This window comes from Acyrthosiphon pisum, chromosome A3 (assembly GCF_005508785.2).
Source record: "Acyrthosiphon pisum isolate AL4f chromosome A3, pea_aphid_22Mar2018_4r6ur, whole genome shotgun sequence".
NCBI lineage: Eukaryota > Metazoa > Arthropoda > Insecta > Hemiptera > Aphididae > Acyrthosiphon > Acyrthosiphon pisum.
This window is the reverse complement of record NC_042496.1, coordinates 18,136,345-18,208,433: the sequence shown is the minus strand read 5'-3', so window position 1 is coordinate 18,208,433 and position 72,089 is coordinate 18,136,345. Positions and strand designations below refer to the sequence as shown.

At 34.5% G+C, this 72,089-nt stretch overlaps 1 protein-coding gene across 3 annotated transcripts; it reads right to left on the bottom strand.

Moving 5' to 3' along the window:
• Window positions 1–29,575: 29,575 nt before the first annotated feature.
• Window positions 29,576–71,307, bottom strand: LOC100169212 (homeobox protein caupolican). Of its 3 annotated transcripts, none has more exons than XM_008183261.3 (5): window positions 70,980–71,307; window positions 51,205–51,732; window positions 49,293–49,399; window positions 34,219–34,511; window positions 29,576–30,697 (listed from the first exon to the last, which is right to left on the bottom strand). In XM_008183261.3, the coding sequence occupies exons 1-5, from the start codon at window positions 71,031–71,033 to the stop codon at window positions 29,874–29,876; spliced, it is 1,806 nt and encodes a 601-aa protein (XP_008181483.1). In that variant the 5' UTR covers window positions 71,034–71,307; the 3' UTR covers window positions 29,576–29,873. The 3 variants fall into 3 exon arrangements, with proteins under 3 accessions (XP_008181483.1, XP_001952319.2, XP_008181492.1); XM_001952284.5 differs by lacking the exon at window positions 70,980–71,307 and adding an exon at window positions 60,255–60,941; XM_008183270.3 differs by lacking the exon at window positions 70,980–71,307 and adding an exon at window positions 57,511–58,368.
• Window positions 71,308–72,089: the final 782 nt, after the last annotated feature.

Below are 72,089 nucleotides of genomic sequence, written 5' to 3'. Positions count from 1 at the left end.
ACAACAACGACTACAGTGAATAATAACGACTGCGGTGGCAGTGTGCTGCACACATGCGGCTGGCGACCGTTGTAAATCAATCGTCGACAATAATGTGTATAATAATATGGTATTATTATTATTGCGTTTGATATATTATTATATTCGGGGCAAACCTTATAATTATACGCGAGTCTCTCTCTCTCTCTCTCTCGTAATATAATTCTCCTCGTCGTGCAGCGTGTACCACCGCCGCCGCGTTATATTTACCGTGATATTATGTAAGACCCGAGAAGGTCTGCTCCGACTGTGTATTTTCGGACTCGGACACACGTGGTGCGAGATGCCATCGCGGCGTCGAAACTGTCGCGACACCGTTTTGTCCCGTGCACGTGAGGGACGGGTCGCGTTAAACGACCACGGTCGTTATATATTTTAGGCGCGTTATAGCACAGAATTTTCGACGAGATTTTCTCGTTATATTACGCTCCGTCGTGCGATATCGTAATTATTATCATTAGAAGAGGCGAGCACACGAAAAAACGCCGTCGTCGTCGTCCCATCGGTGTCGATTGACGCGGGCCGGGTTAATGTGTGCGCGCACGCGGAAACGATGACATCACATTCGTTATATTTTCGATTTTTTTCCACTCCGGTCATTATACGATATATGTGCGACACGACGACGCTGCAAGAACACAGTATTTCGGGACGTTTTTTCGTGTAAAATACTAGTAAAATATATGTATATACGTACGAAACTATACGCTACAGGACGCGTATAGCGCGACGCGACGATTTACAAGTCGTTAAGTCACGGTTCAGTATAATCTATCTTCTTCGCGCGGGTTTTCCACGATATAATCGTTAGACATTTGTGCGTTTTTTTTTTTTTTTTTTTTTTCAAAAACCGTTTCCTTTTGCAGCGTTTGTTGGGCGTATAATAATTATTACCGTCGTGATGTATACACTACATTCAGCGAGTATATGAATACGCACTTGTCCGTGGTCGTGTCACATAATATTATGCGACTTGTAAAATATGTCGAACCGAAACGTGTGGGCGGGCCACCGCTGCTGCTGTGGGACAAAAAAAAAAGACACTTATCTACGGTATTTATCGCGGTTTTGAGAGCGCAATTCTAATATGATAATATGTGATATACAAATGATACGTATACCTATATAATATATCGTATACGTTATAGGTGTATAGCGATCAGTGTGTACTATGGAGTGTACGGCGTGTAATATTATACGTTGTGAAATCCGTTTCATTATTATATCGTGTACCGTACATACGAGTATTATGTGTATTTGTCGTACTTTGCAACCATCGCTTTCTGGTCGACCGGCGTTTATTGTAACGAATCGTTTACCATCCCACATAGAATACATTGCACGCGTTTAAAGGCACATTCTCGCCTAATATACATTATAACATACATAAATATATGTACATAAAATATATAAATGTATATATATATATATACACATATGTACGCATTATATAGTGTCGTCGTTGCAGTATATATAAGCAGAAATGGTCGTGTAATACAAGTAGTGTAATACAGTCGCGGAGATGATGGAAATTGCCGCTGCCGGGCAACTATACTAGTTTAGAGGAATAATAACAATAATTATTATTGTCGCGGCGGCGGGGGCGGGTTGATGTAAATGTATATGTATAATAATAGTAGTAGTAGTAGTAGTAGTGTAGTACAAGACTCTTCGGCACAAGGCTCCGGGGCGAACTTTAATAACTATACGCTCTCTCTGTACATATTATATATATATATATATATTTATTTACACGAACGTGTAGTGGTAGAGTTTCGGTGGAGGGAGGCCTGGCTAGCACCATTTCCATAAATTATCATAAACTCAGTGTTTAGCGTTAATATTGTTCTTGATTTCATTGCTGGGGCGGGAGGTTATAATACTATGCTATATTATTATATAATATACGAGTGAAGTATATTATATTACAGCCGCGCACTATTATTAGTTGGTTATCATAAACTTAATGGTACCAAATTATCACTTTTTAAGCCACAGAAAACTATTTTGTATGCATTTGTCTTTAACAATATATATTGATAGGTATAAATTAATATTTTTGGCCACATGTCCTATGTTCGAACGTTGTACTGCGCGCCACACTCTAACGTGAACTCTAAACTCTTTATCACAAATCTTATAAATATTTTACGTGTCATCGCAATTTACAGCCCTTATACATTTTCCATTAAAGTCTAGCATTCGAACTTTCTTCGAATCAACATTTTACCCTTTTGTATCCATTTCAACCACATTTCCAACAACACATTGGTTAGAACAATGGTAAAGCTGCCGCCCTATTATATATAGTCCATAGGGAATTACTAAAATTTACCATCATTAAATTATACATGATAGTACTTCTTACATATGTATAAAATGATAGCCGACAGGACTGTGGGATTACGAACAGAAAGTTATTCGTCAAGCGTAAGTTGTACCTTGTGAAAATTGTACCTACAGTTAACTTGCCAACCTTAAAATGTCCTAACCTCAACTTAAAAATGTTCACAGTTTACGTGCTCAATAATACAGTGGATATTGATGGTATAAGTTAGATATTGTATGGTATAATTCATATGACAAGCGTAGAATTGTTTTATAGAATTATTCAATTAATCATTGGCAATCACTTTACGGTCAAGAACGAGATAAATGATTTCGAAAATGCAAGTATTATTATAGCAATGCAACTATATACATTATATATAGTCAGGTGGAGCAAGAGTCAGTGGTAGTTTGTAATAACGCATATGACCTTATAAGTTATAACAATAGGGTTAACCAGGTATATACCATTGAGGGTTATAGATTTTTGATTTTATTTACTCAATAATTGGGCAAACTACCCGAATATAATGTGTATTGTGTATATATAAGGTTGACCTGAAGCGAAAAATGTTGTTTTGACAAATCGAATTTTGTCGACCTACTTCGTTGTTTGCGACACGTATACATTTTTATATCGGGAGTAGCTATAATATAATATATTATAGTTGTAGGTATGTAATAATTAACGTCAGGGATTGCTCTCGATAATAATTATTATAAACATAAATATAATAACAGTTCTGTATACTTAAAAACGTTATTTTTCCTCGATTAAAACAGTTACAACGTTAACACGTTAATTAAATGAAATTAACACGCACGTATCTTGCGTTGTTGTAATAAAGAAATGTTTAGTTATAATATTCTACTAAAAATATGATTCCCAAGCGAAAACATTGTAGTTATGTATATTTTTTATTATTATGTAATTATATTTCACGTTGCTTACAAATGTTATTTTTACATTTACAATTTACATATTATACGAACATGATTATAATAATTATACAGTGTAGCTCTTAATGAATAAAATTGTGAATTTAACCAAAGGCACCTGCGTAGTAGGTAACGTTTGTACATTCCATTTATTCTACAGTAAAAATAATTTGCCTACTTTAAACTGAAAGATAAAATATAAAATCAATTTCATATTTTTCAAAAATACTCAAATAGTAGTTGATTTGATAATAGGGTGTACACGCATGAAAAGCAATAATACATTTATTAAAATTAGAGATGATTAGATAAAAAGCATTGCACAATACCACTACATCGTGCTGGACATGATCGTATACACAGGGTGGGTTGCACAAAGAACTGCAGTCTGTAAATGTGTTAATAAGTATCTGTAATTTATTCATTCTGTAATGTTTTAATGGCGTGTAAAAACAAAAATGAGTTGCATAAAGATAAACTTTGTGCTTTTTTGATGATCGTCAGGCGTGGATCTAGAAATGAAAAAGAGAGGGGCTAAAGTACAAAAAAATGTACTTAATTACTTATTTTGTACGAAGTCTTTCTTATTTTTTGAAATATCTTAAGTACTGAAGTCCTAGTCTAAGGGCCTAAAAGTAATATATTATTATAATATATAATATATAAGTATATACACGTCCAAAGGGGGAAAAGTCCCTTATCCCCCCCCCCCTTGGATCCACGCTTGATGACCGTAGTTACCTAATAAGTTATACCACATTTAATTTCGTTATAATATGACGTGATATTACTTACGTATTAATGGATCTGTAAAAGTTACAGAACCAAAATCGGACCTGTACTTTACAGGTCCAGTAGCCGATAAGTTACAGATCCTTTAACGCTAACGACCATTCAAGAAACACCCAGTTATATTTACAGAACCGTTGATGAGATAAGATACGGTTCGGTAAGTCGGTACAGGACGTTTATGCACCCACCTACAGTCTGGTAAATTTGATAAATAGTTACCTAAGATTGTGTAATGGTGTAAACTTCACAGTGCGTAGTATCCACCGAAGCGGCCGAGAGCTTCTTGTAGGGATCAGTCTTTACATGTTTTGTATGCATCACCGATAGGGCCAATTACCGACCGATGACCTGGTAAATGGTTCGTTACTGTTGCATCTACCCGTCAGCCTGCCCACGTACAACGAACTCACCGTGCATGATTCCGGTTTCTCAAATATTTTTGGTTCCGCGGTGGCGCCTGCTATAGTCCCCGCTGCAGTAGCAACAATGTTCAACTGCAGTAATACAATTACGCGTTGGAAAAACCACATTTTGTACGGACAAATTATAAAATAATATATTTTATGGTTTCCAAAGAGTATAATTTAAAATTACACATAATGACTATACACCTTCAAATATTAATATTTTATAATTCAATAATTGCTAATTTCGATGCAGCCAACCATTAATGATATTGCACTATATCATTATATATATATATATATACATGCAGCTATAAATAGTATCGTGGCGTTCGATGGTGATGATAATAATTTTATGTGTAATTTAAATTAAATAATAATATAGGTATTATATGTTCTGTAATCAGTGTTGAGCATTATCTAGATTCTAGATAAATAATTAATAACTAATTAGAAAAATTAAAAAATGGTTTTCTGTTGAATTATCTATTATTAATTAAACGCTCTGCAGCAATTCCGCTGCTGTAGATTCGTCTGCAACTTAGTTCCGTTATTATATTTAGCGTCGCACCTGCTTGTAGGTGTTTCCGGTTTTCCGTTCATCAGTGGTGTCTGCAATAATATTTCGACGACTTGGATGCGGTGTCATACTGATAAAATAGCTATCACGAGAAGATGAAATAGGTAGGTAACAAAAAGCTATTTGGTTTACGATTTCGCTAACAATGGTTTGTATTCCAATGTCCGTTTTTTATCGATACAATAATTTCCATGCCATTCTCTTAACTTTTAGATAGGTATGTTATGTTCAAATATTGGATTTTTCATACAATCTAGATAGGTCATCATTTTTCCTTCTTTCGAATGTTTCTAACTCTGCAGCATTGTATATTGGACCGAAAATGTTTCATAATACCTTTCTTTCGAATAATGCTAGTCTGTTGTTATCACCTTTCGTTGAAGACCATGCGTCCATGTTTCACATTCATAAGTAACAATTTATTGGTCTCAGATAGGTATAGCTTGTATAAAATAAGATTTTAGAATTTATTGATGGTAATATTGATGTATTTATTGATTGAATTTCTGAAAATGATGGCGGTTTGAGAGACGATATTTCACCTTCGCGAACAGCACCCTCTTCCAAGGTACGCCTCGACGGAGTTCAACATAATATAATATATGTATACGCCAGCTAGTCGTGCAATGAATACAACAGATACGTTATATTTTTGCGGCCGTTTAAAAACCGAGTGACAGCGGGAGCGATCGACATTCGATCGTCTGCGGTGTTAGACTCAATACAGCCATTATGTGTATATACCTAGGTATAATAGTATTGGTTAACCGCGGTTGCTGTTTCGCACAGTTTTATCGTGATCACCGTGAAACGTTCCTATATCTATATTATAATAAAATAATAAATATATCGATAGGTACTCATCCTATAGTCTATACTAGGACGGTGGCTTGAAGACCGCGGGAGCGTGTGAGGTATCCGAAGCACATATATAAGTCTGCACACACACTTGCGTATATTGCTGTATGTACAGGGTGTAACAGATAGAGCTGACTTATGGTATAATTTTCGTTCTGATCAATATTAAAATGTTTTATTTATATATAATTTATAATCACTTGCGCTACACATAATATATTATACAAAAAATCATTTTTAATTTTTAACATTGAAAATAAAAAATTTTAAAATTGATTTAATTTTTTTTGGATATTTACAAAATAACCAATTTGTGAATCTGATAATAAGAACAATTTTGAAAGTAAAAACATTTATCTAAGCCAAGTAGTTTATTTTTTAGAATTTTTTAAAATATCATTATTTTTTTGATTAAATGAATTTGGAACGTAATAACCGTTATCAAAATATTTTTTTTTTTGGGAATTTGCTGATACGAGTATATTTCTTAAATTATTTACTAATCATATAATCTTAACATTTTTTGTCATACGTTTAAGTATCATCGTTTTTATTTCGTCTTTCTGTTACACCTTGTATACCTTGGACCTATATAATATACAATATATATATATTATTATACTCGCTATATATATGCGTAGCCAACACCGTGTGTATTATAATATAGTGTGTTTCTCGCACCAGTGCAGCGTACCTATATATATAATACACGCTCATATGTATATATTTATATTAAATTGTATGTACACTGCACCGTGCACACTCGGGAACCATAATATAATTAACCGGGCGCGCACGTGAATAAAATTATAACGTTCGGAAACGGACGGAGACACACGCCCGTTCGTATACCTCTCATTCTTGAATGTATATTTTTTTTTAATTCAATGACATAACGTTATTCCTGGTCCGTATGTGTATGTGTATTATTATATTATATACGGTGCGTGTGTTTAAATTTTGTATTATTATTGTATGTAATATCGTATACGAGGCGATTTATTTATTATTATTATTATTATTATTGTCCTACTTCGTGTTCGCGTCCCGCGTGTCTCCAGTGGATACGCCAGAAATGGTATACTATAAGCCACAATATAATATATATATACACCTATATAACATGCATAATGTATACACTGCAGAGATGTACACCTACGTCGAGATCAAACTATATATAATATAATAATGGTATATATTATTAGGTATATACGGTGCTGCTGCAGTTATACCGTCGTGACGCCGAAACGTTTTCGTGTCCACGCGGAAGCGCTCTGGTCGTCATCGCCCGTAATTGGCGATAACATAATAAATGATAATAATATAAAGGATAACGCTCGCCGTCGCCCATCAATCAACCGCAGTTTCGAATTGTATTTACTATATGTATCGTCGTTGAACCTGCATTATATAAAAAGCGTTCTTTTGAGCATTACAATATGTAATAATAATATATTTATCCGTCGTACGTGTACCTACAACGTATATGCATATACACATTATTACATCCGCGACGACGGGTTCACCGGCACTATATAGCTATATACTTTATTATCATATACTATAATAGTCACTGCAGTATACGGTCGTCGCGGAGAATATTAAACGCAAATCTGAGGACTATTCGGTCTTTCTTTCTTTTCATCGCCACCGTTCGTCTTTTCACCTCCACCCCGTCTTCGTCCGCTCGGACGTTAAAGTCATCACTGCATATTATGTGGACGATCGATTCAAATTGATAGGTTGTCACGACATGACACAATATAATATACACAGCTGAGGTACCTTCCGTCTTATAAGCCATATATATATGTATATATGTGCCTATACGTTTTAATGAATAGATCCGGTCGAGTAGATCGGCTGACTCGTTAAGTTTTCAATCTCGACACGACCGTCGGCGTAACTAAGTACCTACCTATATAGGTACAGGTGGTTCTTTGACAAGTGATATTACCTATATACCTCAGTGGACGTGTGCGTCTGTGTGCGTGTGGGTATTGGAGTGTAATTACGAGCCGAAAAAAACCGAATGAATATCCAAACGATTTTTATTTTACTACTTATAGATATAACACATAATATGCGTATATACGACAACACACGTTCTTCGGACAACACTTGTACCTATATATTATATAGATAGAATTCGTTTTGTACAAACGCCCGCGTATAGATTACGAATGATGTGATTATTTTATGGTGTATACCGGATGATTGTTTAAACGTAACACACTCGATTGTATTTCTAAAATACGCATACCTATAATTTGAAGTCATTATACAAAACCAATTTTTTTTTTTTTTAAATTATATTTTTACTATTTATTTACCTTTTATAATTTTTAAGTTTTATACTTTTTTGAATGACACACATAATATTGAGGTGCAGATTTATAATCTCATATTCCAAAGCAGAATATTATTTTTCAGAGTATCTATTACGATTTGTAAAAATAAAATTTTAAACGAGTACTTATATTATTAGTTAAAACTTATAATTCATAAGTATTTAATGTTTAAATAAGTGATGCAGTGGCTTAACATTATACGGAGTTTCCCTGTGTTGCTTCATTTCATATATATCTTAAACTCAAATAATAATACCTACAAATCTATATATAGTAATATTATACGAGTAATACATTCAAACAAATCATAAATTTAAAAATTTAAAATTGTTATTTTGTAAGAACATAGGTAATGACTTCAAACTTGATAAAACAAATATTTTCAAAACGTTGTTGGCTTAGAAGAAAAGTAATTCATGAAAATAACCACCCAGTATATATATTATATTATATATTTATATTACCAGCTATATGAAAATACGACGCGCATATCCTATTCCGATTATCCTGCACATTCGTTTTAGGAATATATTATATAATATATACATTTTTAACGTCTCAATTGGTCCCTTCGACGAACACACGATGCATTCATAAATTATATAAATATTTATAATATTATTTTATTTTATTATTTATTATATATTATATTATTAGGTATTTAAACACTGTAAACGTATCTAAAATGCGGCGTCTGTAAGAAGTTATATTTTATTTTTATATAAGTTTACACCACAAGTTTGTATTCCTCGAGTCAATTATAAGATATTGAAGTTTAAAGTTTTATATATAGCGATATAATATGCCCCGCACTGTATATACCCACCATTACCAACAGCATTATAATTTATACCAGCAATATATAAGTGTAATATCGGAATACGCACCATTATATTATGTAGGACAGCAATAATTTTTATTATTCGATTCACTAATCGTACGATATAGTCTGCTGCAATATTGAAGAGTAATCGACTTGTGATCGCATTCTATCATATAGACAGATTACGAAGAAAAAAGATGATCGAGTATATATATTGGTACCGTGGGAATAAATTATTACTGCGCTATACGTTATATTGTACTTATTATATAAGTGTTATAAATCGCGGGTGTGTCAGCGTTTGCAGGAATGTCATCGCCAATATGAAATACGGTATAATTAGTTGCTGCTCTGTCCGTTTAAAAGATGGTTCAAGACGCATTTTTAAACCCGACTGCGTTATAGTTTTACTTATATAGTTAAGAGCCTGTTAACACGAAACACGCGTTACGTATATTCGCGATATCACTTTAACATTGCATGATAATAACGAATATCTCGTAAATTAGACATTTGATTGCAATAGGTATACGCGAAGCATCAACATTTCACGCTGACTCGTAAACATTAAACTTTGAGGAACTTTCAAAGTCTTGAACGTTTTTATACATTATTTCACCAACCAGCGTGTTTAAACATGTACATATTTAAAACAATACCATAATGGATACTAAGAACTTAATGATAATTTAGGTGTGTATCAATCATACACAATATGATATGATGTATAATATTAATATTTAATATTATATTATATAGGTATACTTTGCGATACGAATCAACCATGTATCTGTGTATAGAAGTAATAACCTTACATATGCCACGCATAACAAATACCTATAATATATAGTAAATATGATTTTTCTACATATTTTACAAGTTTACAGGATGGTCAACCATTATGAATAACTCACGTGCTACGCATATATGAATATATTAGGTATATATTTTTAGTTAATTTGTTAATTTAAAATTAATTTTTTAGTACGTTATACACTAATATTATACAAATATACTTAATAGTAACCTATCCAAGCGAATGATAAAAATAAAGTATATATAAAAACTTCGCTCGAACAATCAATTATAATATTACAACCATTATTTCTCTTCGTGGAATATTAGGTATATATTTTATCTATAATGCACCTTAATACTGAAGTGGATGAGTATTTTGTATCCATGGGAAGCGAAAACGAAAAATAAAATTGAAAGGAAGTCTAAAATATACAAAATAATAATATAGCCCATTTTTGTATTTATAGGTAATCAACCGTATGCACTATGCACTTCAGCTGCACTGTTGGGACCTGAGTAAGCTAGTGTATATAAAGTTTTTATTTAAAACATTTTTTTAGTCTTTTAAATTGTTTATATTTATCCTACAAAAGAATAACCACGGTGCCTATAATCTATATAGTATATAATTCAGTATTTATAATTATGTGAAATTATGCTCGATAATTTTAACACTGCACAAGGATAATAACAAATTGTTTCATTTTTGTTTGTTTGAGGCCGTTGCAGCATAAAATTTCAATTGTATACAGACGCTTACCGCCAGAAAAAACTAACTGTACAATTTAGTTTTATTTTAAACACAAATTAATTATGAGTTATATACGTACAATATAATATATATTATACTCGCCATGTACAATGTACAGCGGTTACGTAAGATTTAATATAGTTTGAAGGATTAGAATAATAGAATTCAATACTGCAGTGTATATAGGCTACTTATTTTCGGTCTGTTGGTCAAGAGTATTTTTTTTTGTTTGCACGAAATATAAAATTATGTTTTAATTACTGCAGACACGATGCTCATGACAAATTTACACGATTCTAATTAAGAACGAACACGGATAAACCGCGGTAAAAAAATAACAACAACACGTCGTTATTATATTAACTGCTTATTAAAATAATGCTTTAATATAATAAACTCGTACATTGTACACTTATATTATAATATTATTTTATACATTTCATACTGGTGTTGCGAATATTTTTACATAACATAAAATATAGTATACATCTATATAGGTATAGGAATTTTAATTTACATTAATTATAGTTCGTTTAAATATGAATACGGCTTTAATCATAACGGATTTAGGTAAACCATTTGGGTGATAGGGCGTAAAGCAGTAGGTATATTCATTTTTAATTCATAGGTACATATAGATATATATATATATAATTTAAGTACAAAAACCTATTATAATGTACACCGATGTTACTTTTTTTTCAGAGGATAAACTCGTTAATTAGTAGTTCCTATATAGTATATTTAAATACGAGTACCTACCTACTTAAATTCATACTTTGTACATGTGCAGACATTACATAATATGCAATATGAAATAAGTTATATGTAGGTATATACGTATAGGTATACAGGCGTACACCGTGTTTTACACGCACCAAGTATAATGGACAACCTGTTGTGAAACGCGCCCAAGACTCTTCTTCAAGTAAGAAGAACATGATTTTAATAACACCGAAACGAATTCAATTGATTTTTACGTCAAATGTTACTCTACCGCAATAATTGTTTTAATCATTATATCGATTTCAAAAACTCGCAACTCACGCAACCAGTCCGGCAAAAAATTCTGAACTTGGAGGGTACGCACGAGTCGAAATCAAAAATCTACGAAACGTTATATTACTCCTCGCTCCGTTGGACAAGCATATGCATATACTTAGTAATACATAAGTACATACTTGTAATTAAACATTTCTGATACTCGATATTTTACCTGTGTGATATACATATAGTACATTTTTAACATTCGAATTTTCTTTATAATATAATAGTGGGGGGGGGGGGGTTAGGGCTTAGGAAGCTTATCCCCTTAAAAACATTCCTTATTAATATAAATTTAAACTGCCTATGGTTTATTTTAAATTCATAGTTTTATTAGAAGAGCTGTAGCCCCCCAGAATTGTAACCCAAGTTGCACCTGTATATCTATAAGTGCCAACATAATATTAATTAATGTTAAATATTATATTATCGATATTATGTAAGTAAGCCTGTCGTCACTTTTAACACAACCGAACAATAAAATTTAAAAAATATTGATGGCGTCAAAAGTAGGTATAGTTATAAATTCTAAAAAGTGTGTACAAAATGTAAAATAGTAACGAATGATTTACAAAAGATTTACGTTGGTCCGGAGTCGATCAGACAAAGTCTGTGGGCTAACTCCAAGCACCTATAAAACGTATGGGTAGTAAATAAATATAATAAATAATTGTACTGAAGCATTTGAAAAATAAAATCAAAAATGCTTCATTGAAGATAGTCAAAAATAATCTAATAAAATGTACCTTCAGTGCCAATATTATTAAGGAGATGATTTTTGTTATTATACGAGGTGAATAAAATGTATATGTACTATATGGTATACTATAGTCTATATATATTTGTTTGATAATTAATTTTTAGAGCCGTTTTACCGCCACACGGTCGTTAAACTCTAGCTGAGTGCATATATATATATACTGTATAGTGAAGAATAATATACCATTATGTAGGTAGTTAATATTTTAAAAGTTGCATTAAGATATATTTACCTACGTATAACTCGTTCAATTGATTTAAAAGCCCTTAAAAAAAATGGTTTCAAAAATTCTGTTTAGGACATTGTATTTTTATTCATGTGTCTTTACTATAGTAATAACTAATTACTCATTTATTACTATTATCAATTATTACTTATTATTTATTATACTCGTTATCGAGAATACCCGATCGGCGATCGCGTATAACGAACGACAGCGGACACATATAATATTATTGTTACCAATGTTACCACGACGCACAACGAAACCCTTGTGTAACGCTAACACTATGGTTCGTAATATACATCGTACTTATAGAGATGGGTGGGTGGGTGGGGGAGGGGTAGTACGCCCGAGGAATAATGATTTTGGATAACGATGGTATCACTACATAATATAACCCGCGTGCTATATATACGCGCGCAGTTATAGATGAAGAACAAAAAATAAATAAAAATCGAAATAAATCGAAAATATTTATAATATAAAAATAATAATATCGTTTGCGATCTCTCGTGTATATCCGGTCATACTTCATCGGTCATAACATATCAAACATAATAGGCATATCTATACAAGTTTCACAATGCCTATGTATACACTCAATATAATATACGCATGTATAATATCATATGGGCTGGTCGAACATAGTACGACGACGAGGCAGGTCGTGCCCGTCTTGCGACGTCTCCATCCGATCGCGCATAGGTACGTTTGTATAATAATGTACAAACATAATAATATATAATAATATAATATAATATATATCGTAAAATATTATATAATAATATTCCGTACGGAGCCGGTCATCGCGTAGTCGTCGTCGTTGTCGATGTCGTCGTCGTACGTCTAAATTCAGGCCATCGTACCCTTCCCGGCGAGAACAATGGGCCGGCGGCGGATTACTACTATATTTATATTATATACACGCGGTCGGTATACCCGTGCGGCTGCTGTGCCCACCCACCGACTGTCAACTAATGAAGACATAATTTCTACTTCTTATATACGTATATTATCATTATTATTATTATTATTATTATTATATTATACGACGTTGTCCTTTGTGCCCCGACAGAGATCCCACGCGTGCGCCAGATATCCGACGTCCGATCGACGATAGGTATATATAATGTCGTATGTATATATACGTAAGTATAGTATATCGCCATATATATATATATATATAGATAGATGTGTGTGCGTCTGAGAGTAATCGCGGTGCGGTGGTGCGGGGGGAGCGGAATACACATGCTAGTCGCGAGCTGACGATCCGCCGCCGAGGACATGACTGATGGGACCCGGTTCCGAGTACTGGGAATCCGAGCGGACGGCAAAGAAAGGAAAAAAAAAATTACATCGATACGTACACTGTCGTCTGCGTTTGTTTTTTCATTTTGCAAATCTCGGCCGACGTCGAGATGGAAAAAAAAAAACGGCACGCTACACCGCAATATGTGCCCGGGGACCGCGACCGTTTCACTCGTATATATTATACAATATATTATTATTAAATATATATATAAAGATAATTAAACTGTTTCGATTGATGTATGGTGCGGCGATCGTATATATTAATACAGTCCAGTATATATATAATATATAACATATCGCATGCGGTAGCTACTTAGACGCTATATATATAATATATGTAATATACGTATAGGTAGTAATAATATTAATATATCCTCGTCTGTCGTCTTTTCAGCCAAATTGGTTCATCATGTAATAATATATAATATTGTGAACGCGAAAAAAAACCAAACACAGAACAGGAACGATGTCACTCAACGACGACGGACGAAGACCAAGCGATAATGTAAGACGAAAATTCGATGCAAGTTTTCAAGAAAAAAATAGTATGATATTATTATAATTATAATATTTGGCTGTTTGCGAGAAAAGAGCCTTGGTCGTTAAATTACACATTATTATATTATATACCTATGGCCTAGATGGGTCACACAGCAAGCCGAACGGACGGTGCATAATATAATCGGTCGGGTGTCCGCGTCCGTTATGAATATGTAATTTCTGCTCGGTAAACATACATTATCAATCTCGAATCGTGTAGGTATACGCGTTATGCATACAGTGTATGACAACGATATTATATTATTATGGTATAATATGTGTAATAGTAATAATAATAATATGATCCCGGTAACGGTGCATTTATTATAGGTACAACTTTTTGTCGTACACGACCGTCATAGATGCCTGTTTTCAGCGCGGTTACCTAGTTTTTGTGACTTTCGATTTGTCAGATTTTGTTCATCCCGCAGCAGATCAGCGTTTAAAATATCGATATTTTTTCTAATGAAAACCGAACGGAAATGGTATATTATTGTGTGGGCGGCAGGGAAGTGAGCTAGTTCAGTCGTGGCCCGCTGGTGACTTGCGCGGCACGAACAGCAAACGAAGGCCTCATTTGGCCCAAAACTGAAATTGCCTTCCCTAAAGCCACACATACTTTTGTGTCGCGCCTCTGCGTTCATCGATCACGGAAAAGGTATGCAGGGATCTATGCAACAACCAGACTATTCTAAGAAAAAATTGCATAGAATAAAAATGTTTACACGTCATATGCAGGGAGGTTATAAATTTTAATATGAATATAAGATGCGAGCTAAAGTTTATGTTTTGTAAGGACCGTGGTATAGATTTCAGTGTCTGGTTGTGCAGGCGGGATACGCCCAACGCTTTTGGGGATTTCTATTTTACCGCCCGGCGCTATGGGGATTCCCACTTTACCGCCCGCCGGACAGAAAAAGGTCGATTTCCAATAACGCTTCAACCGTCATCGAAAACTAAACTTTCGGTGCAGGCGTGACAAAAAAACTTTTAAGATTCCTGCAGTCGCAGCCAGCTGGTAACATTATACGGATATTAATTTCTTACAACTATCGGGTAGGCATAGGCGTGCATATATTTTTTTTTTTTTGCAAATTCATATTACGCGCGTATGCACGATGGGTACAACAATATATATGTATTCTATAAAAATCGTATCCGAAAGACCACAAGACGGACAGTACGCGTATACCTACGTATCGGTATTATATCGCTACGCGTCCTTCTAACTTGCTGTAACTTGAACTGTTAACCGATAGTATAATATACTTCATTATAATATACAGCTGCGCCAATATACATATTATTATGTTGTTGTATACAGCGGACATCGGAGCCGTGCTCGGGATAATTCGTTGTAACGCGTTTTGCACACTGTATAATGTATTCGCATGGAGGCGCGGGACGTGGAACGACAACGCTCTTGTCGGGGGGTGCGGGCGGCGGGGGTGGTTGTAATAACGCGCAATTCGGCTAGAGATTAGACCGCTTACAACGTACATAACGGCGCGACGGGTTGTGTTGTATATTATACTGTTGATACTTACTACCACTGCTGCTACTACACTGAATTATATTATGTATATACGCTGTAAGTGAATTTTCTCATTTACGCCGAGGTTTAACAACGCCCCAACGGTTTATTCTCGACAGGGCGGCGATTTTTCATTCTTATCGCGACGTAAGTCGCTCTTGGTTTTTTTTTTTTCACCATGAAAAATCTATAACACAGTTTCGTTGTAAATTTTACAAATCTCTCTTTTTCCACACCTGCGGAGTTACACGCGCCGCACACACACACACACACATAATATATAACGCGACTATATATATGTATACCTTTATCGAATAAAAACGGTTTAATAATGTAAATTTATTCTGCAGTGACGTGGTGACCGTGGTTTTTTAGGGGTGGTTGCTAGATTTTTTTCATACCTTGGGGGTAGTAGGTCCTGGAGCTTGATTGTGTGCAGCCATACATGTTACTATTATACTTCTCAATTATACTATATTAATGTTATATAATTGTATATTGTGTGTCTGTATAATATACACATGTCTCATATATATATTTATAATTAACCTTAAATAATTTAAAAATTATTAATTAAGAACAACACGACGTAATAACATGATTTGCTATTGTACTCATAGAAATATTTTACCCAAAGTATTTAAACATTTCATGTGCGTTTTGTGGCTTTGTCAAACAGCGCTGACGACTATGGTCGTGCATGTCGAGTGTGCTCTGGCGCGTCGTATACACAGGCTATACATAAAAAGTTTTTACAGTATATTGCGAAAACCGTTAATTCAAAAACCTATATAATATTATTGTTTTCCCGGTGACGAGTGCATTATTTTTGTATATTATGTCCTATTTTTTTGAGGAGAACAAATTCGTATAACCGTATAGAGCTTTAATTAATATTATACAACAGTATTACCATATAACACACGCCATAACCGTTTTTTCGGCAGCGTATATAGTATATAGTATATTTATACACCTACTTACTGTGTAGTTCGGTTGAGCAGTGCCATACGCCTTTTTTACATCCGCGTACGTAGTTTTATTATATAATATCTTTACAATGAAATAGTATAATACAATATCACCGTCTGGTCTCTACCACATACACAATTAGGTATATACGAAATTAATAATCGTGCGTCATACCCATAACGATGTGTAGGTATATTCATATTATAATATATCATAATATTTAGGTACCTATAGGTGTTCTCCACACATTATATAGGTACTCGCCAGTTGAGAATCCACGCAATATTCATATATGATACCGGGGCTATACAATGCTAGGTCGTACGCCTATATATATATGTATTTTAAGTATGATATAGGTGTATTATATTTTATTTTAATAGCTCGTAGGAATTCTTCGAGACACGTGTACCTATATATAGAGGTATGTACATAATACGAGTAGGTATATAACTTTTTAATATCGAAATAAGACTGTTAGCCCGTGGAAATTGTTTTATGGCCGCTTAAGAAACACGAGTACGCACTTCGCATGAATCACAGCTGAGGCGGCGGTGGCGGTCGGCTGCTGCGGGCTACCATACTATATACCTAGGTAGATGGACCTACGTTTGTACTTTTTTTTTTATTTTCATGTACATTGCCACGGTGCACGCTCGCGATTCGGTGCATAGAAGGTATGCCGTTCGACACGCACGGCGCATAAAAAGATATAAAATATAGAAATAAAATGGGAAATTTTTTTTTTTTAGTACGGCCATTAAAAATTAGTCGGAGCCGGTGAATTTATCGAGTGTACATATATATATATATATATATATATATATGTGCATGAGACGAGCAGCCGCTGCAGCATAACTAACTTGGTTAATTTGTTGCACGCTAATTCGTACCGCGGGACGACTGCAGTGTGAAGTGTGCTCGCGTATTTAATATATATCATGTTATACAGCTTAAATTATTATACAACCACGCCGAAGATTTACTCGCGAAGCGTTTCTCGACTAATAGACCACGCGGGTCGGAGAGAAAATGTTTTAATGAAAAAAAACCGTATAATATATACTGTCCGCCGCCCTGGTTGAGCTGCCGCATAGTCAACACCACCGGGTCTCTTAATGGGAACTCATAATTATAATATATTATACATTATATTATAGTATAAATGTATACTGCAGCTGCACCACTTGTTTGATGAACTCTGTACCTTATTATAGAGTTCGGACGAAAACTTTACCTCTGCGCGACGCGTAATTTTATCAACATTTTGATAAAAGACGTTATTGGGTCTTTAGATTTTGACTAAAAATGATATATTTTATATTGTTTTAAGTCTTTCCACATTTAACTATAATATGTGGCAAATAAATAAAAAGAATTTTGATTTTTCATAAGAAAAAATATTAATCGTTGTCACTTTTTCATGCGAGTTAAATTATGTGAGTCATATGTGCTAAATGTATTGTCGAACAATTAAATTTGTTTTATCATTTCAACCAATGCAGTTTTGTTGTGACAACTGGTTCACAAATTACTTTTTTTTTTGTCCTTTTTTTAATATGGAGAATGTGATGGGTGTGATGTCCTCTTAAGGTTTATAATTCTATTGCCGTTGTTGATACTTGATAATGTAGCTGACATATTTTCAAACACGAATATACAAATACTAATGGATTTAAATAAAATTATATTATGTTGTTTTCCCATACACAGTGTACACAAAGATTTTGTTTATGTTATACTTTACTATATAAAATTATATTGTAATATAATATTTATATACATTTTAAACACATTGTTTCAAATATAATACAACCCTAAATCAGCTGCCGACAACTACAGCGCTAACGCATGTATATTATACATACTTATTAAATCATAATTTATAATTTAAATTACGCAAATATTTTTCCCACACATTTGTTGTTTGATTGTTTAACAAAAAATATATACTCATTATACTTCCGCAGTAAAAAATTATATAATATGAAAAATGTTTATTGTGCAACAAAAATAAATTATGATAGGTACTAAATATAGAATGGATTAACTTTTTTGATATATATAGTTACCTATACCATATACCTATATATTATTAATAAAACGATCGATTTTTAATAAATTAATATTTAATTAACATAAAAAAGTGTATAATATATGACGTATTATCGTGGAAATGTCACAAATTACTACAATTCTATATTCATGGTTATATCATAATTTACTTGGTTATTCCCTTTGTTAAAACAGTACCCGCTTCTGTTTTCCAAAGTTACATACTGCAGGTCCTATATTTAATACGCCATTATACCAAATTAATAGGTAATACGTAAAAGTGAAGTTAATCTTAACTTTTTTTACTCGTATATAGGTAGGTTAACTTTAGATTTTTAACCACAGGTACTTATTAATACATCGACCAAATAAACGACGAAAATGTTTCAAATTAAATCTCATAGTCTATACAGGTATAGATTTGGAGAGTATTATTGCTATATATATCGACCACTTGAACACGGATTCCGTTCCCGCGGGAATAGTATGCACCAATAAATTATTGGCACTGCAGTCATAACATATTGCGTTCAATTCTTTCCCAAACAATCATTTGACCATTGCAACAGCGCGTGTGCGTATAGCGTTTATCTGTCACAAAACGAAAACCGCTCCGACGAGTGTAAATCGTTTCGGTTGGTGTCCTCGTGTGCGTGTAATTTATCATATTTATTTAATACCACAGCCGTCGCCGCGTGTATATGCACCCAGAAAACAATGTGCCGAATAATTGCGATCCATTTTCTACACACACACACACACACACACACAAACCCCGTATAGGCCCCTCGGTGGACGACTATTATACGACGGCGGCGATGATGAGGAGGAGGCGGCGGCGTATTCGTGTTAACGACTCGACACATTTTCGCCACGCTCTGCGAATGACACAGCAACCGTTTCGGTTTGTAAGCCGTATGATGTATATTTTTTGTGTACATATATATGTATAATATACCCCCCCCCACAAGCGGCGTTTTTACGCCCACCGACGAGCGTTTTTTTCGGGTTTTTTTTTTTTCGTTCCACTTCTTTTCCGTTCCGCTCGCTGCAGATAAACGACACTCGTTTAATATATCCACCGCGGATATAAATGCGAACGTATTTTACACACACACACACATGTATGAGCGTATAATATATATTATAGTATTATATATATGTATATGTACGAGCACATAACAGCGGTGCAGGTCGCTGTGTGCGAGTTAGTACAACGATTCACTATATATATATATATACATATCGGTATATATATATATTATATTTGGGGATTCGTTCTGTGCGCGCGGCAAGTCCTAAACACATTCTCTCCGCGCGCCGTGTTTGCATAAAACGGTACACGTGTCCGGGCTGGGGACGGGGTGGAAAAAAAAACGAAAAAAAATTACAAAACAAAACAAAGTCGCTTTTCGTCGTCATCCGCTGCGTTTTACAGCCAAACATTAAAACCATCAAAAGCAATTAATTACACGAACCGTTTGCGGGTCACCGCCAAAATATATCTGCTCTCGGCACTCTTTATTTCATTATTATTATTGCTATTATTTTTATATTATAACTTTTTTTTTTTTTTTTTTAATGACTTTTTAACCCGCCGCCTACACGGCTCATCGAAAAATATGATATTTCCCAAGCCGTTATATTTTTTGTATACGTCTATGTACATAACTGTATACATATACACAATACATTATATCCCTGCAGCAGAGTCATGTTGTACCCATTTGTATATTATGCTGAATGTTATCGAAAATCTTTATATCGTATACAAGATTTTTTACTGATTTCAATAAATTAAATTATTTCCTATCCTCGACCGAATAACAAAATATATATCAAATAATAATAATAATAATAATAATAATAATATCAAATACATTTATGTTAGGTTACGATATCGAGATGTAAATTATAATGTTTGAGCGTTAATGTGTGTATAACTTTACTGAAACTACCGACATAATATTATGGTATATTCGCAAGTATAACCGTTGCTGCGGGTATTTTGTTCAATTAAAAATGACGTACATATATATTATATATACCTGTATCTATGAAATAACTACATCATTATATATAGAAGCTTGTTCAACAAGTCGATTAATTGCGTATATACTGTAAAATATGTATTGAAAATATTTTAAGCAACGAATACTTTTAATAACAACAGTGGAGATATACTGCAATGTCCGAAATTGAAAAATAGTTTTACAAGTGTAATTTAAAAGTTTGGCTAGGTATAAGAAAAATGTAAAATTTGAAGTGTTATTAATTATATTATATTTATACTGCATTATAATAATATGTACGATAAGTGTGCCATAGCTGATGGAGAGTATAATTTTTTTAGACACTCCACGGTCTAAGCCCATTGGTGGTCGTAACAGCTTATACATGCTGTAAATAATATTAATGGAATATATTTATGATTGCATCTAAAGGTATTTACATATAGATTAAATTTTAGCAAAAAGAAAAATAATATTATATACATTATAATATATATTATATCTGAGAAGTTTGTTTGTTGGAAACGATATAAATGTTATATGCTGACACGTTCTTAATACAGGTAGGTACGTCTTTATAATTATATGTAGATAATGATATATATGTAGATACATGATATGAGTGACGTTTAAAAAAAAAAAACTTAAATTCGTTTAGTCGCGAAATGAGTTGGATATATTGTATTATACGCGTGGTTTAAAGCGATGATAATAAATAATAATACCTACTAGTGTATATGGGTATTAAAAATATTAATATTCTATAATGCTAAAAAAAAAAAAAACGCTCCTTATAATAATTGACGATTAAGTAGTAATACAGACGTACACACATTACGCACGTCATAATTTCGGAATGACGACGATCCGTCTAAACCGGTTTAATCGGTGTGTTTACAGACTGCGACACGCGAGCGGAAGTGTACGGATATATACGATTTTCGAGTTTACTAATTCGTACGATTATTATTATGATTATTATTGTTATTGTTACTACCGTTATTATGCGTATATATACGCGCATTACGCCTACTGACACATATAATTATTATGGCCGGTAATTACACTGTGTACAGATAGGTACCTATATATATATATATATATATGGTTATTACGGTAACACGCCTCCTCCTCCTACGACGGATATTGTAAGCCAAACGCGATTACGAACACTCGTGCGGTATTAGCGCGTATGGAATTACCATCGTATATTGTACGAGTGTGTGCGTGTGGGTTTGTGTGCACATAGACATAGGTGTGTATACATATATATGTATGAACTCCAAATGTCACGCGTTTATATACATAATAGGTACACTGCAAGTCCGCGATAATCGCGTACATGCGACGAGCTTGTGTATAATAATATCGAGCGAATTGAATATATATATATATATATATCAATATTATAGGTATACTGTTATGGGTACATGTATACGAATTAAACATATACGTGTACTGAGTAGAAAACTCGAGTATACGCGGCTGGGCATATTCAATATTACAATGTTATAATGTCACAATAATATATGTATGTTATATTATCATACAGGGTGTTTCAAGTATAAGCCTCGAGAATGAGGTCTAGTCGTTAATCCATAGTGTTACTACTTATTTGGCGTTTTTTTTTTTTTTATTACGAACGTGGAATAAATTTTTTACGCAGGTACCGTCTCATTTAGTCATCGTATAAGCGGAATATTACATGTCATTCCCGTCGTCAGAAAATATTAGATAACTCGAGGTTTTTGATTCCACTCGCTAACACGCATACACGATATTATTATCATTCTCAACGTTTGTACGGAAAATCTGGAAACTCGTTGTATAGGACACGCGTGTGGCGGCGCGGCGGTCAGGACTTAAAAAAAGCTTTTCTACGCCTGCAATATTATGATAATATATCTGCTACCTTTAGGCGGAAATCCATTAAAATTTCAGGGGGGCTAACATTATTAACATCAATGTGAGCGTGGGGGGGAAAGCCCCCCACCCCAAATTTCCGACAATCATCAAACGATTGCCTACTAGGGTAGCTGCACATACTGTAGCGAGTTACATAATATACCAATGAAAAGCACTAATACCTATAAAGGTGTCATGTATAGTTGTAAGAGCAAGTTAATCGGTTTGAGGGTGGTGTTTATGATGCGGTCCCTATCTTTTTCTAGGGGTATTCATTGATGATGTGCAACAGTGACTGTATTATTGGATCTCCACCGTTACAATAAATTCTGTGAGTCCACCGCATTCCCCTTTTGTATTGTAAACATATCTTTGCATATCGCGTCGATTAAGTTATATAATCGCATCCGATACGATACGATGTGCGTTGATTACGATGCACTTGATTGAGGTTATTGCATAGTACCTATTGTATACCTATATCTATTACTTATTCAATAATATCAATATCTATGTATATTATGTAGGCATGCAAGTGTAAACCAAGTCTGACCCTATATTATTTACCTATTGCTGTAATATTATCGCGTTAGTAGTTAATAATAATTTACGAACGTCACTCTCGTCGCTCGGAATTGCCACCCGCAAAGTGTTTTGAGATTCGCAACCCCTTGTCCTTTATATGATATGCACCTACCTGCAACAGTCCCCACGCCTGTGCAATGTTCACGTCACGTATCCTATATATATATACGTTCTAGCACCGTTGTAGCCTCTATAGTATAAATTATATACTCGTGAGTCAAAGGAAGAGAAACTATTTATACACATAAACGGAGCAGCATATTATATAGAGACGACAACGAAGAGTGACGTGTGTTGGGCGTTAGGTGGTGGGACAGACCGATGATATTATTTATGATAAATATTTTATACACAGAGAGTAATATCTATAAATGTATAATATATTATATACGAGCATACAGCATCGGCGTTGACCGCAGACAGAGGCATATGATATGTATATACATAGTACCGACCGGATCCTATTCCGTCGCGATAAATGTGTATTATTGTTATATTGCTTCCAGCTAAACAACATAATATATATTATATGTATATTATATTATATTTGATGGCGACGACGCGTGTGGGCGGAAGCGCTGCGGTTGAGGGACGGCCGCCGTTCAGTGGTTATAGGTAGGTGCGTATACCTACGATCAAATAGTAAATTGTATATGGTATAAATAATTCCTATGCCGGTGATTATATCCGATATGTCAACAACTTGTTGTTAGCAATACTGGAGCATTTTGTTCGTTTTGTTGTACATTTTTCTATTTTATGGATTCTAATTTACTAAAAATTAATTGTTATTTCTCTGGAATATCCTACTATATTTTAGATATTTTTATAAGTAGATCGTCAAAATGACACGAGTATCCCTGCCGTACATCGTTATCGTCATCGTTTGTCAATACTATATGATATTTATATAATGTATCTCCGTGACGTTATTATATTGTATATCTGAAAATTGTATAAATAATTGCAGTATGGGTACGCCTTTCATATGATATGTTTGGTTAAAAAAACATGGAAGTTACTTAACAAAAAACGATGACCTAAAGATAAAATAAAAAAATAAAATAAAAATTTGCTCATCGATAGCAATACTCTCTCTGCAGCAATAATCGTACGGAAAAACATGAACAAATTTTGACTTTAGATCCCTACATATATTTTAGCCCATTGAACTGCCCTGATTGTAATATAGTTAAATCCCAAAAGCAAATAACATAATTTCCCGTACAAGTGATAAATGGCGTCATCGTATTATATCGATGAGCTTTATATCCTCTGAAGAGCGGTTCGTTCGTGACACTTTTGTCGCACAACCGCCGAAGTACGTAGTAATGCCTCCCCCCCCCCCCCGCATTGTGCTGAAGCCCTTACCAAAATCAATTTTTTTATGTTCTGTACATTATGCATTGTTATAGTTTATTGTCACAAATATTATATTAAGATAGTGATATTTTTTTAAGAATTCGATTATGATATCAGATTAATATAATTGTAAAAGGTTTGTAGCAATCGCGGATCGATTATTTCGATGAAAGTCATTTTTATATTTATATACCGACAGTCATAAGCCGTCGCCTTTGATTTGTAAGCCCACTTCCCTGTGCGATTGAATTAAAATCTCGAAAACGCCGCTCTAGAAGAACGACTTTTATTTATAATTATTTATTTGCATAAATATCCATATTGTATGGGTCGCCACTCGCAAGTACCAAATGCGTACAACAGTAACACTATAAGATGCGTTTCGTAGCCATCATACAATTATTTACAACTGCCAAACACATGTTTCTATATTATAGGTACATAGTATTATATACTATACACTCTTACCACCGGTTGTGGCCCGCGGTCGCAGTGTAGACAATCCGTCGGTGGTCGCAGTGGAGACAATCCGTCGGTGGTCGCGGCGGCAGCAGCAGAATTGCCGCGCACACATTATTATATATTATATTATATATAATGTGCGCGCTGTACACGCGTCTATACGACACCAAGTCGATTTGTTAAAAAACTCGCCTTATCTGGTCGCAACCATCTTCGGAGGTGTTGAAAGTCGACGGGAATAAAAAAAACGACGCTGCGTACAGAAAAAACCAAATATATTATATTACAAATATTCTCACCTCCTTCCGACGCACATATATGCGTGTAAAGCGCGAGCAGTATATACCGCCACTGCGTGTAAAGTATGGTACATAAGTATGTATAATATACATGCGAGTGGCTCGCGGTGATTTACGACCACCGTCACAATTTGGGCCTTGGAATGCGTCTTGCAACAATGTGCACACACACGCTGCGGCGGCGATGCACACATTCTTGTCGCACGCGTTTAATTGGCCATTAAATATCCCTAGCGCAAATATTTCACGCCGACCGATTGTCTTTCCCTCGACCTCCCCGCCCACCCGTGTTTGTCTGTGCATGTATACCTATATACAAATGTGTATTGTCGGTTTGTCCGTTATTACGAGTATTTAACAGGCGCGATCCCTCTCGTGGAGTCCGTCGATGCATATATATATAGTGTGTAGGTCCAGATATGTGTATATACTATGTATATATTATATATATATTGAATTTATGTACCTACTGCATCCGAGTTAGGTCCTCGGCAGCAGTGAGTGCGTGGTCGTATATACCTGGGACGTGTCGGGTGATACTTAATATATGCGGTATGCGGTATCCGTTAATGATAACAATTAACATGTTATTGGTCGTTATAATATTGGTATACGCAGTGTGTAATATTCGCACTAAATCAAACCATTTTCATATATTACCACCCATCATATTAGTGTTTTCCACCACAAACTTTTTGATGCGAGACTCGCTTATTCTGCCAAGAAAACCGATAACAATAATAAAAAAAAAAAAACTATAGTTTTATTGTTATCCTACAATAACAGGACGTGTTCGATTGCACAATTAAATATTTCATATATTATGCATGTGACCCATCAAAAAAAAATGTCCCGACCTATAATTTGTTAAACATTATTATACCTGTATGGATCATAACTAATAGATATATTAAATATAGGTAGGTACATACATATATAGTATAATATGTATTAGAAGAAGACGCGTACCTAAATACGACAGCGAGTGGGCCGCAGCTAAGACAAAATCATGTGATCGCCATGACGCGTGTTTCTGACGAGACTTTTCCGATTCGCCCACCCCCCCCCCCCCCCCCAACGCGTACAACAGCCGTTGTGTTTCCTAATACAATATCATGTAGGCACGCGCAAGCGATTGCGGAGATGGTCGCCAGAACGATACTATCATAATATATAAGTAATAATATATACCTGCTGCAGATGAGAAGACCGCCAGCGATGACCTTTCGATTGTGTCTGGTCGACGGTTTTTTTTTTTTGTTCAACCACACATTATATAATTATTCGCCGCGGGCGTGTGTTTTATTTACACCAAATTTTCCCATACACGCCGCGATTTCTCACCTCCTCACACACCCCGCGTGGTGACGATTGTTTTACCTATATATTACACCCGTGCACCTATGTAATATATTATATTCATTAACATTGTAATACACAATAAAATATAATAATATAATACGTTTGTGCAGCGTATTTCTGTTTGTTTTTTTTTATTTTATGCAAAACGCACACGCCGTCTGTATAATTTCTCTCATACACACATATATATATATATAAGCCAATAACGCGCATGCGACGACAGAGATAAATCGTTAGTTTTTTTTTTCCCGTTTAGATTTCGACGACAATAATGTAATTAGCAGTGTCCGTATTATACACAACGAATAAAAAAACGCCTGCGATAAATAAAATCGAAAATCTGATTGCCGTTTTTTTACGCGTTATTTTCGCACAACACACCGAGGTATACTATTATACACGACACACACACGATATAATATGTTAGGTATTCCCATATATCGCTGGGTGCAGTGTATACAGACACGTACACAATATATAAATTGATAAATTGTCCCGCCGTTATGATTATATGTAAATATTATTGCGAGGTGTTGTTATTTAATCGGCTCGCTGCAGCAGCGTAGGGCTGCGATATTAAATAACACAATTTTTATTATTATATTTTATGTATATAGGTATAGGTACCGACCGATACACGAAAATGTACCGTTAACCTATTGTTAAAACACGCAAATATGTATAACACGTCCCCATTATTATTATTATTATTATTTTAACAATAACGGCATATCAAATTATTTTTATTACAGTCGCCGTTCAAAAAGCTAACCCTCAGCGTATGTATTCTCCGGATATATAGGACGCGAGTCCAGTGTTCACACGTACCAGTGACTGTTTGTACATATATAGGCATATATAGCTAAATAACGACGAGCACACATATCACTTAGTAGATACCTATATATAATATGTGTAACAGTATAATACTGTAGAATAATATTATATAATATTATTATAACACAATATGTATATATTTATTATTCGACTGAAAACTTTTCATGCATACTATTTTTATTATTGTTTTAAGGAGGGGGGAGTGAAAAATATTTTGCTTCTCGGGGGAGGGGGGCAGTTTTAAAAAGGTTCGGGACCACTGCTGTAGACGATATAATATTTATATAAGTACACCTGTATATGGCGAGCGGACAATTGACTTCCCCGCACAAGTTGATAAAAACGGTAAGCAAACAATCAGTTTCCGACGAAGTTTGTGCCGTTTTACGTTACCTTCCAATCCATCTGTCCACGAAACGAAGAGCCGACATAATTTTTTTTTCTAAACGAAAAAAAAAAATTATGTTTGGGTGTCGTGTAACTCACCGGCTTCGAAAAACTTGTTTTTGTTTAAAAGACATGACGATGACGTCGCATACAATATGTTCGTATATATATGTATAGTAGTTGGCCGTTACATTGAACAATATAATATATTATTTATAGAAAGAGAGCGGATCTGTAAGGGAATAAAAAAATAGAATTTTTTTTTTTTTTTTTTTAAGAAAAAACAATGTATTAGGAAAAGTACCGACTACAATATCACAAAAAAAAACATAATAGAATAATTTAAATTTAAAAGCTATAACAATGGTTTTTTTTTATATTCCAATTAATTACAAAATAAAATAATATCGCGTACCGCTATAAATATAATTATATATCGTACAAATACAATGTACAAACCGCTAAATATACACTAAAATGGAAAACAATATATAATATGATGCTGCACGAGAAGAGATAATATTATTATTACATAGTAGTTTTTGTCATACATTCCGTCTAGTTTGTGTGTATATATCATTATACGTATATATATATCTTTAAAAATCGTAGTTTACGTTCTATTGCTGTAAGAACGAGAAAAAAATAAAAACAAGATGAAAGGATATAAATTAAAATAATAAAACATATAATGTCATATAGAAAGGAACGTCAACGATCGGTTCACCTCGCACGAGAAAAAAATATAATAGGTATATATATAGGTAATGACAATATTACAATTTATGTCGTGTCCCCGCGGCAAATGTAAAAGATTGTCCAGTCGTCTTAAACCGGACAGACTCGGGTACGCCTGTCCTCTACACATAATAATATGATATAATGTATATATTTATATAAATATTATATTATTACACCCACAGTATACGTATTTTATAAAACATTGTGTAGGTTATGCGCATGTCGCGTACCGCATTATATAGGTAGGTTCTCGGTGAAATAAAATACAAAACGACAAAGTCTCTACTACACGAGACCCCCTCCCCCCCCGATATGCCCGCCAATCACGTCGCTCAAAACCCCTGATGATTTTTTTTTTCAAGAAATCTGCGCACGTCACAATTAATAACTGTAACAATACATATAATATTATACACACACGATCTGTATATTTATATATATATATCAATCACGTTATAGTTTAGGTATAATATTATTATTTCTTCCTCGTAAATACGTATATATTATATATAATTATTTTGTTTTTTTTTTTTAAATATTTTTTAACAGTAGTATCATTACTTTTTTTTTTATTGTCCGCACAATGTCTTATACATGCCGTTTTCTATATATAATCATATCATATTATATTATATTATGTGTTTTTACCTTATAATATTCATTAATATATATATAATATATTATAATAATAATAATATGTTATTTACAAAGTTTACTCTTATATATTATTATCGTTAATATTTACAAAATAATGTTTGTTTGTTTATTTTTTTGTTTTGTCTTTGGATTTACGTGTGTTTGTGGTCGAGCCGCTTCTCGTCAAGCCCGTTCGGCGTGCTGGACGGCCACGACGGATTCGGCGTCGGACGAGGACGAGGCGGGCGACGGTTCGGCGACCGCCGCGGCCGCCGAGTGCAGTTGCTGCTGCTGGTGGTGATGGTGCAAATGGTGCTGGTGGGCCGCGGACGGTTGGAACACGATCCCGCCGCCGCCGCCGAAGGCACGCGCATGATAGGCCGCGGCCGCGGGATCCTCGTAGAAAGATCGGTACAGCTGCTCGTGGCGCGCGTAACCGGCGGGCAGCGACGGTACGGGAACGGCGGGCGGCCGTCGGTGGCCCGCAGACGACGCACCGCCGACGGACGGAGGGGACAGTTGCTGGTGGTGCGGTGACCGCTGGTGCTGATGCGGTGACGGCGGCGGCGGTGGGGTGGACGGCGTGGACGTCTCGACCGCGGCCGCGGCCGTCGTCGTGGTCGTCGTGTCCTTGCTGGCCATGTCGGCCAGCGACCAGATGCGTGGCTTGGGGGCGCTACTCTGCGACGGCAGAAGCCCGCCGCCGACTCCGCCGGTGGTCGGTGGTGACACGGACGCGAACCGGTGGTGCGGTGGCGCCGCCGACGGATGGTGGTGGTGATGGTGGTGGCCAAGGTGTGACGGCGGCGGATGGTGCGGCGCTCCGGGATAGTGGCCGTGGTGGTACGGCGGCGGGTGGTGCAGGAAGTGTGGTGGCGGCGGCCGATCGAACAGCTCCGGTGAGTCCGGTCCGCTGTCGGCCCGCGATTCGCTCCACTCGCTGCCTGTGTGATTGGCGCCCGGCCGGTCACCGTCCTCGCTCGATCCCGTGCCCGAGTCTTTACAATCTGCAAGCAAAAACGGAATAATATTTAATAAATATATTTTGTACTCAGTCTTCACTTTCTTCACTTTTGTACTCTGACAAATTACAGTCAGCTAATTTCGTTATGCCGAATCTCAGGGGGAACAGAAAAGATATCAACAAATTCGAGATACCGACTTTTATATTGTAATGGTTTATAAAAGTAATGGTGGCAATTCAAAGGGTGTTCTATTTATTTAATTCAAGTTATCCGGTATGATAAAAATCTACTATATTATGTATAGGTATCAAAATATCGTTGTCAACATTCAAAAGTGGGTTATTTGTTGACTAATAAACGTAGGTGCCTATAGGTATTTATTTATTTTGTATGCATAATTTATTCTTAAAATTCAAAAGGCCCGTTGAAAGCTGTCTTGTACAGTCCATATAAATTATTGACTAGTGCGGCGATAACTCGGTTATTTCGGTCAGATCTAACTAACCATAGGTATATAAGTATATTATATATTATAGAATTTATTAGGTAGGTACCTAGTATAGTAGTATGTACCGCGGTATAATATATCATAGTTATATCCGAAAATGTTATTTTTGTATTTTCCCCTTATAACTGCACCTGTTGCACACGGTCGGCGGTTCCAAAGCTCGTTTAAGCTAGTTATTTTTGTCGAACGGAACGCGATAATTTATACTATTACACATCAAATACGTTTTATAATTCGCACATTGACCTATTAGAATATAACATAGAATAAGAACACGGGCGTACATCGACGGTATGCATAAAACTTCATGTATACCTAAGTAATGACTTTTGACTTGGTCGCCGTAGATTTATTCAATAATACATATGTATACACTCCGATCGGTGATATTATAATAAATATATATGCAACCGACGCTCGTTTATTCTTAATTAACTATCGGCCACTTTGGCGCGTACACTTTAAACACTATAATATTATGTATACACGGTATTTTTGCACATTAAAACGTCGTCGCCGGCGCCAAACCGATAATAATAATCCCACGTAATGTAAAAAAATTATACTTAAGTACATAATATTATCATTATAATATGAACACAGACGCCACCAGTGTTATCGCTGTGTACGACTGCAGCGGACCGCGGGATTGCTATGGTTGTTACTCATTTTTACTCGATTTGTTATTAAAGCGCGCGCGAAAATCGTTCTATAAAATATTACCGTACGTCATGTACACATTTATTACACGGTACCCATGTATATGATGGTAGATGATGGTTATAATGATGTAAAATATAATATTAGATTTTTTTTTTCGTCGACGAAACGGTTATTGTTAGATACCGTTTATTCGGAATGCAAGCAAAAATATAAATGATGAACCAAACGAACCACGTCGTAAAACCGTCGTTCTCTTTTACACGGGCTTCTGAATATTATTATTCATCTACGACGATGATGTGCTATGAGACTTATGAATTATATTATACACAAAGTTCCGCTACGTGAGCCACGACAGCGTCGGAGGCCTTTGTGGTGTGAGTGTGTAGGGGGGAGGGGAAAGGACCAGAAATATTTGTCACCACATATTGAAACGAGTGTAGAAATCACACACCATCGTGTGTTTGGAAAAACGAATGCCTCCTTATATTACTATATATAAATATAACACTCATTATATGTCACCGATCGGTGCGACGAAAACGCGGAAAAGGTCCGTGTTAGTTATGTTATGTTGGAGTGTTACAACACTTGTCAACGGTTCGATTACGCATTTTTGGCGGTTATAATATTATATACACACATAATATAATATTGTACCCGCCGTTTCCGGTTTCGACGCTGTTTATAATTAGTACGGGACTGATCGGTGGCGGTGTGCCGCAGGACATTTCCGTCAGCGAAACGATAATAATAATGTTTAATATTTATTTGTTTTTTTTTCCTGCACACACACTCACACGTGTCGTGTAAAAATTTACTGTTCGCGCGGGGCAGAGCGTCTGGCGATGAGAAAAATGTATAATGCAATGTGTGTGTGTGTATAGCCTCCTTCCGACGTGACATAATGGTATTATAATATATTAATAAAATATTATATAGGACACGCCGACGGAAAACCGAACGAGATATTATATGGACCGTGTTATTGGCTTTAGATAATATTATTATTGTCATTGCGACGGGCACGTGACTAGTGTTCGGCTCCGGAAATTTACGACCACCGAAATAGGGGAAATAAAAAAAAAAGAAAAAGGGGGGAAACTATAATATATATATTATAGCGACGTTCGACGGCGGAGGGAGGCGCTTCAAAACGGTCATTGGAACCGACGGGGCGCGTGATTCGGGTCGCGCGCGGCGTACTGCTGCAAAGTGTTCGAGCAATAATAATGATACAGTAAATAATATAGCAATCGAGTATTATAATAATATACGAACCCAACGTGTACGTTTTATTCTTAGATCTGGTTAAAAAAATAAATCGTTAATATCAAATCGTATATTGTATTATAAGGATACGGCGCAGGGGGAGCAGATTGATGGCGTATAATGATTCGTATTAATCGACCCGGCGAATTAGATTCGGAAAACGGAGTACTTACATGCTATAACTAGGAATTATGTACTTAATACACGCACATGCATCTGCAGCCAAATGTAGATGCAGTATAATACACATTAGAGATTATTTTATACAGCCATGTGACAATATAATACGTGACATATTATATCTATACACGTTCAAATTTTAGCTGTTCTGCAGCATTAAGAAATCGGTGGAAAACATGAATTTGCCTATAACGATCTCGTCAGTACGCGTTATTGTAATTAACGTACTTAAAACGATATGTATAAGTAAATATTATAAAACTATGTGGACGAAAGCTACACGGGTTGTTTGTATATATTTTTATATGTACTTTCAAATAATACACGATATTATACATAAAACATTTTAATTTTAATAAATAAACCCTTCTATACCTACTTCTATACTTGGATAAGAGTCTAAATAAGATTTACTATATTCTACCTTTATATATTTATGGAAAACGAAAGAGTAATGTAATGAATAATGCACAAATGAAAATTTAGATAAGACCCGCGAATACGATTATGGCGATGAAGTGCAATCAATGCAGTAAATTTTAAAGCACAACCCGATGAGAAAATATAAAGTCAATCCTTTAACTTTTATACTTTATAATTTATTTCTATGTGTATACGTATAAATGTAAAATACGTATACTACGTTACATTATCTGTGGAAAAGTGCTCATATTTATAATTAATAATAGTTATATACCACCAAAATAATTAACATTTTTTTTTTAGAGGGGGGCTACTATATTTGTACAATGAAAATTTAACACAATTACGTAATGTCGTGTATACTTTTATTACGTTATTCTGATAATAACAAGGAAATATTTTATTTATTTTTTTAAATAAAGGCAGAAACCAACCCTTACCCATACCATTGTTTAACACGTGACTGTTACTAAATATATTAAATGTATGCATAGAATTGCTAGGTATAGGCACTTACCGAGATCTTTTGGGTCTGGGCTCTTTCGGTCATCTTCGTTGTTGTTGTCCTCGTCTTCGACCCTATTTCTGGGTTCCCAAGTCATCTTGTTTTCCTTCTTCAACCGCCTTCGGGCATTAGCGAACCACGTGCTCACCTGCGTGAGCGTCATCTTGGTGATGATGGCCAACATGATCTTCTCACCTTTGGTCGGGTACGGGTTTTTCTTGTGCTCGTTAAGCCAAGCCTTCAGCGTGCTGGTTGTCTCTCGAGTGGCGTTTTTCCGCCTGGCACCGTTGAGGTCCATGCCGTACCTGAAGCGAAACAAAAAAGACAATATAAATAATAACTCACATGATATAATATTATATAATTAGAATTTACGACCATTGTGCTATAAACGGGCAAGGCAAAATGACAATAATTATAATATAATATTATGCCCAGGTAAAATACTGTGCACGCGTGTGTGAACCGCAGGTAGATTATATCATAATATAAAGCATTTTTTTTTACAATCAACGAGTTAAGCTGGCCGCTAGGTATATGTACTGAGCGAGTGTGATATAGACAATATATTATACGGGGAAATCGCACAAATTGTTTAAACAATTCCGTCGTCGGTTCACGCGGCCGGATTTAATGCGGAAGCTATCACGAGAGAAAAAAAACGCCGGGGCGATTTCACGCGGTTAAACTTTTCGCAGAAAGAGAGCGAGGGAAAAAATCAGGGATAACTCCCCGGGCTGGGCTTGGGTCTGCCAATCGGGTGGGATGGCGGAGGGGTGTAAATGTTTTTTAACTTATGCAGATTTTTTTTTTTTTACCCGCCGCCGACGGCGATCCTTTTTATTAATTCCAATTAAGCGCCGCCCTCCGTTTAATGGAATTTGAATAACTCTCATCGCTTCCCTCTTCGCGACCAGCAGCAGCATTATACACACCCGCCCACGAAGCCGCCGACCTGAACACCACGACTTTTCTCCACCACCCATTATATGTATACACTACACACACACACACACACATACATATATATATATATACACCGTCTCCGTTAATCACGATTCCGATTCTTCAGGCGAAATATCCAATTAACGTCTCAACGAACTAATGGATTTTTATTTAGAGCCATCTCTACTTGTCACGGCGTTAAAACCCGATTTACATTTTTTTCCTTTTTATTTTTTATTTTAAATCCACTCAGTTTTTATTATTGTCAACCTGCAGCAGGGGTTAGGGTCATGGAGACAGCGGAATAAATTTGATTTGGAATATATTTTGAAACTCGTTTAAGTTTTTCCGAACGGAAATAAACTATATCATTCACGCGCCTGCACCGCCGACATAGAATCTATATTATATACTATAATATTATATATCATATGGGTACTTAGATACACATTATAATATGTCTGTGTGTAATTTTTTTAATTTGCGCCTGTGGCCTGACTTTAAGTCAACGTATTTTTTTCAGTTGTTTACAGCCGTGACGTGGGGTGGTGGGTCGAAACAACGCAAAACGCCAGTTTCGTATGACAAATATTATATAATATATTATTGTTATACACCGATGAGTATACATTATAGGTGTATTAACATGAGAAATCGGTGTTGGAAAAAATTAAAATCAGATAAAAAGCTTGTATAATACCATAATTATATTATGTATGTATAGGTGCTTAACGGTCGGCTCGAAATTGTACCTTAAATAAGAATACTCCTCGTAAATAGGTGCTAAGGCATACAGCATGATATGAGCACATAATGTACAGCAATGTATTGTGACATTATGAACACACGAACAAGACCAGACGGCATAATAATAATGGTGTGGAACTAAATTCTCTAAACACACATAAAACGGTCGCGTTGCTGGCAGATGGTACGTCATCGACGGTTGCGTGCGCGTACACAGCGCGGCGCGACTATACGAAATGTGTGTGAGCATAATATATTAAATACTATATACAATTTTCTGACGGTTTTTTTCTTCTATAAATGACGTGAACACACTGTCGAATCGGTTTATACGATGGCGTATAATATTATTATGATGAACGTCATTATTTTTCGTCTAAACTCGATACATTTTAACCTAGCGACGGTGGTCTTGGGTATAATATATATTTATAAATATATAGATAGGTACGTAGGTCGTGTCGATTAAGACGATAAACCGTGTAGACGATCACCGCGGGGACGACGATAATATTCACCGCGAAATTTTCATAACGAAATGTAACCGATGTACCTACACGTTGTATAATAATAAAATATACGTCGTTGTAGGTATAGACTTATTTTTAATTATTTTAGTGCGATATTTTGTGTTCCCGCAACGACCACATCTGCAATATGATATTATGTGATCGTAAGATATAGAACATGTAAGTACAATATTATGTACTTAATATATGCAAAATAACAATACGATGATCGCCTTATAGACGCCTTATATATATTTTTTTATATCTGCACCGCGGTAATTGATAATGTCATTCTGACGCACACACTAGTTTTACTACGGTATTAAAACCCTGACCTACAATATATTCTATATAGGTATATGTATGTGTAGGTAATGTGTACACTATAGTGTGTCTTATACGCAAAAATTGGAATACCTAGGCGGCTAGGCATGATAGTATCAAGTGAATAATACAACCATTGATAAAAATGTTCTTGATTGATAAAAAAAAATATTTGAATTTAATTCACATAATGTCACGCTTATAAGTACCTAATATTTCGAAAATCTGATAAAAATTATAACTATTAAGTTGCTGTATAATCATATAGAGAATAGTGTATACCTATTATAATAATATTGTGTTATAGTTAACAGTGTATGGTATTTTAGGAAACACGTTTGTAATTAAGTACAATTAACATTATGTAATTATATAACTTATGTATTTTTTAATAGTTTTTAATATACAAACCGAAATGTGAAAAAATGAACGTTTAACCGTGGTACCTCAAGCAAAGTTTTAAAACTTTTAAGTCAAAAATTAAATAATTTCGTAGATAAAAATAAAATGTAATATAAATGTATAGGTATGATATTTTATGTTACGTTTAAAATATTGTATTTACCCGACAGAAATATCAAATTATATAGCGTCCTACGAATGTTTATAGACGAAAAATGTAAAACCGTATTCGCGAACCGTTCAACGACCTTGGTCAATGCGTTTTAATTTCAGAAAGGTCGACGTTGTAGATAATATAGTATATTACCTGGTATTAACACACATTATAATTAAAGTTGAGCAATATGATATAATGCCGAAATAGTACCGATATACCTGCAGTCATTGGAGATGTTGATACCGCGGGTTCACTAACCTGTACAATATGAGATACAATAATGTTATCATGTGTAATTGTGTACCTATATAACAGACGTATCGACGAGGGCAATTTAAAGTTTACATTTTTACAGCAGAATTTTCCCCCCAGATTAGGCGCATGGCGTGTATTTTATCTAGAAAGTACTGTAACGGTACCTATAGTAGAAATTCACATGTACATAAACATACGATATTATTGTAATGTCCCAAGCTTTATCTGCTCGATATAGCGACGAATCCAAACCTAATCACAATTATTATTATTAAAGGTCTAATATTAAGAATAATCGCATCGTTGTTCGGGAAACATTATTATGATGGTCAACAGAACTACAACACTATTATTACATATTAAACATATTATAGCGCAAATGTGCAACGGCCAATGATGTAATAATAACACGAACCGTAAATAACAACAGGTACCTGTGTCCAAATAATAATTACAATTTACAGACAACCAACATTCGGTATAAGGTCTCTAGGACACAAATAAAATTGTATACACGACGAGAACACGACTATAAAATAAACCAAGCGTTTATAACAATATTATATAACGATAGTCGAACAAATCTTTCCAGAATGTGAAACAATTAATATTGTACCTATACATATTGTTATAAACGTTGAAACATTTTTACGAGTGGCTACTTAAATCTTATAATTTTTTTATAACTACAACCATGTCCGTAGTATACGACTAGCTAACGAGTGCACGGTACATACACAATATTATTATGTATTTGAGAGCGAATTTGCGAGTTGAATTGATCATTATTATATATCGAAAGTCGTAAGAACGGTAAAAAAATGTAGGTACAAGTGAAAAATATTTGAAAACTAAGTTTATTTAAGTGGGTTGCCATATTATTGTCGTGGCCTACTATAACTATAATACTATAATTTTTAATAGTTGTACGGTACAAACGTACAATTATCGTAATTATAATATTAAACGCCGCACGCGTTTAGAACTGCTTGAGTGGGGGGATACCATCAGCGACTTGCACAATTATAATTATATATCACTTTAATATCAGTACCTATGCACTATATAATAGCAGGGTGGCCCTTATGGTGTTCTGTTATTTTGACTGGTTAATAGATGACCGTCATAATAATACATTATGTAACTAACGAGTATATCATTCGTATACACGGAAATATTGGAAAACACAACGATGACGGTCAACCACTATATTATAATTAAATGAGGAATTTTATTGGATGTCTACAAATTACATATTATATAGGTACCTAATACATTATACGATATAATTGACAATAAATATCACGCCGTATTGTATACGAATGAACTTAATATATTATATTATGATGAACGCGACGATATATAATAATATTATAAATAATTCACAGAGGTTAGAAGTAGCGCACTAATTGCACATTTGCACGTATGTAGCAACACTACAGTATCGCACTATTTATTGAATGATACAACATTGCAACTATCGTAGGTACCTACTGCTTTGTTTAGTTGAGAGTAACATTTAATATTTCCATTAATCAAGTTTCAAAAATTTTAAAATATAAAACATATATTTTCAGAACTCAAGAAAGTATTACATTATATAACAGTATATAGTACTGCAGCCGTTCCACAACTCATGTGTCAAAATATGTGAATTTTTCTTTTGTTACTATGGGGCAATACATAACACGCTATACAATAGGTATATAGAACTTTTTGTTTAAACAAAACAAAAAAAATTAGTGGATAATATAATATATTATAGAAGCGCCCTCCTTTACATATGCTTAAAAATGAACGATGATTGGATCGGATATTCTATTAATTATTATTATGTAGTAGTAGTATTATTTATAAGCGATTCCCAACTCCTAAAATATATATATATCTACATTGAACAATGATGGTTGCGTAAAATCTATAATATATAGATGAGGTCATATGTGCGGTGCTGTGGTGCAGTTATGGTGAAGTAATATTATTATGGTTACCGGCCAACCGCAGTCGAATATATTGCGAGCGGTAAAGAGGGTCGAGAGAGTATAATATGAATATGGAGTGGAAAAAAAAACACTAGGTGGGCAATAATAATAATCATCATCATAATGAAAACGAAAAATACGAAAAACACACGACCGGGACACCACCGCGACTATAATATATATATTGCCCCTCATCGTCGGTCGCCGCCGTATCCGTTTTGTTTTTTTTTCTCCGAACCAGACCCGTTAAATCGGTGTCGGCGTGTGTTTAACCCTTTTTTGATGTGCCACCGCGATATTACGTATTTATAATCCCCTCGCCCGGCCGACCGTTTGAATGTCCCCGCTCGCCGCTCGGCCACAGTGCAGTGTATACACCGTACACCTCAATACCCAAATATTAATAATAATATAATACCCATAATAGGCGTGTGTGTGTGTTACACGACTATATACAGAATCCTTTTCGAAATCCATCGTCCGCCTCGTCGGTTCGCCGGCGGAAAATGCGAACGGACAGCGGAGGCGGCCGGACGGGTCCGATGTGCGTGAAAGGTGTAAAAATGATAAACTTGTAAAACCGCGTGTAACACCGGTGTCGGCTTTTCCACACAAAGGAGAGTGGTGCGTGTGTGTGATATTATTATATCGTATACGCCGCCGCCGCAGCGGCGAAGGGCGAGAAACACACGGCAAACTTATAAATATATAATAAGTATACGTGTTGTACCCATACAGTAATTTAAGTATTATATATTATGTGTATATATATATATATATATATATATATATATATGGATAGATCCGCGTTTTTTATACAATTTTTTTTCGTCCAGTTTGAAGACCGGTCCCGATTGTCGTTTTCGTTTCACGGATGATTTGTAATCGGGCGTGTAACCAAATATATAACTCTACATCGTCGGAGGCGGTGGCGCGGGGCTAGTTCGTTCAGTGTGCGTTTGATTGAAAACGAATAAAGAAAAAAAACATGTTATTATAATAATAATAATAATGATGATGATAACAACGATTAAAATAATATAATATTATTATTAATATTTTTATATCGTTTAATATTATATTTTCTACGTCGTCACCAGTGTCAAGGTGTTGCATGATCACAATATAATATAACGCAGTACACATTGTATCATATTATTATGTATTATTCAATATACACAATTATTAATTGTACACGTATTCGTTTGTTTTATGTGTGCCTATAGATTTCCGTGTGTGAGATGCGTGCATGTCGTCGGAATGCCATTATGTGTCCGCACAAATTTTCGGTGGTAGGTATAGGTACAATAAATTCTATCTGATTTTACGACTCGGACCGAACGATGGGAACGACCGCGGATTTGACGACGATTTTAACGACCGGTTTCGTTCTAAGGCGTCAATAACGCACACACGCACACGCTTTACACACACACACACTTAAATTCTCATATTAGATATATATATATATACACAAACACACACACGTGTAACCGTTATGTGTGTGAAAATCCATCGAAACCTACGCGCGGGAGGTGTTTTTTTTTTTTTTTATAAATATATAATATGTCACATAAATCTATCGGAAGGAAGTAACCGATTAGCGGTGACGAACTTAGGGTTACTGACCTCGTCGTGTCCGATCACACGGCGGTCACTGCTGCAGCAGTAGGTATAATATACCGTATAATAGTAATAATAATAATATCATGCATTACAATATTATATGCATAGCATATTATTATTATTCATTCAAGTTACATATTATTATTATTATTACACACACCGCGCGGAGGAGGAGACGGCGCGACTTCCGGTCCGCGTACATCCGTATATACCAATTATAATAGGTCCCGGTAGTGCAATATTGCAGTGCACTTTGGCGACTACTGTATATATTACGGCTGTTTCCGTTATGCGTCGTATCGTTTGTTTTTTTTTTCATACAGCGTTGCACGCATAAAAAAGATTTTTAAGTCGCGCTGCAGTCGTCCACACCAGGTAGGTAGGTATAGATAGGTGTGTATAATGTATACAACAATATTGTTATATAGAATACCTGTCGCGCACGAATCGGATTTCGGTGCGACCGTATCATAACCGAACGGAATTCATCGCGCCCGTCCGGCACATCCGGTGGCGGTGTACACCAAAGACAATTTCACCCGTTATAATATACGCGCGTACGCTGCACATGTGCGGTACAATAATGTTATCTGTCCGATTCGACGAAATTCGTATGCACCGCGCGAGGCGCGTGTAAACACGGGGGCCTGCCACTCTCCACCCCCCCCCCCGCCGCACGACAAGTTATTGAAAATCGATCGGGAGATTTACGATCGGACGAAAACAATATAATAACACGCCCGACGATATGGATATACTAATGTAATATGCGATTTTCGGCGTTTCGATCATATCTGGCCGGTGTCTCCGATTTCCGGCAGTCCGCCGTCGTCATACCTCGTGGCGACCTAAAATTCACGATTTTATGCGCAACGACGGGGTTGCACGTTATACCTACGTTATGCGTGTATATAATATAGTGTATGAATATTCATGATCGACCGAATTGTGAGAGGCCGATTATGAGTGTGTGTGTGCGTTCGTGTTAACAACGAAACAAGGTTATATATATATATATATATATAGGTCTGGATGATGTGTAACGACGGGCTTATACATTATATGGTAAATTATGGTAAAACGCAGTAATGCCCGGGCGCGTGTGTTGTGACGGACAGAAAATCATTTTCATCATCCCGCTGTATATAGTATATTACCGCCATATTATTATATATAGGTACAAAGATCGCTCGTGTCGTGCGGTGTAGGATATAATATTATGATGTATTGGTACATGCATAATGTTATAATCATATTCCGACACCAAATATTATTTCGTATCCTATACATAAGTCGTGTGTATACAGATACACCGCTCTTTACCTGCAGACCGTCTATAAATTATATGAATTCGTTTCCCCACGGCTCTAGCCATCACATAATTTAAACACACACATACATATTATAGGACGATCGGTATTATATACCTACGTTGCGAGTTATCCCACAATATACAGGATGAGGACGACGTTAATGGAAATCGGATTGACAAAACGCGTATTATATACACACACACACACACTCTAACACGTAATATGTATAAAGGTACATTATAATAATATGTATTACTATTATTGTATATTTAAATATATTATTTGATACGCGTATTATAATATATACGCGCGTTCGGTTGTCGGACACGATAAAATTGAAAACTGGTTTCGGGGAAGGGAAACAGAGCCGAAGCGTTCGACTGTGTGTATTTGTTTAAACGGTTCGGTTTGTCGGGCCGACGACGTACGGTGGCGGTGGTTAAAACCGTATATACCTATACGAGCATTACGCTCACTGCGGTATTGAGCAGAACCTATACGCGTTTTAAACACCACTACATCGCAGCCCGTTCCGTCCTCGTGTGAGACGCGTTTATGAATCGTACAAGGCGAACGAATGAAAAACTCGTGTCGCAGCGAAAAATAGGCGTCAAGACACATACCAGATAATATATACATAATATTATAATATATGATATAATATTATTCGTTATTTTTTCAGTACGGAGACGTACGATATTACGTGTGTGTGTGTGTGTGTGTGCGTAGTGTGTGTATAACACGCGATCGTATTTCCGATACTGAATAAATAAATGAGAATTCTGTCGAGCGCAGATCAGCTGCAGATGTATTTTTTTATAAAAAAAAATGTTAGTGTATTATAGTGGTTGGGCGACGCTATTATACAGTATTATATAGTGCGGACGTTTCGTGCGCGAATACCGTCGTATATATATTATTACATTAATATAAATTAGCTATCATATATATAAGTAATCATTTTAATATATATAGTGCAGTAACGGGCTATAAGCATCATTCGCGGGTAATACGTCTACAACCATTATGTATACTGCAATAATTATTTTGAAAAGTCGAAGGAAGAGCGGTGACGAACTCGCGATGCGATAGTTGACAATTTGTAGAGGCACATCATAATAATATACGCGTTTAGGACTCTTGCAACGGGTGGAGTGTGACCTATTATATACACGCGTTATACGTATCTTACATAAGCGCACGAATTATAAGGTAATAGTATATATATATAACTAAATGAAATCAAAACGACATAATGGACAAACAAATATATATACTTATAGCAGTCGACCATGTATAATACCTATGTACAATATGGTCGCGGGCTAATGAAATGATACCTACTCGGCCCAAAGTATACATTCGATTAGCACACATCATAATACACGAATATGCGAAAGGGGTGGGCATACGTAACAATGTGTAAAGGTGTGTAAAAAAAAAAAAAATGTTAGGGCTGCGGTGGTGTATGACAGCGGTTGGACATGCGTTTTCGCGTGACGCGCAAGCCCTACAACGAAAAAAAAATCCGTCGCCGCCATTTTATACGGCCTCCGTCGTGTTTGTGACGGTCTTATCATCGGTGCATTACTATTATTACTACAACAGTATTAGGGGTGAGCTGCAGACGGGCAACCATGACGATATTTAGTGACGTTCAAGTAGGAGGTGTATATACATAGGTGCAATATTTGTGCGTGTACGTCGTCGTCGAATACATTTTCGATGTCTGTTCATCACGCACATTTTATATTACCTACGATTATCGCGGCGCACATAGCTATATAATTTACGCACCTATGATATTATTAGATACCTCCTAAGCTACGATATTCGCTGATGAGTATAGTACCTAATGCGAACGACGATAAGAATCGCCAATATATATGGTCGTCGTGATAATAAATTGCAGTTGCAGCAGTGCATACGCCGCATCGATGAGTTTTTTATGTATATTATAAATTCATCAAATTTCGGAATCGACTGCTATATAGACTTCGAGGGAGGTCGGCGGTGGCTGCGGCGGCGACGGCAGCAGCGTGGTTATCGGGGTATGATTTATGATACACGCATATCGGCTACTTAACCAGTACACGTCGCCGAGCGGCTTCCTACGTGATTCCATTAACAAATTGTGTGTCGGAACGACCGCGGCGGCGGTGAAAAACAGAAGCGAGTGTATTATATACCTACACACACACACACTAGTTGTATATACAGATAAAACACGAGGAGTGTTAAAACGAAAAAATAAAAATTCCTGCGTCCTTATCTACCGGGTGTAATGGCGAAAAGCACGGCGGTATTTGTTATCTTTTCCCAGAGACTCAGTGCCAACAAACCACACCCAATACGCGCTCGTGGAAGTGTGCGTGGTGTGTGTGTGGCATTAAGGTATACCATTTTTCCTTTTTTACCTACTTTTTATTTTTGTTTTAATTTTTTTTTTTTATTTCGTACCACCCGTTCGTGCCTAGGAGCCATCCATAACCATCTGCCGGCCGACCAGCCCGGCTGCGGCCACGACGATTACTACGGCGACAACCGCGACAACGACGTGTCAGTTGACCAAAGGGAATAAGGGTGTTGTATAATATATTATATTATGTATGTATAGAACACGTAGGTAATACATAAAAGTATATATACGAGAACGTGCAAAAAAAGTAAAAACAACAAAATTACGGTTCAGTGTTACCAACCTCTAAACACAATTCGGAATTTCCGTATACGCTTATTATATTTTAAATAATATCTAGCAGCAGTGTGGGTGATAAATATTAACTGTGTTCAGAATTTTATAGCTCATCATTTTCGTGTTTCGCGAATCCATGATTACCGCACCAAAAACGACTAGTTTTTAATTTTTTAATATAGCTATATTATATTGTTCCCGAAATATAATATACAAATATACAATGTAATAATGTGCGCAATATTAGTATATTATATTTAATATTATACACGCCAGCGGTTATAATTTTAATGAGTACCACTCTCGTCGTGTTTATTGAATCGTCTTAATATAAATAAACCTAATATTATCAACATTATATAAACAACGAGGTACGAAATAACTCGAATTTGCCAATAAAAATGAGCTTGAGGATAATTTTAAAAATTTAATATCATCATACGCATATATTAATTTGAGTATAGTATGATTTTACTGCGTGTCACGCATTAAGTATACCCGAAGGGAAATTAAAAATACAAGTCTATTTTAATAAAAGAAGGATATTATATAATAACAAAATTTGTTTGATGTCGAAAATATGATGATAAAATTCGTTAACGACTGAAGAATAAATATTTTTGTTATAGCTGGCGCGTTTTATATGTAATAATTTTTAGTTAAATATATATAGATCATATATGCATTTTGGAATGTATCCAATTGATGACCTGACATTTTTGTTTAAACGATTAATTTTTTTCACACTTTCTTCTCGGCGTATAATGTTATTTGTAGACAAATTTGAGCTTACGAGATATCCATTTCGCATCACAATAAAAATTAGGTATACTGCAATGAACCCACACCTATTCGTCGTATGAAACGATAAATACAGTGTAGATGATACATTGATACGTACATAGAAAATGTATTGAATAGAAATATATTATGATAATGATTGCAGTGTATAGATAATATAGTGTTGTCAAAATTATAATATAAATTATAATACACAAATACATGCGTATTGCTATAATAGGTATTACATCATAAACGCGTATATAGTGAATAATATATATATATATATATATATGTAAGTTGAAGGTATATATGTATGAACTAATAACAAATAAGATTCCGTTTGAACACCAAAAAGTTACAGATTTACAAAGGCTACCAATATGGCCGACATAGAAATCGTTGTCGTTGGATATATATACGCGACGTTTGGAGAAAAAAGAATTAACCTACTGAAAAGTGGACAAAGCTTTTAACGTTACACTTTTTTCCTTTTTTTTTTTTACAGCGTTCCGGTTCGGAATAATGTATAAGTGAAACAATATTATACAGGGGTCGTGAGCAAAAAAAAAATCGGCTTTCCGAAGGGATAGTCGTACTGGCTTTCATCATTATCATCAACATCGATAACACGAATCGCCCATTATATGGAACTTTTTTTTCACCCCATCCGCGCGCGAATAATAATACGCGAGCCCGGCTATTTTTTTGCAAGATGAAAACTCGTAATGGTGTTTAAAATATTATTATTATTTTTCAATGGAAAAATCGTCGGCTCTCTATAATATAATATATATAAACGTGATATGGTTTTTATAAACATTATCCGGTCAACCAACGGCACACAATATATATATTGCACACCGCCGGAGATAGACTTTTATTTATTTATTTTATTATTGTGTTGTTGTAGTTCATTAATATTTTTTTTTTTAATTTTAAAGCACCACCCGTAAGCATGATACTACGTCAGTCCTAAATACAAAATCGCAAATCTATACATAATATTATACAGTATATATTATACGTTATACACCCGACAGAAAACATTACTATAACATCACGTGGGGGTATTAAATGGAAAAATAATAGTTATAATAATTCATTGCCAATAATATATTATATATCCGATAACATATCCTAATTCCTTTAGCATTGCAACGGTACTAATATGTGTGTGCCTACAACACATATACATATATTATTCCCGTTCAGTCAACCGATTGTCATAATACGATGTGGGACGTATGTTATTTTATATATTATATGGTGTTAGTAGTATAATATTATAATATATAGTACTTGTAAAGCTTCTAATCGGTTGGAATCATGTTTCGCAATTCTAAACACCCGCAATAAGCCATATTATCTATGTGTATATTACACACACATATACACACACAAGATAAATAAGATATTGTATCAATTAAACGCGTACACTATATATACAAATACATAATAATATTAATAATATGTTTAGAGAGGAATATAATAGTTTTAGAAAATGCCGTATTTTTTCGTAAAATATAATAAAAAATTAAAAAACGAGCCCAGCAAAACGAATTCGTATAGATACAATTAATATACTGCAGACGCGAAATTAAATATACAAATAAAACCATGTTGACACATTGTATTTGAACAATAACGTTGATGTATATACATTTTAATTGTGCAGACGACGCGAGGTGATTATAAAGGTTAACCGTAATCAAAAGTCCGTTTAACACAAACGAAAGACGTTCTTTTAAAACCATTACCTGTAGTGTTTCGAAATAATTAACATTTTATGTTCAAGAATTAAAATTTGTTATGTTTTCAACCTACAATTGCATATACCTATACCTATATGTATTGCGTATAAGAAGAAAATTATCAAAATACGATTAACATAAATCTATAAGATTTACTTTATAACATTGATAAACTATAAATATTAATGAACTCAATGAACCATATTTGAATTAATAATGTTAAAATTGTAATCGATCGAAAGAAAACTAATACCTAACCTATGCAGAAAATGTTACCAGAAACCAACAATTGTATAATATAAAGTAGTAGCGGTGGTATAGAATATAATATAAGTAAGATAATTACATATTTGTAAAATGACAATATGTAGGTAATTTATATAATTATACATGTATATATTAGTTTTGCGGGGTACTTTATACAAAAAATTGAGATAAAATTACACGCTGCACTATAAAGCTTTTTGTTATATTATAAGTCTAAATATAAGTGCATTAATATGATAACATAATATTAATATCAACTTAAAAAAAGTTGTTTGAAACGTGCGCGGTAGATAATATAATGCAAGTAAAGGTAAGATATATAAATATACGAATGTTAGAATGTAAGATGAAAATAAATTTTGTATATATTATGAAACATAGATAATTCTAGTTAAATTACAAAATCTATGGTTGAAACATGCTATATTATGCTTGTATGGCACATAGTATGTTATGCAACACCGTGTATCTGGAGGTACCTAGGTACTATTGTAACATAAAATATAAAATCGAACGATTATATTATAATAATATATTATACATTATTCAACTATAAATATTTTAGCTCCTATAATATGTAATATAGGTACGTATAAAATATAATTTATATAGGTATTATTTAATTTAATAATAATATACTATATAGATTACGATTATAATAATTAATAGGGTACATTAATTAAATTCTATGTGCTAAGGGCAACGGCCACAAAAAGCTTCATATATGTGCGAAATCATCGACCAGAAAATCGCAATTAAATATATTACATATTGAATCAAGTAATCTAACCTAACCTATACAACAAGTCAACACCGTATTTTGGTAAATGATTGAATCATATTTATATATTAATATAGGTATTATATATTATTTATTATATTAAGTGTCATCGGGTGGAAGTAAAGCGACGGCGTCCATTTTTGTAAGCACTCACGATATCGAAGGACGAATAGGTATAGCTGCAGGTATATACCGCGTATACCGAATAAAATATATAGCTGATGATCGGTGTGTCGAATAGACGACAGAAAAAATATGAGCATTACTGGCATACTGCGTACCCCCCTCTACCGTGTCGGAAAAATATATACATGTACCTATATATTTATATATTGCATTAGATTATATATAATATACGCCATTCCTATTGGACGGACGGCCGTTCGACGCATTGTTGTTTTAGGTGAACATAAATACAATATATGTACATACGTGTGTACATACGTATATGTGTACGTCGTACACACACGCACGCGTAAAATAATATAATATATTGTTATGCCTCTGCCCCTACAACCCTAGTATGTGCGTATTTTTGGGGGTACTCACCCGTTGAAAGGGTACCCGAACGCGGCGTCGTAGGGGTGATAGACCGAGTGGTACGGCCATGTAGCTCCAGCTGCCAAGTTCTCTTTGAGATCAAGTCCCGCTGCGGCCTGCGCACACACAAAAAATACATATAATATTAATAATAATAAAATATATTATTATATTATATACAAGCGTTATTAGGGTGAACTCGTTTATTAACGTTATTATAATATATAACACAAATAATATGGGTAATACCTACATATGTCGTGTATACCACGGTCGTTGCAATATAATAATATATACTATGGGTACACCTAAATATATAATATAGATTATGTAGGTATATAAGCGTCTATGTACGACAATGGATCACAACGCTGTCACTTCACATATGACGCGATATGTACATCATATATGACACAGACGTGACGTGTCAGAATATGGGTTTTTGCCTACTCTGAATATATATATATTATCCCTATGCGAGGAAAAAAAATACGATGTATATTATGCTAATTATATCCTTTTATATAGATAGGTACATTAACTGTGTATATATCTTGGGAAAAAATAATACGGCCGTGGAATATATAAAATATGTATATTATACAATACTATATAGGTGTACTCTGCGTTTTCACGAAATCGTTTTTGTAATGTAATGTATAATGATATCTCCGCAACGAACTGGAGATATATTATTATTGTTATTTGCTCTATAAATATGAAATATATTTATAAATTATGTTAAGCGATACATTAAAATATTATAAATATATGCGAACTTACAAACATATATATATATATATACATATTATATACCTAAACAAAATATACGAATCGGGACTAGCGATTTATGAACCGCCACACGCGTATTTTAAATAATATATATATACCTATTTAGTATACAGCCACACAGTTAGGTATACTAGCTATAGAATATTATACGACACACCGGATGGTATACAGGGTGGATAAGAGTGGACAAGGGGTTGAATTGAACGACGGCCAACATGCGGAATAAATTAGGTACTATGTATTATATGTATATTATTTTTACGTTCGGCCATTATAATGGCGTACAACACGAGTTATGTGCCGAACACACGAGAATCGTGTCTGTATGAAAGGTTGATAATGCGAGGTTAATTTTTCAGAGTACACGAATAGTATCATTATACATTATGCCGTCGTTATAAATATTGTACGGTATTATACCAGCAAGCTGTAGATAAAATGCAACCGAAATAGTTTTCTTAAGTGATGTATTACTTATGCTCACGTAGGTACCTACCACACATATATGAATATTACACGCGTATAAATATAGATAGTACTAAATATAATTATATGTAGTTCAAAATACAGATCAATGTAGAGGTAATTATCGTTTTATAACATTTGTTTCTATATTTCTATATTATATTGTGCGTAGAGGTAAACTTTAATCAAATTTTTTGTTCGTGTACATTTGGCTGATTAGTAGATAATATAATATTATGGAAACGAGAGTATATAATTGTAATTACCTACAGCCTATATTAATAAAATAAAATATGTTCTCATATCCAAGACAGAAAAAAACCCCTAGCTAATTATACTCAGAGACATCAACGCAAATATACCTTTACCTATACGTAAATTTAAAATGAAATATTTCTGCCGACATTCGTTCGGATATACCAAGTGTACCTATTTACAGGTAATATTAAAAGATTATGAACATTATATTGTTATTATTAATTCAATCCAATATTTCAACGATAATCATTTTCGACATACATAGGTATTACATTAAACGGGCTCTCGTGAGCCGAATCCTTCTATACATAGACGCGTTAATAGTACCTAATAATATCATCATATTAAATTATCATTTTATCCGCCTGGCGTCTAATGAACAGCTGATATAAATAGAGGTACTTACGGCAGAGTAGAAAGGCGGTTGGTCAGAGCCGAGGGCCGGAAAGTAGGCGGCCATGCCCTCGGGGTACGGTGCGGTGTACATGGACAGGGCCGGTACGCCCGAGGCGGCCAGCCGCTGGTAGCTGAGCAGGTCGTACTGGCACGAGCACACCGTCTGCCCGGTGATGGGGTCGGTGAATATGGGCCGGCCGGTGTCGCAGCACCGGGGAGGTGCGGCGGCCGCGGCCGCGGCGGTGGACGTGCTGACCGTGGCTACGGCCGTGGTGGGACTGCCGCCGACGGACGACGGTGCCGTGGACGACGGCGGTAGGGCCGCCGACGCTGTGGTTGATCCGCCGACGGTGGACCTTGACTGGTGCGGTGGCGGCGGAGACGAGTTGTGGCCGGCTGCGGTCGAGGACGGCGGTTGCGGCGAGACGGAAGTGTGTCGCCGGGCCGCGGTGAGCGATAGCTGTAAGGGCGGCGGGCTCGAAGACGACGACGAAGACGTGTGCGGCGGCTGCGGTAACGGCTGCACTAACGATGTGGTCTGCAAACGAAAAATGTATTATTGGTATATTATGACGTTGACAATATTATATTATAGGTGGGTACAGCCATATACTGTATTATCAAGTTGTGACCTGGGTTGTAACCTGGGTTGTAACCTTATTAACACCTTGTTACATTATATTCTGGGTACACGTATAACCTTCGAGTCACAGACAGAGTAGAGCGAAACCTCAGTGGATGTACAATGATATTATATTGAAGTATTTAAGAAAGTATTTAAGTACCTATATATCTACACATTATTTGCCGTGAAAATTGACTTAATAGCGATATATTATGATAACGGTAATGTTGATAACAGGACGGGCTGCAGTATAATATATAATATGTTGTGTATACCTGCAGCAGAAAAATATATTATACAATTGACGTACATATATATGTGTCGACGACGACAGACCAGAGTCAACGAGCCGTGTGATTCGTGCCGTTAAAAACCGTGTCATATGTAACATGATTGTTATTATATATGTTATTATATTGTTAGGTTTTTCGACAGTTGTCGTCTGCAGCGGCCGGCGACGAGCGGTGTCACACGGATGATCGGATTTTGACGAGAGTCACACACACGCACTTATAATAATAATATATGTTTCGTACAATAACAATAATATAATAATAAAACGGCTGCAGCGAGCGTGCAGGAGGACGTGATTTTTGACGGAACAATAATATTATATTATATTTTAAGCGAAATCCGTGTGATATGATATTACACGACGGATTGAACGGACGAAAATCGTATAATATGTATAGATGACACAGAGCAGGCACACGGTATATAGACGTATATAATACATATTATACGAGTGCCGAGCCGACCAAAGGTATGTACTACAGCAGTCGTTGTATAATAAGTTGCAGTTGGGTTTAATGGTATAACGGTATAACCGTGTCCAATATATAGGTATATATATATATCGACGATGGTTTTATATGGGCGCTCTCTCAAAATAGGGATGTGGTGTACAACACCACGTCTACATACGTTCACATCATCGTAGGTACCAATCTATATAATATTATAGTATAGGTATATACCTGGATTCCGCCCGACCGAACGATTTCCTCGCGATTCGCGTCCCTGCCCCCATGTCTGTACATTGTATACATATTATACTTTTGCGGTAGTGAGCGACGGATTTACACCTGTACCTATATGGTAATAGCCGCGTGTACATATATATTGTCGGTACCGTATACGGAAACAGGATACGGCAATCGATATATTCATAGGATCTGTGGAAAACTATTTTTTACCGAATCCGCGCATCGTAAAACCACGATCGGATAGGTTTTTGGGAACGGTATTTGTATTATAATACGTATTTTACCTAACTATAATATATATCTATATACACCTATAACATATATAATATCTATACCTATAAGGTGACTTGTTCGAAAATTCCCGTTACAAAGACTTCAAGAGATTTCCTATGGGAATATAGTGTGTTTCAGAGACCCCCGGTTTAATAAATTGTTGTAACACGAACCGTTCGCGGTCTTCACCACGGAATAAACGTGCGTTTTTGTACGGATATATGGTCCGGGTTGGTGCGAAGAAAAGCGAGTATTTATTTTCCAATCACTGAGTATAAGGTAGGTACCATGTGCACAAAATCTCTGGAAAAACGGAAATTCGTAGTGAAAACTGATGTCCCCAGACGTTTGGGTATATTCTGATATTTAAAAATATATACATACGTTTTATTATTGGTTACCGCGTGTCATCAAATATTACTGCAGAGTCGCTCAGACGCACACCTCTATAAATTCTATACCATTATTTTATATAATATAATATACGAAAGTAGAACGAATGGCGGCAACCATTTTACGCTCCTCCTACCCAATTGCATATTGTACGCGATGAGCCCGCATGTATTAAACATATTATTGTAACATATTGAATTACGACTTTGAACACAATACATACATTCCGTTTATTTAAGTCTTCCATTTTATAATTAAATCCCGACATTATATTGTTATATCTTTATCATAATATTACGTAATAAACTAATACTACGTTAATGACGCGTGCCCGAATTTATAGTTTCATGATATCTAATGATTATATTAGGTGTAATATTATATTGTAAAATTTTGCGTAGACAAAAACTATAGGTTTTAACATACCCTCAAATTTCTCAAATTTCCTATTACGATAATACAATTAAAATTAATGTATTTATGGTGTATCGTATAGCAAACCACTATAAATAATACTATGCTTTAAATTATCCATTATTTATTTTCACGATGTTTAATATATTTTGTCATGATAAGTATAGATATAGGTATTGTGTAAATGCTTCTATAAGTTCTAATTTGAAATAATTATCAGATAAATATTAAACAGTCTATAGTTATATAAAAAATATAGTTCCTATTATTACTGTCTCGCCAAGTTTATAAAAAGTTACTGTATGCGGAAGTATTATCATAATGAAGGGATATTATTTGTTAATTTGCCATTCCAAAAGAAGATGTAGATATACCAATACTTATAGTCATTTTAAATCATATTATATGTCTATGTGTTTGTATATACCTAACATATTAAACTATGGTAACATTTCAATTAAAATTACAAGCTGTTTATAATGTGTACAACACGAAAATGTATAAAGTTCTGATTAATTACAGGTATAATACATACATTATATTTAGAGAATAGAGCCGTATTATGATCGTATAGGTATTAATCAATATATACGGATATCTATAGTGAGAATATTATATATATGGGTACTCGAACACTGAAATTTTTTTTTGAATATATATAAATATAAATGTTTTTTATAGAAGGTATCTTATTATAGATACCTATAATAATAAATATTCGAATAAATGTAAGAGAGCTGAAAACATGTCAAGTTTATAATGTATTTTAAATATTATTTCGGTATGTACCTACACTCATAATACGGTTTAATAAAATTAACAATATTATATAAATAAATACCAAAACGAATATCTCGTATACTTCCCCGTTTATATATTATGTAAATATTATATATATATATAATAATATAGTATATATATTATATATATAGACATTTAAATAATACGTGCATTTTACCTATTCAAATAACATAATATGATCTTTATACCATCCTATAATAATAGGATATATATGGTCGCATGTGCGTGCGTATATGTGCCTACGATGACATATTTCGTTTAAATTTATCTGGCCGTTTCAACGTTTTACCCGATGGGTAAATAAATAAATATTTCACTTGGCTGAGTATATAGAACTTCACACGGCTATAAGTCGGATATTAGATTTCGCGCGGTGCAAACACCGTTCGCGCCGGTTTTCGCCCACGCGATAATCCGTTTGCGTGTCGAAAACAAATAAATATACATGTATACATGCTATACACATACACACATATATATATATATATTATAATCTACACTTTTCTCGAAAGAGGGGTCGTATACAGTAATGCAAAGGCGATAACTCAAGAAAAATCACATAAAAATAATACATATATGGTTATATATTATATTATAATATAACACGAGAGTGGGGTGCGAAAGAGGGTATTATATAGGAATCAATTTTTTCGCAAGTACCCACTTATATATTATATACATATAATATATTCATGTGTTTTGATTGAATTTCAGAAAACAATATATAGCCTATATACACATGCATATACACAGCGCACTGCAGTATGACTTGGTGTTTTTATAATAATATATATAGTCGTTCGTTCTGGCCCATAGACTTCCGAGGCAAATTGTAAACGTGTTTCCATAATTTTTACTCGGTAACACACGACATATTATGAAAGATTATATTAAGCAAACATAGTTTTATTACCTATGTATATACTATGTATACACATTAGTATAATAGTACTGCAACATATAAAGCGGACACTGCAAGCGAGTTTTCTGCCAGCACGCGATATAACGATCGTCGTGTGTATATATTGGTTTATATTGAAATTTTGGTTTTGACCATAACGTTGGGCTGAAAACGAAATACCGCACGAACAGAACTTTCGGAACTATATAATTTGTATAATGTATATTATTTAGGTATAGCGGTATATTATACCTATGCATTTAGAGCATGTTTTTAAGCGTGACGATTATAAATTATAATAGTATAATTATTTAAACCAGGCGGCGATTTTGTGCACGCGCGGGAGAGAGTGAAGAAGCAAAAAAAAAGCGAAAATAATAACAATAACTATGCCTATATAATATGACCTGTTTTGTCCTAATTAGAACTACCGCACAGGTTATTAATAATTAATAAGGTGACTCTTAGTCAGGTATACCTATAATATATGCATACCTATAATTATTATTCATGTATAGGTACCTACATCAAGCGAGTGATAAAAAGGGGCCCCCCAAACACGGATACCAATTGTCGGTGTGTAAGGTATAAACCATCTAAATAAATATAACAACTTGTACCTTCTTGTGCGTTAAAATCGCGGTATACATTATACTAAAGCAAAATCATGTGTACTCGGTACATATAGATATATGTATTATCGTATACTAAATATACCTATATAGTATATACCTTTTACATATAAAACGCTAGTGTATTTATTTAAACTACTATGAGTATATTTATATACGCGGGCGTTAATACTGTGTACCTACCGATATATATTTTTTGTAAGACGGCGGCAACAACATATGAAAACCCAAGCGTGGGTGCCAAAATATATCGTTATAAAAGTATTATAAGTACGTCACTATAGGACATCATTGCGTACATACTTACAGGTATTATAGTAATATATTATAATATGATGTTGTTTTTTTTTTTTTTGATTTCGATTGTTTTAGATTTTTTTGTTCGTCGAGACGGCATAAATGACGCTGCACAATAGAATGAAATACAAATTACAAACTATTGAATCAATAAACGTGATATTGTTTTCGGCCCTCGATTGTCTATAGGTCAGTAGGACCGCCGTCGCCACATTATACCATTTAGTATTCAACGTGTAATTTGTTTTTCAGCCACCGTACGACACACACACACATACATACAATTACCGCGTTTGTATACGATTATATTAGGCATATATTATCCAGTCGCGGTCGAACAATAATTATTATTTATTATTATGTACATGTATAATATACATAAGTAAACACGTGATTAATGTTTATAATAAATAGATACCGTTTATAGGTATATGTGTTATATCGTAGGTACTTATATCTATATATATATATATTATTATATATTAGGTATACCTAACTCTATACTCTATAGTATACACAATGGGCTCAACACACATTTGTTATATATACCTAATATGTGCACTGTGCAGTGATATACACAATAGTACACACTATAATATCATATTATGAAGAAGAAGATGGCGCGTGCTTAATATTATTATACCTTTATACGGGTACAATAAACGCCGCCGACCGTATAATATTATTATCATATAATAGGTACAGTATAATTTTTCTGGCCGTGAAGAATATTATAACGTGCCATGTAAAATATAGGTTAGTTTAATTATTATCTTCGGTCGGATTAAAATTTAAAAAAAATTACTACCAATTTTCGACCGTGCGTACGGGCCGCCGCAGCCGTTTTATCATATATTGTGTCCCGCGGTATACAGTATTATAAAGTGATGCGATCGAGATCGACGCGTGGAACAAAATCAATAAAAATCAAAACGATTAAGTACCTACCTATACACATTATTATGAAATATTTATCATATTATTTTTTACTTACGGGAACTCTGCTGTAGACGAGGAACATCGTGCGCGTATAATTTACAATTATTGTTAATGCTGCGCGTAGGTATATAATAATTTGCAACGTTGGAAATTTTATAATATTATAATGGGTAACGACGATTGTATTTTTATGATTTAAAATGCGAAATAGTGTATCTACATAGTGTTACCTTAAATCACATAATTATTGTACTGCAGCACTCGGCGGGCACACGCGAACATCGGACACGAACAACGGACGCGCGTCAAATGAAGCTTGTGATGGGTACCTATACACTGAATAATACCTCTCAATAATAATTGTTATTATATTATTATTGTTGCCGGGGTGGGCGACCGGAGCGCCGCCGTATAGATCAGCCGCGGCGGCTTTTCCCGAGATAACCAAAATCGCGAGTATTATTAAATCGTAGATATATATATATAGGTATACATACAATACAGTGTATATGTACCGCAGATATACGCGATGGCTGGCATCACCACCACAGAAATGTCGGAAAAATAAGACATTACAACGATGCTACAATATAATATGTGTATAGGTAATACTTTAATAGGTATACTAGGTAGTAGGTATGCACTAGATTATGATTAGAATTTTATCGGTTTTCGTGTTGATATAAACACGCTTATAAATGTATATCTCTATATATAGGTACGCTTATAGAGGGTATACCGCCGCAATATACCTTTACGCACACGCGAGGTAGATAGGTACCTACATTTATTTACAGTTATTCGTATAGGTACCTATACGATATCTTTGCGTTAATATTTGTAGCCTTAAAGATTCTAATTATTATAGGATTACTGAAAAAATATGTACGGGGAAATTGCTGCAGTTTTCGTGATAGTCATAAATCATAATTTAAGAGAATAATATAGCCAAGTAATAACATAGGTAAATATACTATTTATTAAAATATTATACTTATAATATATTTGCTTATCGATTGCGATAACCGCTAAAAAAGTGCGTGCAAAGTAGATCTTTAAACAGATATAACGAAAAAATTGTAAAACATTCCAGCAATTTTGAAACCTACATGAAACCTATAAATTCTCTTATACCCCGTTCCAAAAGAGAAGACATCAGGCGGCCACGGGCAAAACCGGTTTTGATGCGTAAATCTAATGTTTTCCCTCATGGAACAGCGTATGGTATAATAAATTGAGTATATTATAATAAGTATAAGGCACAATACTTAATGTTTACAATAATAATTGTGTAGATACTACAAGAAATAATAATAATTATAATATAATGTCGGTATTTTTTTCGTGGTTTTAGAATATGCTTTTAAAAGTGTTGATTTACGCTTGTTTCAATAAATACTTACTATAGGTATTCAAATTAGATAACGTCTTACGATACTATATATAAACACGTAATATTATAGTTATTCATATAATCTGAACAAATTCGGAGATAGTGATTTTCTTTCGCGGAAAGGTATTATGACCGAAATGTACTTATTAAAAAAATTCTAATTATACATCCCACTTCAAAACATGTATTGTTACCAAGTTCTATGAAACCTAAATCGTGTGTAACAAGTGTTTTCTAGTAGGTATACTTTATAGGTTCCCAATAATGAGACTATATTTAGTATTTACCCTACCTCTATCTTACTATTATTGCATAGAAATGTATTATAATATACAATAGGGTTTTAATATTTGTATAAATATGAGCGATTATCATAAAATGCATGTCCAAAATTACTAAGAAAATTATTAGCAGCTAGTGGTTATTAAAAGTGTGCTAAAGTTAAGTTATGCAAATTAATTCTATCAGGTACATATTAATTTATGTAATGTTCACACATAACAAAGTAGCATAAATAAAAGAAACGTCAAAATTACAATGAAATAAGTGCAAGTATAATATACCTAAATATAGGTAGATGTGCTAATAGTTTCAAAATAATTATCGTTCCGAATAATGAGTAAAATAACTTTTATAGTTTACGATTTTTTTTATTTTCAATTGATCATTTACATGTAACACCGCTTTATTTCGAATAATGATTAATACCTATAAGTACAGCAAAATACTCCTATTTTGGTAAAAAAAAATAGGTACTAAGGTAAAGTTACAACTATAAACAGCTGGTCGAGAAGTGATTCAAATAGATTATGCAAGGTTTGTAGATATTCTTATATAAAGTTAAAAAATATATATAATATATACCAATAACAGCTGCTTGTCTATGCTTGAAAATAAAATTAGAAAAATTCTATAATTTTATATATTTACATATTTAACCAGAATAAGATAATACCAAAAAGGTATATATAGTTACGTATTGGTATACAATTGTAATTTGTATACGAATTAAAAAGATTTTTTTTCAAAAAATATAGGATGAATTTTGAAGACATAATAATATTATGTTAGGTAATCTATTACTGCAAGTAGAATTGGAATAATTGAGCTACTAAATCGTTTTTCGACAAATTTAAATTGGATTTCACAGTACCTAATAGAATTGTAATTTATAAGATAATAATTATTCCTGCGACTCGCTGAGACTCTCGTCAACAATTCGACGGCAGGGTTCAAAGAAAATGATTACTATTATTGCGAAACGAAGAAACACGAGAACTCTATATAGATATTATAGCTTGTGTGGGTAAAACCTAAATCTCCTAACCACCTACTTGACTCGTATACCTATATAATATATCATAACCATACCACATCGCCAAGTACTATATTAATCATCTCCTTACCTGGTGTCCGATATTTTTGGCGAGTTGTTGTGAAAACTGAGAAGTCATGGTACGCGGGAGACCCGCGGTTTCGAGACGTTTTCGCGGGACGCGCGCGCTACGAGACCACTACGACAACAACGGCCGGCGTCGCCGCGGTGCAGTCGTCGGCGGCGGCGGTGCGGGTTGCGGCGGTGGTTGCGGTCCTCGCGCAGCGATTCATTGGCCGCACGCCTATGCGGTCGAAGTGGACGACGATTCGAAAACGAAATTGAAAAACCAAATACGACGCGAAAAAAAACCAAAAAAACCCGTGGTCTGACGGCACAAGATTCAAAAAAAAAAAAAACTCGAACACACCTAACGGATATACCTTGTTTACGATACTATATATTTGTTATTATTATTAATGACGACAATTATTATAATATCATTACCAGCGTACACGGCGGACGGTAATGTATAAATATCGTAATGGCAATAATATTATAATATCGGTACGGTGTAATATTATTGTGCAGGTATTACGAGGTAGCAGCGCGTCCGTGTTCGACACGGGTCGGTTATGCGGGACAGACTGCTGCGCGGTGGCGGCTACGGCTACGGCAGCGACGACGACGACGACGACGTGTACGCGGTAGCGACTTGTCCGCGGCGCGGCGTACTATAATGAGCGACGTGCTGCGCTGCGAGTACGGCCGACTACACGCGCACACACGCGCGCACGCACAAGATCCGGCCACGTACGGCGCGCACACAGACACACACTCGCTGTAGATGCGCGCGCGCCTAGTGGTCGCGATTCTTCCGTCGGTGGGGTGCGGTACGGGGCGGCGGTGTCGGTGGACGAACGAACGGGTCGCGGCGGAGGCTGCCGTGGGAGCGGTGGCGGGGACTGCGTCAGACGGCGGCGGCGGCGGTAGGGGAACGCGCGAACACGCACACACACACACACACACACACAGGCGCGCACGCACACACACAAGCGCGGGCATACGCACGCACACACACACACGAGCGCGCGCGCGCGGGGCACCGCCTCGACGGATAGCGCCTCCTACGCACGCCCAACCCGCCAACCGTTCCCCGCGACACGACCATGTTTACCACCACCCCGCCAACCAACGGTTATCGCGCGCGCGGCCAGCCGTCGATCTTTTTTACCGCACACCCTGCAGTCGGCCGCCGGACGAGACGTGTTTTCCCTCGACACGCGTATAGGTACCTATATTATAATATTGTTAGGCACTGCACTATACCTACTATTCTAATATTATATAATTATTGCCATCGCGGTTGTACCTTATAGGTATATTATAATATTTTATATTTCAGTTACGGCGTGCAAGAAGTCGCAGTTATACGGAGAAACGAAAAAGATCCGTTCGTAAATCGTATAGCACGTTAATATGCTTCAGCAGGGTGGCAGGGCGGCCGCTGCCCGCCGCGTGTTTTCTATCGTAAAGCTGACGCGGAAAAACGAGTAGGTATAAACACTGCTGCAGTGGCCCTGCACTCTGCGTGCATATAATACAGACACCTCGTTAGAACCCTTTCTTATATCGTAATATATGCTGTTAAGTCAGTGACCACCCTAATCCGACGGACTTAAATATTACAAGCCTTTCCCCCATGTATATATTATAAAACCCATCGTCCCTATCATATATATGCACACATTTTATAACTAATAGATGGAACTATAATTATAATATTATATATTATATGCACTCCTACACTGTTACAGCAGTGTGGATTTTAATTACTATCCGTGTTTTGGTTTTTTAACGGCTGTATAATCTTACATTATAATGTAATATATAGGTATATTATATCATAGAATGTATCTATTATACCTATATCGGCTATATCTACACCCATGCCTATATATAGGTAATTACCAATTATAATTATATTGTATAAGTATATAAAGTACCTATATTATATATATTCAAAAGTTGTCTCCCTATATATATATAGAGTCGTACAGATAATTTGAGGTCTATTATATACCACTAAGACTACATTATACCTATAGTCTACGTTATTATAGTTCTACGCGAGACCCACTATATATATAATACATTTTATTATTGTTACACACAAATTGGAAAATTTTGCTGTAATAGGTAACCCATAAGTACCTACACGATAATATTGTGGTCTTCAGAAAGTAGTAAGGGTGCAGTGTGCGGGTTAAGCTTCACGTCTTATCCACGCCTGTATATTATATATATGTTATACAAATAGGTACACTGAATTATAGGTACCTATATTAACTATATACCACCTATATAATAATTTTTTTCCTGACATTACGCTCCATTTACCTATATATCTAACCGTTGTCCATATTAAAAATAAATAATATTATATAGTACTGCGTATTACTATACCTATAACTAATTTATATGCCTAATATACGTGGAACCAAGTCATAACGCAGATAACAATTTAAAAGCGTATACTTATATATGTTGTTATAGATGAATCGTCATTTGTATAAGAATGACTGACGTTTGATTTAGATATACCGTTACCTACTTACCTATATAATATTATATAATATATATTATATGACCACGGCCCTATATATTCACATTGGCTATCACGTATAAATGGATTGTTTAATAATTATATTATATACCTGCAATAATACATATAAAGTACAATGCTGAATGATGCATTATTATCATCTAAACCACACCGCCACACTGACTGCATAAACGTGATTATTTATGTTTTTATTTTATTCGAATACGCACATGCGTAATTTATTATTGTAAATTTAGCGGCCGATTAAACGCGAAACGGGTCGGCCGAAATAAATCGTTGACATTCATTTTGTTAAAACTATTATAACCATTATATTTTATACACATATATGTATGATTTACCGTTCGTGCTCTTCAACCGCCATGATGGTGAATTCATAATATAATATGTACACTATACATAGGTGTATACTATAATATAATACATACATACATACATACATACATACATATATATATAAATATAATAAAATGGCCTTTTAAATTTCGATTGTCGCGTCGCGGCGTAAACCCAATGACGTGTGTCACGTAGATGCGGGCTCGGCGGCAACTGATGAACAGCGGGTGAATGGAAAACGGGAGGAAATCGACTGGTTTCAAAACATATATATATTTAGGTATATAAACGGTATAATGGATACGCCGAAACCGCACTAATTTGTCCATTACTCGCGGGGCGTATAGGTCGTTTTATAATCACACACTCACACGCACCATACGCGAGTATAATAATATTATATATTATGCGTGTGATGTATATATTAATATATTATATTATACCACTCGCGTTTAAAACCACATAAATAACAAACGCGATATTCTTTATATTTAATAATATTAAATAGGCAAGTACAGATATACATAATATATTGAGAGCGATTGAGAGGAGAATCAAAAACTCTGCGGGCGGTCGAACCGATCGCGACTACAATATATAATATACAAAACAATATTTTTTCTATGACGCAAACAATAATAGTATGATAATATTATTATATATTTATTATCATTACTACTATAGTATTATATACGCATAATAGGCGGTGCAGATATATGGCAACGGTTATAACGCATCTTCGATTGTACCTAATGGCTAATATATATATATATATATTATATTATGTGTGTACATAAAAACCGTCCCGCCACCGTACTTGCACGCGTCGAATGATAAAAAAAACTATTCTCTTTTGTATATGTGTGTGTATACACTACGCTGATATACGCTAACTTCGATTTACATTTTCGAATTTGTCTCGACTAACGCGCGCACACACACACACGTGTACGCTATATATATACACTTTTGTTCGCTATTCGTCGTCGTTCCGTGTCCCGCGGTCGTGTGCACACGATGCTTATCGTTATATAGTATACACACACACAAACACATTATATTATATATAGTTGTCACCTCTCCTTTACTACTAACCCACACACACTAACACACACCACTGATACACTGATCCATGGTGGAGGGGTGGTGATGGGACGGAGAGAAGAGGCCGCGCCCATTCCCAATCGCGTTACCCGCCTTTAATACTCCACCCGGCCACACCGTCACCCTTCACACGCTCACACACACTCACGCATTGATGCACGCACACACCGCAGACATCATTGTTATAGCGTCTATTCTTGTTATACAGGGTGGTTCTTTAATCACGAGCAGTCATTCAATCGGTATCTAGGCATATATATATATGTACGCGTGGTTCTGAAAATATAGTAGGTATAACGTATATTATGTATATTTATAACGCGAAATAATATATGAGATTGAAAGCTTAGTTGTTGTTAAAAATAGAAAATACTTGAGCAATATAATAATGATAAAAAATAGTAATAGATATATTTAAAAAAGAAATATATTTATTCTAATGAGTTATGACGAATCCGAAAAGTATTTCCAAATACACAAAAGGGTTATTTATAATGAGAAAATGAGTGCAGTTTGGTCATAAAAAAAATCACCTAAAATAATAATGTAAAATATAATATAATATTATTTATAGGTAACCTCTGTAGTGTTCGGAAGTCTCTCTATAATAATATACCTTTGAAGAAGTGCGCTAGTATTACTATATGTCTGTATGTATACCTATATAGCCTATATATAAGAATAAGAAAAAATGTTGATACAATCATCATTGCTTTAATGAAAAATAATGTGTGGCGCTCTATATCATATGATATGCAATATTGTTTTTGATGAATATTATTTATTTCAGAATAAGATAAGAAAGAAATATTTTATTAAAAAAGTTCTATAGGGAAACTATAAACAGTAGTAGAAAGTATCGAATTGCGTGATATTTTTAATGAAAAATTATACGTATATAGTGTTAGTGTGTGTTTCTATACTAAATTTCTAAATATATACTCTTACTAAATACCTGCAAAATAAATAGTAGCAGCTGGATATACCTACGTCATTACTAGTGACGCTTCAAACAAATATTAGTGGCCTATAAATTATAATAGAAATTGCGAGCTAATTGATAATTCCATATAATATACCTAAATATTATATTATAATCACTGTAGGTACCTATTATATACCTATATCTTTTATATACAATTATATAATATTACATTTATAAATATATATATAGATTATAAGTATATATTACGTGATTTTAAACGCGATATCAGCCGAGTGGCTGTTTCAACGCTTGCGCAGAAGGCTATTATTATTATATCATTTTATTTTTCTCGGAATTAATTTTTTGACATTTTCAAAACATTATTATCATATTATGCTACCTATAACCTATATGGGTAACTACTGCACCATACGTATTTATTATTATGTGTACCTACCATCTATATTTGCCTATACCTACTTATATATTGACACATATTGCGAAATCATTTTATTTTATTATTATTATTACATTTCAATAGGTATACAGCTGTGAGTCCGTGAGATGACGAGGGTGACAATTATTATAATATAATATAATATGACATTATGCACAGTGTTTGAAAACGCCGTGTGAGCGGTGCGCACGCGTGACGAACGTGCGGCAAACGACTATGTATATAATACATGTGCGCATGTGTGTGTGACGGCGGCGGCGGCGGCGGCGAAGTGACGCGAGCGTTTGAAACAAGTGTCGCGCGCGAACAACTGAGCTCCCGGGACACGACGAAATCCATTAGCGACATTGTAAACAAAAGAGGGCTACTGTCGCGGCGGGCGGGCGGGCGGGCGGGCGATGCAATTGTTGCAAAACAACAAGCGGCTGCAGACTATATATATATATGTATATACATATATACATAAGTAGGTATAAGGTATGTGCATGTATAGACTATGTACATACATATATATACAGAGTGCACGAGAAACACATGCCTTCCCCTCGATTATTCCTCTACCACCCCTCGTCCGGACCTATATATATATATATATATATATATATATATATGTATAAGCCCGCGGGCCCCTATATATAGGTGCCTACTCTGCAGTAGGTATATATATAGCTCTTTGTTCGGGCGGCGATTTCATTGCACTTGTACTTCCCTATATATATATATAATATTATATACTTAAGGTATATAATGCATAAGGCGCAAGAAATCAGTGGCAGCCTTTGAAACGATGTCGAAGATTGTATATATAGTATACCTTATGTTATAATATAATAATGTAATAATAATAATAATGGGAGAGAGACGCGAAAAGTGCGTGTGCCATGCAATATATATATAAACTGGTATATAGGTATAGATAATAGAGGGTACACGCTGTGGCTATACTATGCAGCTGGGAGAATAATAATATATAGTTTCGATGGTCGTAAGAACTTTGTATATATATTAGTTAGGTAGGTATATTATATTACGCGTATCGTATAAGCACTTGCACTACAAAAGCTTATTGTTTCGCTGGTGCTAATTTCTCGCATACAGTATATTATGTATATACTTATATAATATGCACGTAAATATAACAGTACCTTTGTACTTCGTTCGCGACGCATACGATGGCAAACTATACATATACGCATAAATCCTTAATTTATGCGATTTCGTCTTTAGACTCGCAATAATATTATTACGAGGTACCTATATAGACAGACACCCATTATATATATACCTACTAATAACGCACTTCTAAACATTATATATGTATACACTATACATAGGTACCTAACATATACTATGTAAGTACATTCTTATTTCATATCACATATACATAATATACATACATACTATTTCACATATTAAGTACAGCAATATTGTTTCTGTACATATACACGATGATTATTGACTTATATAAGTATTATTTTATATATATATATATATTAATATATTATGCACTATAAGCTTGAGAATATGTTTCGATAACGGCTGCAAATGCATACAGTATGCATTATATACCTACCTACCTTTAGCGACTAGACAATTTGTAAGCATAATACAGTATTTATTTAAAGTATATAAGGTACCTGAGGTACATTGTACTACTTTAACATAATTTTTCTTTAATAATCGTCGTGTGCGTACAAAATATATCATATAATACATTTTTTGTACAATAAACTACATAGGTACGTACCTATACCAACATTGATTTAATATACTATATGTCTATATACTATATAGTATAGTATAGTATATAAACGGCAAGTATTATATATTTAGCTATATGCATGTATGCTATCATATATTATACATTCTAATAATAATAATAATGGTAGTAATACAACTTTTGTATATTTTATATATAATATGCCAAGTAAAACTTTATACGTGTGATTAAACACTACTGTCACCACTGTAATAAATATATATATATATATTTTATAGAGGGAGAGAGAGAGAGAGAGATAGAGATATGTATAATATTATTAATCTCTAACATATTATAATATTCTACTGCACGTTTAACGCCTTGTAGGTACTTATACCAGATTTAAAAAAATATATTAAATAAAATATTAATTTATCTATGTATAATATAAAAAACTTCGTATAAAAAGTTAAGTTGTTAAGATAATAATAATACGTAATGATATAAAGTACTCATTAGAAATACCCGAGCATCTTACTAAAGTACACGTACAAGTCTGTACATTGCCCGTCGAATTGTGTTACATTTATTAAAAAAAAAATAAAACGAAACTATTGTAAAAATGTTACCTTTAGATAATATAGGCACATTAAATCAATACTGTTTATGAACGAAGTGCAGGACGGGACCAAAACAATAGTCCGTTACATAGAGCTCCTATAGAGGTGACAGTTAACGGAAGTTTTACTGTATTATATTATGCACTATATTTTAATTTTGTTTATTTTTCTTAATATAGTTAATATACTGTATAATAACGAGCTGATTATCACGTAATGATATATAATATACTAATGATATGTGCGTATGACGTATATAATGTATATATATGTATTATGATAATCATATAAATATAGGTATAGGTATCTATAGCGACTATAGCTTACTCCCATGTATATGATACACATTATATTGTATTATACCTATATATATTCTAACAAATTTGTATAATAGTAGTATAAAATATAAAGTATAACATATAATATTGCTAAATATTCATGGTACACATGTATATAGCTACGTCGCGGGAAGAATTCTCAAAAATAAATTTGACAACACGAAACGTGTTTAAACATATTATGTGCTCTTAAATAACGATGTTACTTTTGCTGAAATATATGTATATGCGTGTGTGTGTGTGTATTGTATACAAAGAGTTATGGGAGCGGATCGTAGGCGATGATGGATGGACCACCCTTGTCGTCGTTGTCGCCCGTAAGTTCGGACTATAGAGTTTAATATTTTCACTGGGAAAAAAAATGAAAAATAACTATTCACGAGCTTTATTCTCCGTCATTTATTATATCAATCAAATAATAATATTTCGTTCGTGTAAAACACCCAATCCCGATAAATTATAGTCACCAATCACCGTGTTTCATTAGGAGATATATATACGCGTTATCGTGTTTATATTATTTAATATTTATAGGTAGGTAGGTATATGTATGAATGCGTGTGTACCTATATATTATATTAGGTATATTTAGGTGTATAATATCTACAAACTGTGTCATTGAACAAGCGCGTATTACATGAAGCGCGCGCACAAATACAATCGCACCGCACATATTTACATAATATGAGCAAACAATATAATACATAGGCGCATATAATATATTATTATATACGCACACAATAACTCAACAGGCTGTTAACTTATAATAATAATAAAACGTTTACAATGTCGTCTACACTAATGGATAGGTGACGAAATGTAAGTAGATTCGTCGTGTACACCTATATATTATGTCACAGCGCGTGAAGTGAAAAAATTAATAGAATTTATCATATAACACTTTAACACGCATATTATATACAGCGTCAAACAACCGTTTATTATACTCTATAATATTAAACAAGTTCTATATATATATAAATAATAAACGATATACGTTGATATAAATTATAAAAAAAATTCTTTAAATAGGTTCATATAGTTGACACGACTATACAGTATACTGTATACAATATAATATAGTTGGCAAACTAAAATCGTATATATATATATATTATACTTTAATACACGTTTGTAATTTATTTTAATAATAGTATTTTAATATCTTTTTCTAGTATGGTTATTTTAAAAATTACATAAAGGAATCTCATTCACATAATTATCAATTAAAACGCGTGTCACCATGTATATTATAATATAAAGGGTGGCCTATGCAGTGTCTTTTCATTTAAATTAGAATATCACATAATGGGCCAACCTGTATCTATATATTCTATTAGGAAAAATCTATGTTTAAAAATAGCTCATACTGCATCTAGGGTGGTACTAGGTATATTATATACTTTTGTATAAATATATTATATATTATGGGTATATTTTTTTATAGATGTTATCGATGGTCAAGAAATAAATTTGAATTAGCACCGGTGTATATATTATTGTTTTTAAACGCGTGTTGTAATGGTTTATATGCGGTTGCTAACAGTTTGTAACAATTATTTTATTTTATTTGTTAAAACAATTTAAAAATATTTAAAAGGGGAAATAATTTATTAGATTATAAAATTTAATCTATATATAATATTGATACAGACAGCTATATTTTACTTAGATTTACGTATACTGCAGGTGCATGTTTATAGGTAGTTATATAAAGTTATTATTACTGCTTGAAGATTATATATTATTATACCTAATATGAGTATCCATATTTATTTTAATCTCAATATTCAATAATAATTATTCATGTAGAATCATTGTACGGAAAACAGCGTGATGTTAATAATATTTATATAGCCATGGATAGGTAGCCGACTACACCTATACATAATTTATGAATGAATCCAATAATCTTTTTATATGGTTAACATATATATTATTACATACCCGGTCACGTGCTACACTACAAATCGTAGACATGAATATTAAATATAAAAACCAAAATCATAATTTATAGGCACCTACATATTATTATAGGAGTTAATGAGCATCACAAATATTATGTCTTCTTCGTAATAGATATTTACATACATGTAAAATGACTTCTTTTTGTTTGAATATAAGAACAAAAGCTCGACATTAATGTTCACGCGGATAAATTGAACATAAATTATTACTTAGGTATACCTATAAGTACTTATAATACTATGTACCTATATTTGAAAAATCGACAAAGCGCGTTTGTGCGAATTTACCTGCTATCGAAATCGTCTGCTAATTATAGTAATACTTATTAAATACACGACGGTGGGGTGAGAAAAACATAAATAGGTACAATTTACTGCGTATACAGGTAATTTACGCTCAAATTTAGTAATTTAATATTAGTATATTTATAAGTATTATCAAAGTAATTCGTGGTGGACGGAAATATTATAATTAATAACATAGGTATATCGTATATTGTAATACACGAATCATTATAATATATTTGACACCAGCTGGCTCCATCGTGAAACGGTTTTACTGTACAACGCAAGTTATCGACACATTACAGTGTAATAATATATGGAAACAACGATAAAAAAAATTATAGACAGCAATATGTCGACGTGTCGATGTTATTACATATTAGTATGTTACATAATATATAATAAAAGTATAAAATATTTATTGTATTGAATATTGATGTAATGTGTACTGCTTACCGGTTTGGCGTTGTCCGCGGCGAACGACCGGGCCCGGAGCACTGCTATTTGCATGGTCGCGGCGCTTATAAGACTGCAGCTTTTAACGGTATCACGGTTAATTTTTACAGCGTCCGAAATGCGTACCGCGGTTACGGTTGCAATTATTGCAATAACATTATAAATTCAGCAGAAACAATAATGGACACGGCGCGGCCAAGACCGCGGTACTGGTGCAGGTCGAGTAGACGAATAAAACGCGGCGGCGGTGGCCTCTGAGTGTCGGCGGCGGTCGTCGTGCAATAATCGTCGTCGTCGTTGCAGGCGTTTCGCGAACATGTTGCCCGCGCGGCGTCCGGTCAGCGTTTGATGATAGCGACTCGCGCGGACTGCGCTTGACTGCACGCGTAGTACAGCGCCGGCGGTCGGCGTATATGCTACCAGTTTTCAGCGCAAAAAAGCTCATCCCGCTAACCCCCCCCCCCCTTCAGCCCTGCGCCCTGCAAAGTCAAAGGTGTATGATATACTGCAACGATAAAAAATCTCTCGTCGAGAAAAACAAAATAATCATTCCATTTAAATAATATGATTATTTCTAAATTTACCTTTTTTTAGATTCTGAACGAAGTGATGAATGTATTGATTTTACAATGATGTGTGTTTTTTTTTTTTTTTTTTTTTTTTTTTTTTTTTGGGGCCGAAGACAACTTTTGGAACAATAAAAATGCTTCCATTTTCAAAAGGTTGTACCTTTTCTGAAAGGAAAGTGAATCTAGTTGGTACTTTGGGGGGTCAAAAGTGAAAATTTCCCAATACTTTTCCAAAGCGGCAGGAAAAACCTTAAAAAAATAACGGAAAAACGCGAATTTTTACGCAAAACCAATTTTTGACAAAAACGAAAACTTAATTTTATTGTAACTCCAAAAATAATTATTGTAAGCACTTGAAATTTGCAACAGATGTTTATATTTAGCGTTGTCTATACAGGGTTAAATTTTCACAGTGTTTCGACTTTTTTTGAGCTATTTATAGACAAATGAAATTTTCAATTTTTCTAAGTATTTTTTTTTAAAATAACCGATAAAAAATTTTTGGTTGGATAGAAAACTTTGAAAATTTAATACAAGGTTT

Coding starts and splice junctions, on each gene's coding strand:
- LOC100169212 (XM_008183261.3), bottom strand. CDS start 71,033: ATGCAAATAGCAGTGCTCCGGGCCCGGTCGTTCGCCGCGGACAACGCC. Junction 51,733..70,979: donor CCGCGGACAACGCCAAACCG/GTAAGCAGTACA, acceptor TTTCGTTTGCAG/ACCACATCGTTAGTGCAGCC. Junction 49,400..51,204: donor AACCGCCTTTCTACTCTGCC/GTAAGTACCTCT, acceptor GTGTGTGCGCAG/GCCGCAGCGGGACTTGATCT.